The 60,948-nt window shown below is 35.1% G+C and overlaps 1 protein-coding gene across 1 annotated transcript; it reads right to left on the bottom strand.

Moving 5' to 3' along the window:
- Nucleotides 1-2,729: 2,729 nt before the first annotated feature.
- Nucleotides 2,730-52,042, bottom strand: OSTN (osteocrin). The gene is made up of 5 exons (XM_037039746.1): nt 51,990-52,042; nt 39,846-39,944; nt 37,091-37,305; nt 9,145-9,241; nt 2,730-5,423 (listed from the first exon to the last, which is right to left on the bottom strand). The coding sequence occupies exons 2-4, from the start codon at nt 39,942-39,944 to the stop codon at nt 9,157-9,159; spliced, it is 399 nt and encodes a 132-aa protein (XP_036895641.1). The 5' UTR covers nt 51,990-52,042; the 3' UTR covers nt 2,730-5,423; nt 9,145-9,156.
- Between the last annotated feature and the right edge of the window lie 8,906 nt (nt 52,043-60,948).

The following is a 60,948-nucleotide window of genomic DNA, read 5'->3' as shown; positions in this document are numbered from 1 at the left end:
AACTGTCTACCATGAATAACAATGTATGAAGGTTAAATGGATCAGGAGATTGAGTTTAAAGCAATAGTAACTTTTGCTTACTGTGAGATATTGTAAATTTATTTAATTATTTAACATGTAGTTGATAAACACTTGCTAATTTCTTCCATTTGTTAAAAATATAGCTAACGGTGTTATGCTAAAAACAGAAATTATGAGTGAACCAGACAGACACGAAGTGCCGCCTGAATGCTGGCTAGGCTTTTCCTCACGTAAACGATTGAGGAGCTGGCTCCACTGGTGTTACTACTCAGGACAGCTCCCTTCAACCAGATTTCAAATTTTTTCTAAACTGTATTTCATTTCATACTTATCTGAGCTGCCAGACTGACATATTCGAAGATATCTAAAGGGAGAGAAAAGGCAGTGATGATAACTTTCCAAAGCACACTGTAGAAAGAAGATTGGATTAAAGGGGCCAAGCTCCTCAGTTTAATGTCTAAAAATGAAATTCTCTTCTCATAGAATTCAAATGTGGTTTTGTTTAAGGGAAACTGTGGCTCCTAAAGAAATGGAAAGTTGACCGTGGCGGTTGTCATAACACTGCGTGCGTGATGGTTATAAACTCCTCCTCCACGAGAACGGAGTCTACAGAGTGAGCAGAGTTAGGGAGGGAAACCTGGGAAGACAGTTACTTCGTCATTCATTTCAGTGTGTTAACTGCACCATGAATTTTCTTAACACTCTTTCATTGTGCATCCCATTAATCAATAGTGAATCAAACATCCATACCCTTGAGGTCTTAATTTCTCGAGCCATTTAGATTAAAGAAAAATTTTAAAAATTATAATTAGTTAAATGAAGCTACAGTGTCAAGCAATTGATTGGGAACGACCTACAGAAGATTTAAAATGACTTATTCATGCATTTAAAGATTAAAACACTGTTAGAGTTGGTTTGAGTTTTCTGAAACATCCTTTTATGATCAGAATGCAAGACTCAATGTGGCAATCAAATTACTTAAATATCATTTGGTGGTTTGCAAAGGGAGCTTTAAACTCTCTTAACTTCTCCTTTCCCTAATAAACAGAAGCGTATATATCACTACTTACTCACATGACTTTCTTTTGAAACGTCAGTTACCCCCAACTACAAAATGAGGGGTGTACCTAATAGGACAACCTATTGTATTCTCTAAACTGTATTACATGTAATACAATGCATATTACACTATTAGAATAAAACAGTGCTGTCCAGAACTTTATGTGGCACATGACGTGACCATTCTCTAATTTGCACTGCCTATCACACTAGTCACTAGCTACAAGTCACCACTATGCCCTTGAAATGCAGCAAGTGTGATGGAGAAGCTGAATTTCAAAATTTTATTTCATTCTAATTAATTGAAAGATCCACATGAGGCTAAAAAATACCATATCAAACATCTCTTTTATAAAACTTTCTTATACTTGGGCACACATAAAGCTATTTTATTCAAATTTAATGTTTTATCAAATAGCTTCCTAATGAAGAATTTGTTTTGTTTTCTTTTTTAGTTTGTTTTGGAAATGCTATATCTAAAATTTGTTCTCTAGATGCAAAAAAATATAAGAACATTAGAACAAGACATATTTCCTTATTCTACTGCTTGAAGATTATAGCTATTTAAGCATAAAGAAACTGTGACATTTATTTTACATATTATATGCCTGAGGCTTATGTTGTGATTGATGACAAATCAGTTGCAGTTTGAATGGCATGGGACTACCAAATGGCTTTGTAAAGCTGGAGTCAAGAGTGCTGTGTCTCTGGTGCATTTTCCATGAGTTCTTCGGCTGCACGCAGTGTTGTCTGGTGATGACTATACGGTTAAACTATCAATTAAAATATTTTTAAAAGCATCTTGGGAAATTAAAATGAACTATATTGTCTTAACTTATGTAGAAAATACTCTCTTTTTTATGATTGTGCTGGCTATTTGTATTATCTCTTTCCTGTCAATCTGGACAAATATCACTGAGACCACTCCAAATAAATAAATACATTTTTGAGGAACAGATATATATCATTTATTAGACTCTAAAGAAAGTAGTATTAGATGTCTCAGAGATAGATATTTAAACTACTTTCTTACAAAACAGTGCACTTTTTGGTTTAGTACTCATCTCTGCCTCCTCCGCAACACCAGAAACTACTTGAGATTCTTAGCATGTATGTAAGAAACTAGACTCCATGTGTTTAAAACAACACACAAAGCAAAAGCTCATTGGCTTTTCCTTGATTATTTATCCCTCCCCCACAATTTTACATTAAACTTTTCCTGCTTACATCTGTACAAGCTTATCTCATGAATCCAAAACTGGAAATTCAAATTCAATTTTGTCTGCCTCCTGAGCTGGCACAGAAACAGTGTCAAAATAACTATATAATGAAAGAATATTAATGACTAGAATAGATAACCAGATGAGCTTATACACATTCCCTTACTTCATTAATCGTGTGTTGCTTAAAGGTAAACCTATCCCATCATACAAAATGAACAAGTGGCTTAAAGCGGAAAAAAAAAGCATAACATAGACCACTCTGAGTAATTTGTTTGTAGTGCTATGTATACTTGTTAGGAGCCACTGGAATGTACCTAAGGATTAGTTGCTCAGTACTGCCTGAATGCTCCTGTTTATTGACGCCAGTTGTGAGCACAAACATTTTATCAGAAAGAAAGACAAAACTCGTGTTTTCATCATCTCATGTTTATTAACTTTGGAGCAGTTGAACAACATTCATGCATTTCGAACCTCTGAGGTGATGCCATTCAAGAAGTATTTGACACTTCTTCCTTTGAGAAGATTCCATTGTTATCTTTTAATAATTTGCTTTAAGAAATTTAATTTCCCAAAGCTATCTATAGGTTACAGGTAGAACTTGCTAAGCTTGTTGTAGTGTAAATTGTAAGACAATATAGCCAGGAATCAACATCCTATCATTTAAAATTGATTATGCAATTGATGCCAGAACCCAGAAATCTATATTCACAATTTGCTCTATGAGACTTCACACAGGAACAAAGAGAGAGAAAAAAAGGTAATGTATTCCTTTGAAACTAAATGAAAAGTCCCTTCTAATGACTTTTCAATCCACTATAGCCAGATTTAGTAACACACAATACTCTGGACACATAAATGAGATGACTCGTTATATTCTTAACAAAAATTAATGTCTTAATTTTCTGCTACACTAACAGAATGCCCTATTTTAAACTAGTATACTACTGACTTATTTTTCTGCCTTGTGTAAAGTAGGGGTAAAAATTAAAATATGAAATAAAATAGTTACAAGTGAAGAAAACATTTTTCTTTTTTCTTCATGGAAGTCTTATGTATATATTATATTATGAGACAAATGCATTACACACTGGCACAGAGTATAAATCAATATATTGTGACCATCTACGTCAATTAAATTGGATGCCATAAGCATAATTTTGAATTAAAAAAATAAAATAAAGATAGAAAAGCAATTGGTTTAATCCAACTTGAATCTTCACCATGAGAAATTTTTAGGCTAAATTAGGTTTGGAAACATTTTGTCAAAGCATTAAGCGCTTGTACCCAGTTGGATTGGAAGCTTACAAATTCTCAAATGGGAGAAAAAGAAAATAAAGCACTTCTAAGAAATAGGACACATTTCTATAATGCTTTAGAAGGTTAAGGAAAGGAGAGCAAGGAAAATGATCACTTCTTAAATAATTCTTTCAAATAATGATTTCTGTGGGATATTCGCCTATGTAACACTGCTAATTCTCTAAGGCAAGTCTATGAAAACCAGAATTGGTGAGCTTTCTCAAAATTTGTTTTTCTTTGCTATAGCCCCTCTATCACAATGAAAAGAATCATTCATTTATTGTTTTCTTCCTAAATTTAAAGGTTTCAGCAGTTGGAAAATAATCTCTAAAACTAAGAAATTATATATAAAACCATTCTGTTTTCTAAGTAATAGTATGTTCCCTTCTATGTTTCTCTTAGTTCGTTTTATTCTTTGGATCACACATTTATACATTTTTAGTGAAGATTAACAATGACCCATTTCTCTCCTCTTCTTTTAGTATAAATAAGATATCTCATAACACTCTTTATCTTACACTAAAATAAACTCTGCTCTCCTGGCCAAACGTCTTTCCTTCCTCACATCAGGTCTCTTTGGCAGCGATTGTCAGAGTTTAAAGAAGTGTTTTCCAGAGAGTTGATAAACTTCTCCAAACTTACACTAAATCTCTGGTCCATGAATAAGTTATCTTTGTGTTCTGAAAGGATATCTAATGCACAGTGCTTAAATTACAGTAACATATTGCTGAGAATTGAGCTTTCTAGATAGAATGCCAAACTTTATGCTTTGGTAAGTCAATTAAGAAGAACTTGGATCATTTTAAAGAAACCACTCTCAAACCCACTACACACTTTAATGCCTTATTAAACTCAGTGTATAAAATAGATTAAACAACTCACTTGGGTGAGTTGGTAACATCAAAAAGATTGCTTATTGTACTATGTTAAAATTTACTGAGCTAAAACTATGTGCCTTTAACCAGTCCCAGACTGCTCTTATGGGCTACTACTTGACATTCTTTGGCTTCCCCATACTTTGATCTGTTACTTCTGTGTGTAGTTTTTCTGTTCATAATCAGCCACTATGGCTCTTAATTAACAATCAGTTGTAATTGAGAACATGGAAAGTTATTAGAGGATACAGGACATAGAAGCTTGACCAATTAGTAACATCTTTCACTTCCTACTCTAAGTCAATATGTCCTGACTTGTAGGTATTTTCTAAGTTTTGGGGAGGCTAAAATTTATGGACTTAATTACTGCTATTTTTTCTTTGCTCAGAGATCTTTTTGCACTTATTCCTAGAACTGGGGCTGAGTGGGTTTTTTTATTGAAAATAACTGAAATTTGAATGTAAGAAGTCTAATTTCACAATTGTTACCCAAGAGGCCCACAGACAAAGGATAAGAAAGAAGTGAAAGCATTTAAGAGAAACACACAGCATTGTCTTTTTTCTTTGTTCCCCAATAATGAAGAGATTGTGCCTACATTTTACAGAAACAAATTAGTCTTCAGTTATTCTCCAACTGTGTAAATGTAAAAGATAACTGCATATAGAAAGCATTTCACTGCATTGTGTTTTTTGATTGCTTCTTTAAAAAAGTAAGATTTGGGGCCAAATAACCATTTCTGAATAACTGAAGCGTACTTTAAAAATACCCACACATTGAAACGATCTGCAAAATTTTCTTGAAGCTCTAACAATACTGTGATGTGATGGCCCTAAGTTCAAGCTTTGGAAAGAATTCGCAGAAGGCCAGTTCCTTTACAGTTTAATCATTAAGGATGATTAAAGGAAGCATCTTCTATGTTTCTGTGACATTTCACCCAAGGAAGTCACATCTGTAAAAATGAAAGTTGAAATGGTTAAAGCTAAGGAGAACTCTGTAGATAGGGGAAATCCTATCTCAATGGCAGTTGAGAACAGCTAAAACTCTACTTTCTTGATATTTCATTATGGCTTTTACTTATGTGGTATATTTTTTACTTCAAAAACAATATGAAAAATAATAACTTCTGATCAAATGCATTAAAAAAGAGCATTTTAAATATGTAAGTTAGGTGTTTGTGCTCAAGCCACACTGCCTTTAGTTGGGTACCTGCTCTAATCCATTCCTTTTGAGATTTTAATCTTGTTTCAGAGGATGCTGCCCAGACAAACAAAAGAAAGGTAAGAAAATCTAACATAACAGTCTTTATTGTTGTGATAGCATGTTGATATTTGTAGTACATTTTGCTCTGTGTTAAGAATCCAATCAAATAGTGGCATTAAAACATGATATTTGTTATTTGCGGTACGTTAATTTATTTGAATGATGACATATTGATATTGTTCTAAAATGAAAATTGACAGTATAATACAGGAACATGTGCCTCACATTATGAAAAGTCTTAGTGCATGTGGCAGCCGAGGGGAGCATGATTGATGGTCATATTTCTGTGAAATTTCATCAAGTAGCATCCTTATTTCAATGGCAAAGACCTAGAACTTGCTATTTGCATCTACAGAACTTATGAACCCAAGACAAAATACCTCTTTGAATTTGAGTTCCTTAAAACTGAGGCATATTAAATTTTTAAACCTTTAATCTTTTAAATCATAGAGTAATGATTTGAGGAGAATATTGTGTAAATAGTAGGTTATTGTCCTTTCTAAAACACATATCAGGGAAGAGATCAGCATTTTTTTCTGAAAACTAGATAACACATATCAGCTGTTTCTAGACTTGACCTCTAATGAAGCAAAAGTCCACGATTAGTACTAGTTTCACTTTTAGTGTGAACACTTATGGTGAAACCCAGAAGGTGAAAACCCACAAATAAACCTGCTCTCACAGGGTATACATCTTCACCCACAGAAGTGAAGCCAAGATTTTTACAAAGTCTGAGATAGTGTTTCCATTGGTTTCAGAAGTGTATAACCAGTGACATCAGCATAGCAATGCCAATTTAGTGCCCACGAGACCTTAAGGGTTGGAAAGAGAATGCTGGCCTAGAAGGCCAGAGATCTCCTTCTGGATCTCGCTCTAAGTGTCTGTAAAATTTGCAGCAAATCAATTTCCTCTCACAGTCCCTGTATTCTCATTTGTTAAAAAGAAAAAAAATGGTTTAAAATTGGATTTATGTTCTTGAATCTCTAATGACTTCATTTCATGACTAAGTCATTAGAGATTATTATAATGACTCTTAAGTTATCTATTAGAAGATACATACATTTCCTATTTAATCCAAAAGAATATTATGACAAAAGAAAGCAGTATACAGAAAAAATTGAATGGAAACTAGCAATATGTATTTCATGTCTTTTATTATTCATGAGCTATAAAGCATGAAACTTCAGATGAGGAAGTCAAAAACCATCTGAGGAAGCTTGGTGAGAATGGCAGGAAACGGAGCATTGAAATGTAATCGTTGAGCAGCTGGGCCCACAATGATCCACAAAACGAAAAGAAGACATATGGTGTTCAGCTCCTTCTGACCTTACTTTGCATGTTATTACTGTCTCGAGATTTTAATAAAGACAGTGGTTGTCACAACACCCCACAAAGTCTCTTAAGTGAAGGACATAATACAGTAATTTGAATTTTACCCAACAGTGAGTCTGTAAACACCCCTTTTCATAGTTTAGTAGCTATCTGGAATTTTTATGGCCTAAAACTTCACGTGAAAATTTACATAAAAATTAACTCCCTGTATAATTTTTTCTTATCATAACCTGTTTTGGTTGAGCTCAGAAATGCTAAAATGATCAAGTGTGGCTAAGGTGATAGGATACATGTGGAAACCAATTAAACTTAAAACTTAATTATTTTAATTCCAAGTGTCATAACATCCTCCATATATCAAGAAACTGGAAGATTGTGGCTCTGATTTCAAGGAGTTACTTGATTTTTAGTAACAATTAGTTCCTGCTCACATATAATGGGTGAATTTTAACAACTCTTGAAGAGTGACCATACTCCATATATTGCTAAATACAAAGTTTAACATGAGATTTGAAGATGGTCCTGCTCAGAAGTTAGTGTTCTTGGCAGTATTCACCAAATCCTAGTGTATTTATGAAAGCATACAGTAACTTCATAATAATTTCATTGACCACTGACCCCATAAAATATTTTAACTTAGTCATTCTGAAAGCAAGAAAGTTGAGGTAGAATACTGACTTATTGTGGTTTACAGCATTTGAGGAGAAAAACAATAGCATGATTTAAACTAGGTCAGGCTTAATGTGATGCTTCTTGGGTCTCTGCATCATTGGTCTGAGGATTTTCTTGAGAAAAGCCAAAATCAGAGTTTTCTTTTCTGCAACTTGCAGCTGTCGGAGCAGTTCCAGGTTGTCTCAGCTGTTGGGAGGGAAGATGCACTCTCTCTAAGCTCTGGTGGCTTAAAATTTCTAGACTAGATTTTATATTTCACACACATTTAGTGTTTAAAACATACACTATGTATGATTAAATACATTGTTTAAAATAAAGCTCAGGATTTAAGCTTTCTGGATTTGAATTCTACTCGTATCACTTACTGTGTGGCATTGTGAGTTAATGTAGTTAAGCTTTCCACTTATTTGTATAATAATAACTAATGATTATTTATGACTTAATACATGTCAGGCACTATTCTAAGTGGTTAATGTATATCAACTCATTTTGTCCTCAGGACAATGTAATGTATTAGAAATTATTGTAATTCTCATTTTATGGAGGAGGTCTTCAGAATTTAAACAAGGTCTCACAACTAACTGATATCCTGGGATTCGATGGCCTGGAATTTAACCCACAAACCTTGCCCTTTCTACCTGGCACTTTACCCCTTTTATTGTACTACTACTGGAGATATTGGAGATAGTAATAGTACCTAGGGAACAAGACGACTAAATGAAGCAATGCATGTTTAGACTAAGTATAGGGTCCAGCACAAAGTAAGTTTTCAGAACTGTTTTATAAGCTGTTACCATATGCATGTATTATATGCCCAATGCCTTCTAGCATATAATTTAATTTTCACAACCATACTGTGTTATTATCTAAATTTTCAAGCTATAGAGAAGTAAATTGTCTTAGTGGAAACAAGATAATGAATGAATGATAGAACCAGGATTTGGATTAGGTGCTCTGATTCCATGGCTAGTACTCTTTCTGCTATGCCACTCTCTCTCCTATGTTTCATGTTATCATAGTTCTGGTGATGTTGTTTGCAATAAAATGGTGTATGTCACTGGAATGTGTCTTTATAATGGAGGGATTGGTAATGTATATTTGTGAAGGTAAATTATTATGCTAATTAGAATTTTAACCTTTGTTTGTATATTAACATTCCATAATTCTATAGAAGTCTGTGACAATACCTAAATCATTTTTCATGGTGGAGGACATTCTTTTAATTTTGTAACATTATTTAAATTACTTAGCATCAGTATACTTAACTGAGTATGGAACTGTTTGAAAATGTTTATAAGCTAGGAAACCAAAAGAGGGATTTATAAACTAAGATGGATCAAATCAGTCCGTTGTGGAATAGTAATCAAAAGCTTGTGTGTATTGTTACAAATTCAAATTGTACTTACGATTGGAAACAATTAGCCTCTGGAATTTGAAAGCCGATTTCCACCAATCCGATCAATGGGGATCCCGAATCGCCGTTTTGGGTGATCTACTACTTTCCTGAAACAACCAAGGAGAATACTTTTAAACTAAAGTCCAAGTTACCAATTGTAACTTTTGCTTTTTCATTTTATGCAGAGCTGGGTGCTTTTTCTTCAGAGTTAGAATGACCATGATAGTTACTAGTCATTCACACCCACGCCGTGCCAGACACTGCCTCTTACTGTTTTGACATCATGGAAGTACGTGTTACTACCTCCTTTTTACCTCTGAAGAAGCTGAGGCTTGGATAATTAAATCAATTATCCAAAATCAAGCAGCCCAGATGAAAAGTTAGGTCTCATCGGCATACCAGTTTTCTAAGTGTTCAGTTTGGGCGAGACCTTTTCCATCTCTAGGTTTTGGGGTATTTTCTGTTAATTGAGGAAGACTGCACTAGGTCAGTGGTTTTCCCCAGCTTCTTCCTCAAACCAGTTCTTCCGGGAGATTTTACCTAGATAAGCCTTGGATGTGATGGTCTACATTTGTCATATAGTCTCTGTGTCAAATGTCGTTTAGGACAAAATAACTTGATTAGTGAAATGAAGTTTAAAAACTCCCATTGGAGGCCTTATACAGTTTGTGTATTCTATGAATTAGTTCTTAAAAAAAAGAAACAATTTAAGCTGATTTGTTATTATCATCATGTAGGACTACCAAATCAAAATTCTAACAGGAGGTCTCAGAACTTTGAGTGAATGATGTTCATTGACGTGGAGTTAAGAGAAGTTTTATGTTTACTTAATGAAGATAGAGATCGGCATAAAAAGCTAAGAAGCCTGTGTAAACAACTGATCTGTCTCACAGTTAAAGGCAATTGACTTATAGATTTGTTAGAGTTTTCACTGAAATAATAGACACCCTAAAAAGAGCATATGTTATAAGTGAACAATATTGGACATAAGATTACAAGTGCAGTAAGTACCCAGGTCAAGAAACAGAACATTGTCAGCAAACACTTTGGAAATGGAAATCTTAGGAGTCATTCTCCCACCAAATGTCAGAATTCTGCTTCAATGCTTGGACTAACAATGATACAGTTTATCACTTGAAAATCTCAGAGATGAAAGGTCAGTACCTCAACGGGACAACTTGATTTTCAACAGTTTCAAGAGTTAAACAAGATTTGTTCCAGAACTTTTTCAATAGCTTTAGCTCTTTTCTAGTCACTTACATTATATTATCAATATATTCCACACAATTTAGACACTAAACATGAATGGAAACCACAATACCTAAGATTTTTTTCCTATTATCATTTACTATGCACCTATGTAAAGGGTACTTTTGGGGGGTTCATTGAGTCAGAAATAAGTCTTTACTCAAAAACCTATAAGTAAGTGCCGTTGGATTGGTAACGATTTAATGTAAATAGTAGAGAAAAAATCTCTCATTTTTCTTGATACAAAGTGTTTACCTTAACTACCAGGTCTTATCAATGTTCCACATATCACTATTTGGTAAAGAATTTATTTTAAATCTCTTAAAATTATAAAGAACAATAAAAACATGACTGACTTTTATGACTGCATCTTACACAGAAAATTCTATAAACATTGCTTAACTCTGATCAAAACAATTAATTTGAAGGTAAGTAATATTTATTTAATACTTTCTGTATGCCAGTCAATGTGCTTAGTGCTGTGTACAACAGGGATAAAAGTTGGCACTGAACTGGATATGGACACTACTCTCAAATGATATTGCAGGAACAGGGCCATATGATATGTGTGTTTTTTTTGTTTTTTGCTTTTCTTAATTTAACCTTGTCTTCTGCTGATTCACATGTATCTTCCTTTTGAGGCTGGCCTTCAGCTTTGTGAGTCAATGCAGGTGGCAACATTGTGTGGATGATTTTATGTGACTGTCTCCTAAAGAAGTTTGGTGTGAGGGGTATCTGGAAAAAAATTAGTGCTTATCCTTAACCTATTCATACCTCTGCTTTCACTCTTTAGATATCTGAAAGACACACCTTCTGTGCCTATTTATTGGCACTTCTGGATTTCTTGATTTAAATGACTATGTATTTTTTTAACTTGATAATCTAATAGAAAACATGTTATCTGGAAATGAGCATAAAAGTAATGGCCAAGAGTTACAAGAAGCTAAGCATATCAGCTGTGCTTTAGGTCTTTTGATGTAATTATAAATGGTGGCTGTTGAGAAAGAAAAATGTCTTTCTATATTTTCTCATTTTCCTTCACATAAGTAAATTTATAGACTCTTTAGCATTTGTTTTCCTTGTGGTGGTCACAATCACAATTCCTCAAGGGATGCCTAGGTCATGATTCACAGAATCTTTAATATATCCCTTTGCCTAAGTAAGGGGACATTGTAGATGGAGTTACTAAAGACCATGAGGTGAAAAATCATCTGGATTATCTGGGTGGGTCCAGTCCAGTCACAGGAGGCCTTAAAAGTGGCAAATGACTGAAGAAGAGTGGGCCGGAGAGTACAATCTGAGGACTTAACTCACCACTGTTACACTGGATGATAGAGAAAAAGAGTCAGGGAGGAAGGAATGCAGTGGCCTCTGAGTTCTTAAAAGAAAACAGGGACTCTAGTTCTATAACTGAAAGAAATTGAATTCTGCCAATGACCTGAATGAGCAGGAAATAAGTTCCAAGAAGGAGCACGACCTCTCAACTTCTCTGTATCCTGCAGGCAAACAAGGCCAAAGAGCACAGAGCTGCATTGGGGGGGGGGCAGTTTTAGGGGCCCCCCAGTGGCTGGCAATCGATTGTGCGGCTGTACCTAATTGAAAAGAAGACAGAAAAAAGTTTTCTAGAGTGATGTACAGGGACTGGTGAGGATATACTGGACTTCTGGCCTACACAATAATACATCTGTGCTGTTGTAAGTCCGGAGGTTTGTGGTAATTTAATACCATAGAAATAAAAAAAGAATATATATGTCTATATGGTTTAAGGTTGATGTCTAAGTGTAATACGGTTAATATGTAAAAAAAAAACAGAACAAAACCTGATGTGATTTCTATTCCCTCAACCCTCAAACTCCTTTGCTGACTACCACCATCCTAACTCCAGGGAAGGGTAGGACGGGAGTCACCTCAGGATGGGGCAGGTTACTCAGGGGAATCCCAGAGCAACGGAGAGGAAGTGAGAAACCAGCCCCTTCCAGATGGTGGAGAAGAGGAAGGCAATGGCACCTGGAGAAAAGGGCAGCACTTCAAACACGTGCTCCCCGCCCAAAGCTCCTGTAAAATGAGTGGTGCCATGAAAAAGAATCTTTTTACTGTATGAAAGAGAAGTATGATGGCCCTGCGCACCATTATTAATTAGAATATAACACTTATTAGTCCATACTGCCAATCTATTTTTATTCAAAAATGAAGGCAAAATAAATGAAAATGACATTTTTTTCTTTACCACGGTTAATCCTTTTTTGCTCAAGTATATGAGAGGCAGTTGTAGGATAGAGAAAAACAAAATAAATTCTCTTTTTCTTTCCTTCTTTCCCTGTCCCCTGTTCTTTCCCTCTTTCCTTCTCCCCAATTTGATCCCCAAAGTATTAGGAACCGGGATGTGGTCATCTTGGATTATGTGTGTCAGTCTGTTATCATCCTGAGCTTCTCTTTCCTTTTTGATAACAACCAAGTAATACCTGCTCTGCCTATCTTCCGGAGTTGTTCATTCATTTAACACATGTGTTCATTATTTTAATTGTTTTATGCATAACCACATGTAATTTGTTCTCTACAGTGGGTACAGTGGTGAAGAAGATGTGTATTAGCTAGTAGAGCTCCCATTTTACTTGAAACAAGCTGATAAAGTAACACACTGGAAAATATTTTATACACCTTAACTGATTTTACTATCCTGTCGCCTAGTCGAATGACTTTCAAACTATTTGAAGCTTACTATGTCTACAAATAAAAGCTTTATAAAAGAGAGCAACATCTAAGAAGTTAAGCAAAGAATTGTCTCAGTAAAGTACCCCACCTTCCCCAAATACTGTGACTCTGAAAGAGTTTCCAGGAACACTTAGGATCCTAGAGCAGGGTTTGAAAACCACTGGTCAAGCGGACAGAAACCTAGGTCGTGAATGCTTTTAGATCTTTTGTTTTACCAATAGATCCATAATCAGTCTGAGTCATCAAATTTTGGATTGGTTTCAAATGCCTACATATATCTTGAAATCAAGTAAGAAAAATAAATAAAACAAATAGATATGAAAAAAATCCATTTAATATTGAAAGTGTTAAGCACTAATAGAAAAAGGAAAACAATTATTGCCATAAAGCAGATAAATCAAAATAAGATCATAGCTCAGTAAGGTAAATAGTTTCTGAACAGTCTTCTATCCATTAAGAATTAGAACGGCAAACTATTTTAAGAGAATATTTATCTTAAAATTTTTGTTGATGTGAAATATATATAGCAGTATTACACTCTATAACATAATAAACTGACAAGAATACACGGTGTAAAACATAAATGTTAAGACAGAGAAATATTCTTAAGGCCAAAAGAGAAAACTGTACTTTCTGACTATGTAGTCCCTCTTGTGACAAATAATGGTATGACATGTTATATATATGTATGTATATACATACATATATACACACAAATTCATATATATATATATATATATGAATACATATAGTTTATCCCTTTAACCCAATCCATGTTTTCCATTCTAAAAATATTCTGAAAGTAATTTAAGGATAAAGAATATCTACCAAACTAATGGAAGAGAATAGACTATTTATATTAAATATAACTTTAAACTTCACACTGCAATAGACTTCCTTTTCCAAATATGATTTTTTAAACATTTACATTCTTTGATAATTTAATTACTAAAAATGTTTTATATCCAAAAACAAGTTATAAAAATTGTATTCAAACTTCCAGAAGTAACCTGTAGACTGAATTTTGGCCCAATAATTTCTTTGATTTTCCTCATAATCAATAGGTATTTTTCAAAACTCTATAGTTGAGATTGTTCCAATATTTAATTTTAAGGTATGTATTTGGAAGTATTCTTGACTTCTTTCAGTAAATATTATGTTTTGAGATTAGTCTATGTTGACATGCATAGCTGCTGATGCTTTAATTGTATAATATTTTACTGCATGAATATGTAATAGTTTATTTATGTGTTCCATGGTGGATAAAAGTCTGAGGTATTTTTGTCATTATTGTTATGTAATGTTCAGCTGAAAATGTTTCTATACATACCTGCAGTGCCCACTTAAGGATTTCTTTAGAGTATATATTTTTAGTAGATTTACTAGCTATGCCTACACAGAATTTTATTACATAGCACCAGACTTTTCCAAAGTTGTACTGATGTACGTGTCCAAGCATAGTATAACAGCATTCTTAATGTTTCAAGTTTATGCCAACCCTTTTACTGTGGATTTTAAATTTTTCCAGTTTCGTGGTTCTATAATCATATCTCATTGTGGTTTTACTTTGTCTTTGCTCAATACAAATGAAATTGCTTCTCTTTTTATTTGTCTAATGACCACTTGAATGTCTTCTTTTGGAAGTGCCTGTTCAAGTCTGTTGCTGTTGCTTTATTGTTCTGTTTTCTTTTAAATATTAATTTTAGGACGGTTTTGTAAACTGCGAAAGTTAGACTGCCAGTTATATGCAAATATCCTTTCCCATTTGAGGTTAGTCTTCCTAACTGTGTTTTTCACAAAAATCTGTAATGCTGTTTCCATTTTATTTTTTAATATTATATTTAAGTTGTTTTAAATTTACCAGGGTGCCATTGCTTAATAATATTATATAGGTTTCGGGTGTATGATTCTACCATACCTCATTTGTATATTGTATTATATGTTCACCAACAGAAGTCGGGTCTCCTTCCATCACCACTTGTTCTCCCCTTTGCCCTTTGTCTCCCCTCATGCTCCCTTTCTCTCTGGTAACCATCCTATTCTTGTCAGTCTCTCTGAGTGATTGTTTTTTGTTTTGGCTTAGTCCCTTCCCTTTGGTCACCCAGCACCCCAACTTTGTCACTATTGTGTTTATTAAGTCATTTCTACTCTAACATTGTGAAAATATTCTCCTATGTTATCCTAAAATATTTTTGTAGTTTTGCCTTTTACTTCTGTATTTTTAATCCTTTTGAAGTTATTTTATTTATTTTTTATTAACGGGATGAGATAGGTGACATATGTTCCTTTCTCCCCTATATTCATACGTAATTACTTATAAATTTTAGATTACTTTGGCAAAATTTATGGAGCATCCTTTTTGTAGTTTTACCTGGAATTGTATTGAATCTAAAGTATAAGTCATTTTAGGGAGAAATGAAACCTTTATGGTATTGAATCATACCACCCAAGATAATTTATTTAGGTTATATTTTACTTTCTTATACATTTTCATAATTTTCCCCATAAGTACCTTCCATAATTTCTTGGATTATTTTGTTGTAAGTGATATCATTTAATAGTATGCTGTAAGTTTTTCTAGTAAGTGTCTCTTACTAGGTTAAAAAGTTTTTACTATTAGTTTACTGGTGATTTTGATCATTAGTCAATGTTTAATATTATTGAATGCTTTTCCTGAATCTATTAAGATAATATAGAAACTTCTGGCCAAGATGGAGGCATAGGAAGACACACTGTGCCGCCTTGAGCAACCAAAATTGAGGACAACAAAAATTTAGAAACATAAAAGCATCCAGAACTGACAGAAAATTGAACTGTACGGAAGTCCAACAACTATTCATCCAGGCTGGTAAAAGGGGAGGAGTCAGTGGCCAGCGGAGAGGGGTCATGGCAGATAAAGGTTGCTGCTGGCAGACTGGGGTGCACAGGTAGTGGATGGCAGACTCCAGGCACAGTGGGGCAACAAGCAGACCTAGTGAGGCACACAAGGTGACTGGCTGACTGCAGTCACACATGTGCGTGCAGATAAACCAGGTAAAAAATGGGCAGTGAGACAGACCAGGCAACCCAGGGCTCCAGCACCAGGAAATAAAGCCTAAAAACACTGGTTGAAAACACTTGTGAGGGGTTCAGGTGCCAGGAGAGACTCCCAGTGTCACAGGAGAGTTCGTGGGAGAGACCCACAGGGTCCTAGAATGTACACAAGCCTACCCACCTGAGAACCAGCAACAGAAGGGCCCAATTTGCTTGTGGGAAGAGGCAGAAGGGACTGAAATTTGAGAGAGAGAACAAGCACTATTGTTCCCTCTCTGATCCCGCCCCCACATACAGTGTTACAACCTAGCAACTGGGTTGCCCCACCCTGGTGAACACCTGAGGCTCTGCCCTCTACTACGTAACAGGCATGACCAGACCCCACCCCCCCCCAAAATAGCTCAAACAGAAGAACAGATCAAAGCTCCACAGCAAATACAACTAAGCAACCAAGAGATAGCAAACCTATCAGATGCACAGTTCAAAGCACTGGTGATCAGGATGCTCACAAAATTGGTTGACTTTTGTCACAAATTAGATGAAAAAATGAAGGCTACACTAAGTAAAATGAAGCAAAATGCACAGGGAACCAATAGTGATGGGACTCAAATCAGTGGAATGGACCAGAAGGAAGAAAGGAATGACCAAGCAGAAAAGAATGGAGAAACAAGAATTCAAGAAAAATGAGGAGAGGCGTAGGAACCTCCAGGACATCTTTAAATGTTCCAACATCTGAATTATAGGAGTACCAGAAGAGGAAGAGCAACAAGTGGAAAACTTATTTGAACAAATAATAAAGGAGAACTTCCCCAATCTGGCAAAGGAAATAGACTTCCAGGAAGTCCAGGAAGCTCAGAGAATCCCAAAGAAGTTGGACCCGAGGAGGAACACACCAAGGCACATCATAATTACATTAGCCAAGATTATAATGAAGGAGAAAATCTTAGAAGCAGCAAGAGATAAGGGGACAGTCACCTACAAAGGAGCTCCCATTAGACTGTCAGCTGATTTCTCAAAAGAGACCTTACAGGCAAGAAGGGGCTGGAAAGAAGTATTCCAAACCATGAAAGGCAAGGACCTATGTCCAAGATTGCTCTATCCAGCAAAGCTTTCATTTAGAGTGGAAGGGCAGATAAAGTGCTTCTCAGATAAGGTCAAGTTAAAGGAGTTCATCATCACCAAACCCTCATTATATGCAATGTTAAAAAGACTTATCTAAGGAAAAATATGAACTTACAGCAAAGTCACAGTTATTAATAACCACACCTAAAACAAAAGCAAACTAAGCAAACAACTAGAACAGGAACAGAACCATAGAAATGGAGATCACATGGAGGGTTAGCAACAGGGGAGTGGGAGGAGGAGAAAGGGAGAAAAGGCAAAGAGAATAAGTAGTATAGACAGTAGGTACAAAGTAGACAGGGGGAGGGCAAGAAGAGTATGGGAAATGTAGAAGCTAAAGAATTTATGACACAGGGACATGAACTAGAGGTGAGGAATGTGGTGGCAGAGGGTGTGCAGGGTGGAGGGGAAGGAAGGGGGGTAATGGGACAACTGTAATAGCATAATCAATAAAATATGTTTAAAAAGATAATATAGCTTTATTTCTTTAATTTTTTATTCACTTTCTGAAAAGCAAGTCATCCTATAATCTATTTTTGTGTTAAACCCAATATTATAATGGTATATGATCTTTTTGGTACATTACTGAAATTGTTCTACTAATTCTTTTGGTAGGAATTTGTATGTATGGTTATTAATAAAGTTGTACTATAATTTTCTTGTTCTCTCTGTATATGGTTTTTGTGTCCAGATAATGCTATTCTAAGGAAATTAGTTAAGGATCATACCTTCTCTTCTGGTTATGCTTTCTTTTATTTAATTGCACCATGATGTGAGAATACATAAATTTATATGATAACCAAGCATTTAAACATTTTAAGGCTCCAGCACAGATTTATGATAAAAACTCTCAGCAAAGTGGTAATAGAGGAAACATACCTTGATAAACCCACTGCCAGCATCATACTCAATGGACAAAAACTGTAAGCATTCTTCCTAAGGTTGGGAGCAATATAGGGATATGTGCTTTCACCTCTTATTAAGTACAGTACTGGAAGTCCTAGCAATCAGACAAGAAGAAACGAAAGGCATCCAACTTGGAAAGGAAGAAGTAAAACCATCTTTGTTTGCAGATGACATGATACTGTGCATAGAGAATACCAGAGATTCTACCATGAATCACTGGAACTGATAAATAATTCAGTAAAGTAGTGAATACAAAATTAATATCCAGAAATCAGTTTCATTTTTATATGCCAATAATGAACTATCAGAAAGGGAAATTAAGAAAACAATGTCATTCACAGGTGCTTCAGAAAGAATAAAATACCAAGAATAAATGTGACAAAGGATGTAAAAGACCTATACTCAGAAAATTATAGGACATTGAAGGAGGAAACTGAAGAAGATACAAATAAATGGAAGCACATACCATGTTCAGGGATAGAAAAAATTAACATTATTCAAATGTCCATACCACCCAACGCAATCTATAGATACAAAGCAATTCTTGTCAAATTACCAATGACATATTTCACAGAACTAGACCAAATATTTCAAAAATTTATATAGAATTACAAAAGACCCCCCAAAGCAGCAGCAATCTTAAGAAAGAACGAATTTGGAGGAATCACGCGAGTTAATATCAAACTATACCATGGCTGCTGTAATCAAAACAGCATGGCACTGGCTTAAAAACAGACACATCAACCAACGGAACAGAATAGAGAGCCCAGAAATAAACTCATGTGTTAGTAGTCAATTAATATTCAAAAGAGGAAGCCAGCACATGCAATGGGCTTTGGATAGTTTGTTCAATGAATGGCATTGTGAAAATTGAACAGATAATGTTAAAAAAATGAAAGTAGGCCCTTCTTATGCTACACAGAAGATTAAATTCAAAATGGGTTAAGAACTTAAATGTTAGACCTGAAACCATAAAAATAGTAGAAGAAAACACAGGCAGCAAAATCTCAGGCTTTGCTTGTAGTGATATTTTTTTCTGATATATCCTCTCAGGCAAAGGAGATAAACGAAAAAATAAATGGGACTACAAACTAAAAAGCTTTCGCACAGCAAAGGAAATCATTAACAAAATGAAAAGACAACCCACAGGATGGGAGAACATATTTGCCAATGATACAAATGATAAGGGGTTAACAACCAAAATTTATAAAAAACTTACAAAACTCAACAACAAAAAACCCACCAATCCAATTAAAAAACAGGCAAAGGATTTGAATAATTACTTCTTCAAAGAGGACATACAGATGGCCAGTAGACATATTAAAAGAATATTCAACATCACTAATCATCCAAGAAATGCAAATTACAAGCACACTGAGATATCATCTCACAATGTCAGAATGGCTATCATCAATAAATCAACAGATAAGTGCTGGCAAGGGTGTGGAGAAAGAGGAACCCTCCTCTGGCTGGTGTGGCTCAGTGGATTGAGTGCTGGCCTGTAAACCAAAGGATTCCCAGTCAGAGAACATGCCTGGGTTGAATGCCAGGGGCATTCAAGAGGCAACCACACATTGATGTTTTTCTCCCTCTCTTTCTCCCTCCCTTCCCCCCTCTCTAAAGACAAACAAATTAAACCTTTAAAAATAAAAAAGGGGAACACTTTTGCACTGTTGTTGGAAGTGCAAGTTGGTGCAGTCACTGTGGAAAACAGTACGGAGATAACCTCAAAAAATAAAAAATGGAACTGCCTCAGGACCCAGAGATTTCACTTCTGAAAATTTATCCAAAGAAACCTGAAACTCTAATCTGGAAAAATATAAGTACTTCTACGTTCATTGCAGTGTTATTGACCTCAAAAAAAATTGGGAACAGTTCAGGTGTCTATCAGAAGGTGAGTGGATAAAACAAGTATGCTCATTTACACAGTGGAATACAATAGGGCCACAAAAAAGGAGACAATTTTACCCTTCATGACAGCATGGGTGAACCTGGAGAACACTATACAAAGTTAAATGAAGACAAATACCATATGGTTTCACATAAATGTGGAATCTAAGGAACAAACTGAACCAATAAGCAAAATAAAGACAGACTCAGAGATGGAGAGCAGGCTGACAGCTGTTGTGGGGTGGGGGAGACTGGGTGAGGGAATAAAAGGGTAGAGCAAAAAAATTAAGGATTATTTGTGGTTAGGAACTTTATTAATTTTAATGTGTTTCATGTGAACTTAAACACTTCCTTCCCAATGGTTGGATACACCCTGACTTTTATTTATCTTGCTGATAATTTTGAGTTTCAAGGAAAGAAATTAGGGTCTGGAGAGTGTACCCTGAAACAACTAGTCTGCTTTGCCGCTCCATCTTAACAAGGCAGTATAATGCCTGCACCTTTTTAAGAAAGGCATGCAGCTTCATGAATAATGAGTTTTATGCAAAAGGAGAGAATATGGTAATAGCAATGAAAGATGTTCTTTTAAATAGTTTAGTAATTTAGATTAGTGAAGTATGAAATTAAATTACTATTCTATAAATCTTATAAGTATAGTGGCCAAGCTCCAATACTTTTGCCTTAATGCAGTCTCCTTTCACATTTAGTCAGGGATGATCTCTGTAACCAATAGCAAATTGTGGAAATGAGGATGTACGACTTCCAAGCCTAAGTAATAAAAGTTATTGCAACTTCTGCCTTGCTTTGTTGGATCAGCCACTCTAGGGGAAGTCAGCTGTCATTTCCTAACAACACTCTCACAGTCCTATGGAGTGGTTTACATGGCAGTGAACTATGGCCTCCTGCCAACAGCTAGTGTGGAACTGGGACTTCCTGCTGCGAGCCCTGAGTGGGCCATTTTGGAAATGGATACCTTGAGCTCAGGTATAGCCTGCAGACGACCACAACCTTGGCCTACATTTTCAATGTCGTGTTGGAGAGACCCTAAGCCAGAAACACCCAGCAAGTTTTTTAATGGATTTCTGGTGCACAGAAACCATGTGAGGGCATTAAGTGCATGTTGTTGTCTTAGGCTCCTAATTTCTAGTCAGCTTGTTCACACAGTAGTAGATATTTAGCACAGTGACATTCAAAGTGCTCTGGGATTGCACAGGAGAAGAGATCGCAACCAATTTGGGGGTTCCAGGAAAATCTTATGGAGCATGTAGAAACAATAAAACAAACGGTGACACCTGAATCCTGCAATTTTGATCGTCCTAATTTAAAATTAAATTATAGGATTAAGAAATGACTATCAGAAGACAGAATATATGCTCTTGGAAGGACTGATGTGTGAGGACAGACTGAAAAGGACTCAGCATGGCCCTGTAAAGAATGAAAAAGGAGCCCTAGCTGGTGTGGCTCAGTGGATTGAGTGCAGGCTGTGAATCAAGGGTTGCTGGTTCGATTCCTGGTCAGGGCACTTGCCTGGGTTGTGGGCTGGGTCCCCAGTGGGGGCCACGTGAGAGACAACCACATATTGATGTTTTGCTCTCTCTCTTTTTCCCTCCCTTCCACTCTCTAAAAAAATAAATAAGTATAAGTTGTTTTTTTTTAAACAGCCCTGTTCTTTAAAGAAGAAAAGAAAAGAATGAAAAAGGAAATTATCAAAGTCCACAGAGTCATGTTTAAATTCAAGTCCCAGAATGTTGGGATAAAGGACAGATTTCATTAAGTCTGAGTGACGATGTAGTTTTTAGGGGCCAGTATATATTATCCTTTGACCTGAAGTTCACATTGAAAAATAACAGAGAAATAAAACATGAATGATCAATGCATAGAAATCAAAACGACATTTTGATCAAGCTGAGTATAGAATATGACTTTAATCTGCATTTAAAGGGACTTCTTCACATTTCCTTCCCTGGATTAGATAGATTTACAAAAGTATTCATAGTTATCCAAAGAAACAGGAAGAAAGGGGATGAGCTGAACACGTTCAACTACTCCTCCCTGACTGGCCTATCAGATAAATGAGTACTTCTCCTCTGGGCAGCAGGGCATAAAGAGGTGAGGCAGAGTTCAGTCTTTCCCTAACTGAAGCTCCTTTACATGGAAATATGATGCTGGGAAATATAAGACTTAATAAATGGGATACATTTAGAATCGGGAAAGCACGTGCTCCTTGAGAAGGAGAAAGTTGACTTATGATGTTGGACTTCTACCTCAAAAGTAGTAATTCAATTTTAAAGAGATTCTATTAAGTGTATGATAATGGTGCTGACTAGGCATGACATCAGCTTCTAGAATTTTATTCCAAGGAATGGGCCTTACATACGGGTATTCTGAAGCAAACCATGAGCACAGGAGTCAAACAATGAGACTGAAAGGGTTTAGTGTAAAATAACCTTGTCTGGTTAACCTGAAAACTGCTGTAGAGCTATATCCTATAGGATATAGGGCAGAGGAAATCTTCATTTGCTTGGCTCATAAACTTCTTTGAGGGTCTAACGAAGTTTCTGAAACTTCTGTCCAGCAAATGCATTTAAACAAAAATGTCTTCTGGAATTTTTTTTTTGGGGGGGGGGTGAGGGGAAGTTGATAACTCACATTTCAGAGCCTGTATATGGAATCAAGTATTATCCTTTTAGGGGAAAGTTTAAAACCTTTATATATGAGTCAGGGTAGGGAGCAAAAGCAAAGGGACTTTCTTATTCTGTGGTGGCATGCTGGGGTGCGGAGGGGCCTGCAAGGGCTGTACTGTGAAAAATGGCCCAAGATGGTTTTCCCCAAGTGAATTTCCTTTGGTGCAGCCGGGGTTTTCAGCAAGGAGGAGGAGGGAAGCATAGAAACAGAGCACCACGCTGTGAATCCCTTTTCCGTATTTCATGCTCTGAAATGGGGCCCATTTTGAACTACTTCCTTTAGGTATTACCAAATAAGAACTGGAAAGAAATAGCAAACATCATGAGATATCTAGGCTGGCCTTGGTCTGTGGCATTGCTTCACAATGAACTAGAAAGGAAAATGATGTTAGGACTTTTGCCTTTACTCTTCGGGGCTGTCATCAAGAAGGGCAATCATAGCTGACAAAGTAAAGCTAGACCTGTTATTCTCAACTTCTGTCTGAACTTCATGTCTGGTTTAGAATTGAAACTCATACATCATTAGTGCAGTTTTTCCAAAACTATTTATTCGATGCATATGTTGTCAGGAACCTCACTGTTCCTGGACTCGGACAGGTGCCTTATTCTCATAGAACTTTAATTTCTTTATCAGAGAAACTCACTTAAGTGTAAGCCATTGGAATTAGAGTTAAGAAACCTGACGTTCTAGCTAAGGAAATAATTTTATCTCTCAAAACATACCAATAAGATGAGGTAATAGTTTCCTAGGTTATTGTAGAGATTAAATAGAAGCTGTACCAAAATGTTCAAGTCTCATTCTTTCTACCTCTGTTTGGTTATCTCAGTGTTGAGTGTGGCTCAAAAAAGCCAAAGGAAAAAAAAAGTATTATTTCCTCTTGCATTCCAAAGTAAAGTGCTAGCCTTACACGGTATTTGCAAAGGAGGTTGCTACAAACTGTTTTTTTCCCTAACTTTGATCCCATAAAAGGATTGGTGTAGAATAGGTAAAGAAAAAAAATTTCTCTGGAGTAAGTAGTTAGAAAACACCAGCATTTTCCTTCCTCTTTTATGTAGAGGAAGGGCTTTAAGAAAACTATTGAGAGAGCTTTGCATACATACCTGTTGGAGCAAAGCAGACCCGGCCGAACGAAGTCTATGAGGTCTAAAAGGCCAGAATCTGTGAGAATGGGCTGTCTGCCAGAGTGCAGAGATGGATACATAAAAAGAACAGCTCACTTTCAGTGACCTTCCTACATCATGGATGTGGGTTTTCTGTGGAGCTGATGTCAAGCAAGCCTGTGCGAAGAGTTGACCTAAGTTAATGATACAAAGAACCTTCTCCAAAGGCTTTCTGCCAGGGGTTATGCATAAGGCAACTTCAGCCGGATGCTGGTGGTGGTGACAAATAATTTTAGAGGGTAGGATGATGATGAGAAGCAAAATTCCCCTGCTGAAAGAGAAGATTGCCTGGGGGCAAGGGTATTTACCAATTTGTATCAGCGTTTCCAATGGGGTTATGCAATGATTTTAGGGAAACATTCCATGATAATGAATCAGCTTTGAGCATTTCCTGAGGCCAGAAAGCACTAAAGGTCATGGTAGTACCAGTCAAGCAAGACTTTTCTTTACCTCTCTGCATCCCACCCCCAATATGGAAGGGTGCAGAGGCAGCTGGCTCACTGTGATAGAGGAAGAGAGGAGGGTAAACTGACTGCAGCCCCTTCCAACCGCAGCTCTCCAGTTTGAAAAGGAGAAACCTTCATAGTATTTGTGATTTGGGGTACAACATTAGAATGATTATTTTAATTACTGAAATATAGCTGCTTTTCTAACAGAAGGGACCAAAGAGATATGTATTCTTTCAAAGTGACCAATAGAGTTACATGGTACCTGCTTTTGTTTGCATGCAAGAAACAGGCAGGAAACAATGACTTACTGAGTGGGTTTGAATGCCTGTGGGTGGGGCTTAAAACTGTGTTCTGATTTTGCCTGAGCGAGTCCCCCTCTCTCAATTTAGTGGTGATAAAAGCAATGTTATGAAGCAAAATGTTTATTGACCTGAATCTACAGAACGTGTGTATTTGTGCCAGGCGTCTTCTATCAACTCTCCAGATCCACTTTCGGCTTTTTCTCACCCTGACTTCAGTCTGGGAAGGTAACCTCTCTGCATCACAGAAAAGTTCCTGCATTTTCTGGCCTTGGTTTGGGGCAAGTACCAGACCTTTTAGGAGAGAGGAAGTGAGGGTGAGATCAGAATAAATTCCACCTGGCTCCCTCTTTGCAAGATCACTCTCCTCTGACTGAAGGTCACTGATCTGCTCAAGGCATCATCTACCTGACTCTTCAGATGGGAGCCCCACAACGTTGTGTCATTCATTAGCATTTGTCTATACCCATTTTTTCCTTTTTTGGCAAATAGTCTTGCTGTGAATAAAGCCTCTCAAATTTTTCTATTTCAAATGGACTGCCTGTTTCCTCTAGGAATGCTAATTGACAAAATGACACTATCTACTTTGCTGATTTCAAAATATTAATGAGAGGATTAAAGCAGTAACAGTTGTAAAATGTTTACAGTAGTGGAATTCAAATATAGAGTATTATTGTTATTGCTTTTGTAAAGGTATTTTTACTATTGTGTGACGGACTGAGGGAAACCATCCTACAGAAAAATTTCAGGTAAATCATTAATATCTTTTAATATTAAATAGTCATCCAGATAATATTGCCAGAAATGTCATCATAGCTGCTTTTTTATTTGCTTAAATGAGCTAACCATTCATTTATTCTTAGGTTTTAATCAAGTGAAGTGAATGAAGACAATGTTTTGGACTTCAAAGCATAACTGAGTTGATTTGCTCTGAGAATTAACTTGCACATCCATCTGAAATCAAAGCTAGTGTCAATACATGTAATATAAAACAAAACAAAAAAAAACCAATCAACTGTGACCCCTTCCAAGAAATTGCTTTTTGCTTCATTTTAATATGATGTGACATAGACTATGTATGCCTTATTTAACCTTTTATATTTGTTTTCACTTTTATTTTTCCCCAGCTTTACATTCTTTCTTCCATATCACCTCTTATGGAGTTTATCAAAAGCAGAGTTCAAATTTTTTTCTTTTCTGATTATTTTATAGTAATTTAAAATAAAATAATGTGTTTCATATGCTTGAAACTCAGAGTTTTAAAATCTGGAGTCACATACCATTATAATTCAGGTATCCATAAGTGTGGATGAGAAAATATTATATCTTTAGTTTAATTACTCTCTAATTGAAATATAGCATTTGCTTCAATTATGAATGTACAGAACAAATGACAATAGTATTAGTAATACCCAGATCTTTGTAACTAATAAAAATCACGTGTACATTTAGATCACATTTTAGTCATTGTAGTTTGAAGTTGTTTTCTAGTTCAATGCTACTTGAAATTATAGTTTTTTTCAGACCCATCTTTTAGATATTGTTATTTCATATGTTAATAAAGAAGCATATATTGTTATATTATAATGAATTTTGAAATACATTAATAATTCTGTTTTTATATATTGGTAATTCTTGGACTCTTATCAGTTTTATCCAGTTATAAACGATATTCTATAAGGCATTCCTAGGTTTCGCCAAGTGCCAAAGTGGTCCATGACACACATCAGAAAAGCTTATGAATCTCTGGATTTAGCATTGGATGAGGTCTTCAGAGTTACAATATGGCAACTGGATCTGAGACCATAACCTTCTTGTGGTGAGTATGGGAAGACAGGAAATGCATACCTGAGAAGGAGAAAGATTGGTGGCATGCATATGAAAGTCACAGATGTTTATAAGCAACAGAGAAAATGTTTTGTACATTCATTCACATTAAGGTAACAAGAAAATTCCTGGCTTTGTTAGAAATTAAAAAACAAATAAAGAAGAAGTAAAGTTTTGTAGACTAAATAATCAGAACTCCTATCTCATGTGATATGATAATAAAGCAGCAAGTAATCTTGGGTCCAGCTTTCCCAAGCAAAATTACCATCATTTTTATTAAACTCCTTTTTACAAAAGAATTGCAAAGCTCTAAACTGTACATTCTTCCTACGAAATATGTGAAATATTTTATTTTAGTCCTGTGATTTTATTATATATTTAAATAATACTGAAATATCTTTTAATAGATAATAGAAAATTTAATCTTAAACTTTGAGTTACCATTATACTTTGAAAGAAATCTAAAATTATTTTTCTATTAAAATGCAAAGATGTGTATAGAAATATTTTATGCAGTAGTTATTTCTTATCTTTCACTGTTTTATAATATACAAAAATGTAACATTTGTTTTAAGACCAAGAACAGGAATACCTGTACAAAATATAAATCCTTAAATAACTTTTGCAGGAAATGCCCTTAGGATTTAATCTGAATGAGTAAAACATCAACTGTCATTTTTATTCCATGTTGTATATCCCAGTTCTTATTAGCTCCAGAAATGACAAAGTTACAATATCAGAAGCCCTGGCTGGTGTAGCTCACTGGATTGGACATGGGTCGGTGAAACAAAGGATCACTGGTTTGATTCCCAGTCAGGGCACATGCCTGGGTTGCAGGCCAGGTCCCCAGTGGGGACCATGTGAGAGGCGACCACACACTGATGTTTCTCTCCCTTTCTTTCTTCCTCCCTTCCCCTTTCTAAAAATAAATAAATAAAATCTTTAAAAAAGTGCTTCTTTCATTTTCTTACAAAACACCATCAGGCATCTTATACAGCAAGACCCATAGTACCACCAATGATATAATTTCTCAAAAATAATTTTAAGGTTTGTTTCACCCATTTTTTCCTCATATATTTCACTAGGGATATACAAAGTATTTTATTTCACTACTTGCAATAAATCTTCATTGTGCAGTAATACTGTTAACTAGAATACATTATGTTGTTTCAGTTATTTTTATTACTTAGGTATAAAATGCTAATATTTGTTGTTATATCATATGTAAAATATTTAAACGGTTCCAAAGACAATACAAAGTGTATTCAAATAAGTCTAACTTTTACTTTTGATCCCTTTATACTGTTTCTATCCCTTGTTATAAATAACTACTAAAATATTTTATATTTATTTTTTTACTTTTTTAATCCAAGTATTTTTGTACTTGTATTGCCCTTTTTAACAGTGACATACCACAGTCACATGCATGCATTTTGCCATTACTATTACCAATGTCACAAATCTCACTCTATGGTAGTATATCGAGATAGCCCTCATTCTTTCTTATAGCTGATAGTAATACTTCATTTTTGTGTCATAGTTGATTTAACCAATCCCCTATTGATTCATGTATTGTGTTGTTACAGATAATTCTAAAATGAACAGCTTACACACAATATTTTTTTACTGTTTTTGCCTGTGAGATTTTTAGAAGTGGGGATGCTGGGCTAAATGATAAGCACATATCTAATATTGCTGGATATCGCCATACTCACCTCCACCTGGGTTCTATTTTGTATTCGACTCAGCAACATATGGGAATGTCTTTTCCTCATAGCCTCACTAATTATTTTCCCTTTTTTATGGAGTTTTCCATTTTAATCTACAAAAAATCAGTGTATTGGTAAAGTTTAATACGCTTTTTTTTCTCATTCTGAGAGTGGTTGGCATCTTACTCAGTGCTCAAGAGTCATTTGCATTCCTTTTTTCCATCAGATATTTTAACTTCATTTTTAATAGCTTTGTACTTTTTCTCCTCTATTTTAAAAGTTCTTCATATATTACAGATATAATTAACATTTAATCTTTTATATGCATCTCAAAGATTTTTCCAGTTTATTCTTTACTTTATTTTATGTTAGCATTTGCCATGGAAGCTTCTAACAAATGAAATTGTTTTTTTTTTTTCTGAAAAGTGTTTGAAATTTGTATCACAATGTTTACCTATTTCTCTGTACAGAACTTCACCAATATTTTCCTCTAGAGCCTATTTTTAATGATACATAAATAATTGAGTTTATTTATTGTTTTATTTTGGTTTATTCATGGGCTGAATATATATATTATAAACAAGGGAAAATAAAATATTTAAAAATATTTGGTAGGGCTATTCTGTCTTTTTTAAGGGTTTTCTTGGCTACATTAGTTTTCATGTATTTCAGATGACCTTTACAATAAGTTCTTTAGCTCAACAAATGATGTATTTAATTGGAATCATGTTGTTTGTAATTTAGCTTAGGAAGAACTGATGTCTATTTTTTTCATCGTTGTTCAACTACAGTTGCCCCATTTCTCCTGCAACTAACCTCCCCTGCCACATCCACCCTCACCTCCCACCTCTCACCCTCAATCCTACCTCCCCTTTGGCTTTGTCCATGGGTCCTTTTTACATGTTCCTTGATGACCCTTCGCCTTCTTTCCCCAGTTATCCCCTTTGCCCCTCCCCTCTGGTTACTGTCAGTTTGGTCTTTATTTCAATGTCTCTGGTTATGTTTTGCTTGCTTGTTTGTTTTGTCGATTAGGTCCCACTATGGGTGAGATCATATGGTACTTGTCTGTCACTGCCTGGCTTATTTCACTCAGCATAATGCTCTCCAGATCTATCCATGATGTCACAAAGGGTGGGAGCTCCTTCTTTCTTTTTGCTGCACAGTACTCCATTATGTAAATGATGTATTTCTGTTTTTGAGTCTGATCCAAGATCATAATATGTGTATCCATTTGTTCAAGTATACTTTTCTATTTTAACATTATTTTTATAGCTTTTCTTATATGTTGTTTGGACATCTTTGTTAGCTTTATGTATAGATATTTTCCCGTCTTTATGCTATTGTAAATGAGGTCCATTCTAGCTTCCACCTGATTTCTGTTTGTACATAGAAGGGCTAATAGCTTTATATGTTTCTGGACTTCTTTATATCCAAAGAGTTTTGTCATTTTAGTTTTTCCATTATCTTAGTTTTCCTACTTGTCTTTTGTAAATGAACATAACTACTTCTTATGTTTATACTTTTTATATTTTTGTGGTTTAAATGCATTTGTAAAATGTAATATAAGTAATGGGCATTTCTTTTTGTTCCTTATTTTAGTAAAACTTCCAGTAAATTTCAGCATTGAGTAAAATACTGGCCTTTGGGCTGAGGTACACACACACACACACACACACACACACACACACACACACACCATGGTAAGAAAGTATTTGTCATTTCTTACTTTGTTTACCTTTTAAAAAACATGTGTAAATGTTAGACTTCATCAAATATTTTTCTAACATCTATGGATATGATCAAAGGCTTTTTCTCTGTTGTTCTCTTAATATGATGATTACATGAAAGGTATTCCTAGTATTGAATCATACTTACTTTCTTGGGAGAAAACCCACTGGTTGAGACATGTTATATCTCTAAAGTGTTGTGGTATTTCACTTGCTAACATCTTTTATATGAATTAGTGCATTGATGTTAATATATGAGGTAAGTCTAAAGTTTTCTATTTAAAATGTAAGAGTTTTAATTGGGGGTCAGTATTATATTTCAGGGAATAAGCTTGGAAAGTTTACTTTTTTATTATGTTCTAAAATTTAAAATAACATTGAAATTACCTGATAAATTTTAGTAAAATGCTCCCGTGGAAATACCTAGACCCAGCACTTTCCCCCAACCAAAAATAATTCTTCAAGGTGATTGGATGTTTTTTTGTCTTTTGGGGGAGTCAATGCTTGTAAATTATATTGTTCTAAAAGTTACCTATTATTTTCTAGGTCTTCAGTTGAGCAAAGTAGTTTCCTAATCTTTTTAAAAAGTTCTGTTTTGATGGCTTATCATGATTATTTCTGTCTTATCATTTCTAATTTTCTGAATTTGTTGTCTAATTTTCTGAATTTGTTGTCTAATTTTTTAAATTAAACTAGCTAGTGACTTGTCTTTTTGTTATTTAAAAAACAGCTTAGCATTTATTTATTATATTCTGTTTGGCTTTACTAACTTTTAGATTTTAGCTATTATCATTGTTCAGCATTTTCCCCCTGCTTTTCCTGGCTTTACTGTTTCTTCTCAATTTTTGCTCTATAGTGTTAACTTTATTTTTATTACTAAAATGGTCATTTTTATCTAATTTTTTATCTGCCCCATCATATTGCACTGCCATTATTACTATTTTCAATAAAGTATGTAAATTACTCTGTATTCCTCCTTGACTTAACAGCTTATTTAATGACATGGTTTGTACTTCTAGGTAAAAGTACGTTTTTGTTTCCTGGTTTTATTATGAAATTTTATTTTTGTTGCATTTCTGTTAGTGAATACTTTTGTGATACATCTGTTTTTTTGAAATTTTTGAGGGTATTTACCACCTCAGATAAATCTTTGTAAACATTTCATATGCACTTGAGAATAATTATATTTTGTTATTGAATATCAGAGTTCAAAACAGATTATTAGATTCTGTTTTATGAATTATATTGTGTGTCTTCCATAAATTTTCAATAGGTAATCTGTCTTGAATTTTTAAAAATGAAACAAAGTAACTTATCATTAATATCTTTCTATTTCCTAACATTCCCTGTGGCTTCTCTTTGAAATATATTTTGTACACTTTTTAATTTTTATTCTTTTCCCCTGTAAAATTTGTCCACCCTTTTATTGTCAACCTTTTAAAATCTTCTTATTTTCAGTTGTGTCTCACACACAGATAAGTGTTACATTTTTCTTCATGAGTCAGTTTGAAATAACGTGTAGTATAACAGGTAAATTACATCTATCTACACTTGTTTATATGATCAATACTTTTGGAATTATGTTTTAAAAGTAATATACATATCTATCTATATCTATATATATCTATATATAAGTCTTTATATAAAGTTTTCACTATGTTCTATTTTACTGTGCTTTCTTTTTTAACAGATAAATTATTATTTTTATTCTTATGGTTATTTTTATAGTAATTTTAATATAAAACCTTGGTTATTTCTTTACTTTTTGTTCTTTGTTCTTTTGTAAAAGAGTCATTAAATTTAGTGAGTAATGTCCTCGGCAATCTTTTCTTTTTCTTCTGTATGTCCCCAAGAAACTGTTGCAAAATTCTTTGACTCCTAGTTAATAGCCATGAAGCCATAAAAAACTAATTTTAAATTTTATATGCTCTCATTATTGTCTCTGAATCATTTGAAACTTTGTTGTATTGAATTGAATAACATGAATAATTCTAAAGTTACGCTGACACCAATTCTTATAATGATATTTCTCCAGTCATTTGGGTTGCCCAAAAGAACTCATTTCGCAACTTCCTCAGGAAGTACTCGTGAGGACAATATTTTTATTTTTTATGATAGTTTATTTTTAGCCTTTATATATAAGACTCTCCTTAAATGGTAATTAAATTCTTGTTAATTTCCTTTTATCTCTTGCAAGCTGAGCAATGTTAGGTAGCTAGAGTTTATCTCCTAGTAAAGTCTCTGTTTATGACACTTCTTAAAGAAATTATGATGAAAACTCAATGTAATATATTTATAATATATCATAAATATACTATTTATGCAATATATAGTATATATGCTATTATAAATTCATATATTAATATTTTCATACAACATTTATGTATTAATCTTCAAATTATTTAGTAGTTGCACGACCCAGCATTCAAAGAAATAATGTTTACTAGAAGGTACAATATTCTCTCCACTTACCCTTTGAACTTCCACAACCTTCTTTATAAATTGCTCTTTACACATGTATTTTCTTGCCTTGTATTACAATTTGTTATAAGTACTGCTACATTTCTTATTAGTATATGGCTTCTTTGAGGGAAGGAGACTAGATTTTCCTCCTCTTTTCCACCATATACCAACACAGTGTCTAGCACATAAATGGAGCTCATTTGTATTTATTTCTTTAAAATAGAGTCCAAATTTCAAAGTGCAGATGTGGGATTATTTCTGAAGCATAGGTGGGGTAAATGAGAGTCCCAAAGAGATGATTTTATTTCCTAGTGTAGCTTTGAGAATCTTTCAGAAGAGGAGTCTAGTGAATTTCATCCTGTATGTGGGCCTCACTGAGCACACAAAGTCACGGAGCCACGAACAGGCGCGACACGTCCTAGAGCTCCAGGTAACCAGGCAAGACTGGAGCAAAGGATATGGAGGTGAGTGTACAAAGAAATGAAGTGCCAGCCTGTGAAATCCTTTATAGGATTTTATTAAGAAGTTTGTGTTTATCTTGCAAGCAATAGGGACATTTCACAAAAAGGGTTTTTTTTGTGTGTGTGAGATGATCCCCCTACAGAAGAATAAAAAGTACATGGGAGGTAAATGGGTGGTAATGGTGGTGGACGTGAAGATGAGAGATAAAAAATCTGGAAAGGATAACTTAGGCCAGAATTAATAAAGTCTTAGTAGGTAAGAAAGTTCTGGAGATATTTAACACATAAAACAAATATTATTTAGAGAATTTACTGATAAATGGAGTGTTTAGAGTAAGCAAAATGAATCCTGCTCAGAAAAAGGAATTATTGAAAAGTCCCCAAATACCAGACTTTGAAAAGGAAAAGGAAAAAAAGGAGAAAAAGAAAAAGAAATATCAGACTTTGATAATTGAGTGGTCTCTTGTGCCATTGTTAAATGAAATTTATAGCATGAGTAACAGATATTTGGGGGTAGAAATGAAGTGTTTGGGGTGACTGTTTTAAAGTCCTGACAGTTATCAATGATTAAAGGGAGATTTAATTACTCTATTTCTGTTACAATAATTACTAGATTAAAAAGTACACATTGGTAGTCAAGATGGAGGCATAGGTTAATGTACCTCAGCTTCCTCCACAAGAGCAAAAATTACAACTAAACTACAAAATAAGTATCACCCAGAATTGTCAGAAAATGGAGATGTATGGGAGTCTGACAACCAAGGAATTAAAGAATTTTAATCATCCAGACAGGTAGGAGGAGGTATGGAGACATGGAGATGTGGAACATGCATCCCCACTCCCACATGTGGCAGATAAAATCAAGAGAGATACCTCAGGAGAGAGGGATCCCAACCGGAGACCAAACCACCCAGACCAGGGTTTCAGTGCCAGGAAGATAAGTTCCCATGACTTCTATCTGTGATAATCAGTGGCAGTTGGGGCTGTGGAAGAAATTGTGAAATTCTCAGGCATTGCCTCTTCAAGAGCCTGCAGTAGACTTAGGTCTTACTCAGACTCACGCCCTTGGGGCTCCAGAATGGGAGCAGGAGCTCCAAGGGCACCAGTGGCATACAGGATGAAACAGAAGAGTCTGGCATCAGGGTGAGAGCTGGAGGACAGCTTCTTCCTGGACTGAAGTCCAGAGGCCAGGCAGAGGCCACATGCCTCTTACTGAGCCCTCCCCTACGCAGAGCCCTGAAACGGCAGCACCATATCTGAGACTCCGTCAACCTGGTTCACATGGGTTGTCCCACCCTGGTGATTACCTAAGGTTCTGCCCCATCCAACTTACAGGTGTGCTTTTCTACAAGAGGCCATGCTACAAGACAGGGAGTCAAAACATCTCTATCCAATACATAGAAACAAACACAAGAAGGCTGCCAAAATGAGAAGAAAAAGAAATATGGCCCAAATGAAAGAACAGAATGAAACTCCAAAAAAGAAGAACTAAATAAAATGGAAATGAGCAACCTATCAGCTACAGAGTTCAGAACACTGGTTATTAGGGTGCCCAAAGAACTCATTGAGCACTTCAGTAGCATAAAAAAAAAAGACCCAGGCAGACGTGAAAGATGCACTGAGTGAAATAAAGAAAAATTTACAAGGAATCAACAGTGGAATAGGTGAAGCCGAGAATCAAATAAATTATTTGGAACATAAGAAAAATACATCAGAACAGCCAAAAGAAAAATGCATACAAAAAATGAGGATAAGATATAATCCTCAATCAGAACAGATTCATGAAAAGCAAGGACTCACATCCAAAATTATTCTATACAGCAAGGCTATCATTTAGAATAGAAAGGCAGATAAAGTTCTCCCCAGATAAGGGAAAGTTAAAGAAGTTCATCATCACCAAGTTCTTATTATATGAAATGTTAAAGGGACTTACCAAGAAAAAGATCAAGATCCTGAACAGTAAAATGACAACAAACTCACAACTATGAACAACTAAACTTAGAAAACAAAAACACACTAAGTAAACAACGAGAACAGGAACAGAATCACATAAATGGAGATCACATGGAGGACTATCAGTGGGGAGGGGGAAGGAGAAGAATGGGGGAAAAAGTACAGGGAATAAGAAGCATAAATGGTGGGTGCACAATAGACAGGGGGAGGTTAAGAATAGTATGGGAAATGGAGAAGCCAAAGAACTTATATGTATGGCCCATGGACATGAATTAAGGGGGGATGCTGGAGGGAATGGGGGTACTGGGCAGAAAGGGAGAAAAGGGAGAAAAATGGGACATCTATAATAGCATAACCAAGAAAGTATTCTTTAAAAATAGAACAGCAAGAAGAAAAAGAATACACAAAAATGGGGATAAGTTAAGGAGCCTATGGACAGCATTGAGCATACCAACATTTGAACCATAGGGGTGCTCGAAGGAGAAGCGAAAAAACAAAAAATTAAAAGCTTATTTGAAAAAATAATGAACAAAAACTTCCCTAATTTGGTGAAAGAAATAGACATAAAAGTCCAGAAAACACAGAGAGTCCTAAACAAAATGGACCCAAAGAGGACCACACCAAGACACATCATAATTAAAATGTCAAAGATTAAAGAGAAAATCTTAAAAGTGTAGGAGACTGTTCTGCATGCGTGGGCCCAGCTCGCACTGGGAGATGCACAGGACCTACATCCAGGGATAGGTTCTCCCATGGGGGATCAGGCCTGCAATGTGCCTAGGCCGCTTTGAGTCTTGCTTTTTGCTGAAAACTCTCTCACCCAGATTTGTGGCAAACATTTACTGCAAAGTAACTTCCTAAAATCCAAGCTAAACCTTCCAAGGACAAGTGTAACCGGTTCAACCACTTTTGCCTTTTCATTTGCAAATATTCCTCTTCTGTGATGTGATTAGCAGTATTGGCTCCTTTGTTTTCTGTAAAAGGTAACCCCCTAAAGCAACCTGTGCATAAGTAAAGTGACAAGAAACCCAACAAAGGCCAGTCATAGCAAGGACCATGGCTTTTGCTCCCTTGGAGAGAAAAAAACCATGCTTGCCCTTTCCTCCACAGGACTTGGTAGTCCTGTGAATGTCTCATTTCACCCATAATGACCCAGACACAGCAGGCTTGATGAAAATTACAACCCAGATTACTCTATCAGGAAAGCTATCATTTAGAATGGAAGGGCAGACAAAGTGCTTCCCAGACAAGTTAAAGCTGAAGCAGTTCATCATCACCAAGCCATTATTATATGAAATGTTAAAGGGGCTCATTTAAGAAAAAGATCAAAATTATGAACATTAAAAAAGCAATACATTCACAACTATCAATAATTAAATCTAAAAAACAAACTAAGCACCAAGCAGAACAGACATCATTGTTGTCTGTGGAGATCATTCGTAGGGTTTTCAGTTGGGAGGGAGAATGGGGAGAATGGGGGAAAAGGTTCAGGAATTAAGAAGGACAAATTGGTTGGTACAGAATGCCAAGGGGATATTAAGAATAGTACAGGAAACGGAGTGGCCAACAAAGGTGTGACCCATAGACATGAACTAAGGGGGGAATCGCCAGAGGGAATGGGGGTACTGGGCAGAGGGGGGCAAAGAGGAAAAATTGGGACAACTGCAATAGCATAATAAATAAAATATATACAAATATTTTAAAAGGCAAGCAAAAATATGCTCATTTGATTTTTTACAAAGGTAGGTAATTCTCCCCATTTTATAGATAAACAAACTGAGGATCACAGAGGATAAGACTCTTATACAAGTTACATTGCTGGAAATGATTTGAAATTTGACTTAAATACACACGTTCTGACTCCAAGTCCTAAGAAATCACTACCTTTGTGTATAGAAGAGTTGAATTATTCACATAACTTAGGAAGATTTGTATCATTGCTTTAAAAAATAGTATTCTGGTTACCTCTAATAAAAGAAAACTCAATAAACAATAATATTTATCTCATACCTCGCTTTCTAAGTGCTGTGATGTTTTACTGTAGGTATTTTATATCTGCAAACAATGGAATCTTCCTCAGGAAACTTTATGACAAAAGTGTGAGAGCACACATACTGTAGCAATCATTTTGCTCCTTCAACAATTATATCCAAAACCATACTATTAAACTCACAAGTTAGATAACATGCTGTCAAGTCTGTTTATGGGCAAGGCTTTCATTGTATTTTCCCCCCCTGTGGAATTCTGTTTTTCTGAACCCAGAACAGACGAATTAGAAAATGAAAATGTTCCTTCTCCAGGTGTTCACTCACCTCTGTCTACCTTTGTGATCCATAGAGCCAGCTGAGAGCCGGTCCAGGGGAGATCCAAATCCGGAGAAGCTCCTTTTCTTCTTTGTTTCAATCACATCATTCTCCAGAGAGACCAGTTCATCAAGAAGCATGAGTTTTGCTGCCAGGTCAGCTGCTGATTTCTCTTCCCTAACTGTGGGTGGTGACTGCACATCTCTGATTCCGGCATCCCAAGCCTGTTGGTCAAGAAAGGTGGTCGCATTCACCTCAAATATGTGCAATCCTATGAATTTGGCTTTTGCTAAATTTAGCTGACATGCTTGTCATGAAACTTGATTTCTTGAGGAGTTATGATACAGAGAGACTTTGGGGGACAAAACATGTAGCAGTGATGTACGCTGAGCAGAAATTAAAGACAAAATGCACACACACACACAACCAAAACAGAACTCCATGCCTGCCCTCCAAATATAGTTTATTAACTGATCATTCTTTCAGATTCATTCCCAGAAACAAGTGTATCCTTCATTGTCATTCCCATGGCATTGTAGCTATACTTCTTTGATCCTTACACTCGTTGCATTTTTCTTTGTATTAGATTGATTACGATATATTTGTATTGCACATTAGATCATACCTTGAGGGCAAAAATGATGCCTAATTAGTCTTTTATTTGCTCTATTAAATGTCTATTCCAGTATTTTGCTCATAGTTAGTACTCAACTCATTTCTGATAAATATTTACTGAATTAACTTTGAAAAATGCTAAACTTTATGCTATTGTTTTCACCATTCATTCATTCTTTATTGATTTAAGCCACCAGGCACTCATTATGTACCAGGTTCTGCATTAGACTTAAGGGATAAAATGATGAACAAAATCTAGTAGTCTTCGCCCTCAGGGGGCTTATCATCTTTATCCATGTGACTTATTAACAAATATTAATGCATGTCTGCAATGACTCAGATCTTTCTCAATGACTTTGTTGCCCCATGTAAAATTTCTTATTTATTTGTCTGTTGCACATATTGCCTATTTGTAGTCCATCCAAGTCATAAAAGTAGGAGTGCCTGATTTGTGAATTCTGTCCTTTCCTTTCCAAGGCCCAATCGCAGCATTTTTAAAATGCTCGTGTTAACAATCTCAAGTCATTGTGTAGTCTAGCACATACTACTTCTTTTCTAAGAGCCTGAGAATATTTCCCTACGGGAATAAACTTAGCTCCAAGGATCTCTGCCTTTTAATCACATTCTTTCATGTGTCAGATTCTTGATCTAGGCAAGACTTTTTTTCTTTACTTCTAGTTGTCCTTGTTGAATTATTTTTTCCATTCTCTTTATTTTCTTCAATAAAACAACAGAGTAACATTTTCCAAGCCTTTTTATCCTTGACTTTCAGCAAGTGTCTTTGAAATTCTTATAGTCAGACACCCAGACTCAAAGCTCTTTGGTCTATCTTAACTGTTATGTTAGGTTTCTTAAGTCTGGTTCTTCCTGGAAAACCTCTCTTCTCTCTGGTCTTTATGATTTCCACCTCAGGTCCTCTTCACTGCTTATCACCTTACAACTTTTTTCTTTTATCTCCCTCTTTTTTCTATTCTATCCTGAATTCAGCCATGAACTTAATTATCTCCAACACTATTCCATTGTAAAAAGAATTAAAAATTGTTCAGAGCTCTTTATTATTTACAGTGCAGTCTGCAACATGGTTCCAATCTCCTCTTAAAATCTCAACTTCTATCATTTCCCTATATAAGTATGACAACATAGAAACTGGAGAGAAAAAAATTCTATAATCATGAGAAAAAAATTCTAAAGAGCAAGAGACAAATATTCAAAGGGGAAAATACTAGGAGATATTTCATTATCTCTGAACATCTTCCAAAAATATGCTTTTATTCTTCCAACTGACATAGGCACAAAATAGTTTTGTTTATTTTTAAAGATTTAAAAAAAATAAAGATTTTTTAAAAGATATTTTATTTATTTAATTTTAGAGAGGAGAAGAGAGGGAGAGAAGCATCAATGTGTGTTTGCCTCTCGAGCACCCCCTACTGGGGACCAGGCCTGCAACCCAGGCATGTGCCCTGACTGGGAATTGAACTGGCAACCCTTTGGTTTGCAGGCCTGTACTCAAATCACTGAGCCACACCAGCCAGGGCAAAGATATTCTTAATCTTTAGAAAAATCATAGAACTCATCCAAAACTTGCTCTTTGATAAATGTCTTACAGACTCTTCATTTTATTTAAGTACAAAGAATATTTGTTTCTAATAAATTCAAATAAGTCAAATTAACTTGTCTTTCTGTGAATATGTGTTCAGATTTTTTTCCTTTGTACTTTAGCAAGAAGAAAACATTTGTATAGTAATAACAAGTTTGGCCAAAACTACTCAAATTTCACCATATAAAAAACAAATTTTACGTAAAAGCACTTCAATTTTACCTTGTAATGTAATTATACATAAGGCTGAAATGATAAATTTTCTGTCATGATTTCTATTCAAGGAATACAAATATTGCTTATTCCAGTTTTTTTCTCTTTAACATTTAAATACCTGGCTTTCCCTGAATGGACAGCAAGGACAAGACATAGAAAAAAATGCTAATAACCTTGATTTTGTGTTTTCAAGGCGTTCCCCTATTTGTCAGCATCCCCTACTTCTGATATTGGTGGAATTGGCTTACATTTATTTTATATATACACACACACACACACACACACACGCACACATACACACATATATATATATTCTCTTAAGCTAGTTCCCATTACCTCTGTTGCTACATCCACTGAGAGCACCTCTCCTGAGCCCCACAGCATCAATGTCACGGCCAGGATAACATGTGCACTTGCCAACCTCCAGTCCAGCATCTAAGGGCCACACACAGCAGGGTTAACATTGTTAGTTTGGCATATAAAGATAGAAAACAAAACTCCTATAAAGCTTATTATATACAGGTGATACATCAAATTATTCAGCTTTGATATGTTAGAATGCACCTTTGCAAAACTTAAAATAATAGTTAATAGGAACTGTTAATCTCCTAGAATGAATTCTATCAAGGCTTCATTTCCAAGGAAATGTAGATTGGAGTTCCACAACTATAATAATTTAATTCGAAATAAGCCAAGTCTGAGAACTCTCATTTGTGTAGCTTTATTCTTTGCCTAATTTGGGACTGCAGCCTCATGGACCTGAGGGGGAATGTGTGAAACTGGTCAAATATGAGGGAATAAAACCTGATGAGGTCTATTGGCAAACCAGAGAAAATGTGCTGTGTCTAAAAGCATTTAAATCCAAAATGTCAGAAACACCACAGACCCAGTAGGAGAATATCTTTATGTTCTTGTGATATATAAGGGTTTCTTCAGCAAGATTCAAAAAGTGCATCCCTTATAGAAAATTCTGTAATATTTCATTATATTAAAATTTAAAAATTCTGTATGATCAGGCAAAATAAACACAAACAAATTAAAAAGTGAAATATGTATCCAATACATGTAAAACAAAAAGATAAGCGCTTGAAAAATTTAAATAACTGACAAAAGTTTTAAAACTAGATGCATAAGTGGAAATGGGCCTGAGTTTATACAGAGACATGTATATGAAAGTTCATAGCCTCATTGTTTATAATAGGAAAAAATCAGAATCAACCCAACTAACCTACTCAAGAAGAAATGGATATACCATCTGAGGTATATTCATACCATAGACAAAGCAAATGACTTAAATATGTGTATATACTGTTAAAACGAATGTCCTAAATGTTATATGTATTTATAAACATGGATTAAAAAACCAGTTTGGGGCAAATTAGATTTTCTAGAGCTCTACAGATGGCGTGCTACCATTTACCTAAATTGGAAATACACAAAGCAATTCCATATATTTAGAAATCTAAGAAATCTATAAATATAATTAACATATACAGTACTCGATCATATAAACCAGTGGTACTTGATCATGACTCTGATTGCCTCTCTGGAGAGTGGAAGCAAGTAAAATCATGGAGGAAATATAAGGGTCTCTCTCTCGTTCTCTCTCTTTATATGTATACATACACATACACACATACACACCAAATATGTCAAAATCACATTTGTTAATTCAGTGTGGTAAGCAGAAAGATAAGTCATTCATGCATTTGCTTTTTTACCCTAGAAACTATTACACATCTAATTAAAGGTCATCTGTGATCTATACCAGGCCCGCCGGCTGCCAGCCTGGCCGCTGGTACAGGGGAGGGAGACCACAAGCTGTGAGTTACAACAGTCATGCGTTCATCACCTAGTATGGCTTTGGGAAGTCCACCAGTCCACTTTTTATGAATACAAGGTCTCAGTAAATTTCTATTTGCCTTAAAAAATCATTGGGAAGCCTGCTGGGAGCAAAAAGGAAGGGGTTCTAGGATGGTGTGAGGAACTGGATTTGTGTCTCATTTTTGCTTCAGTGTTACTGTGACCTTGGTGTGTACGATTCAACCTGAATTTAGCTTTATTTTCCATATTTGTGAAGTGAGGCATAATTCTCACCTTGAAGGAGCTTTGAGAGGGTTGAGTTCATCTATGTATGTCTTCTTTATCTCATATAGTATTTCTAATTTGTTAGTGAAAGAACACATATGAGACATTACCAAATATTTCTATGCTAATTATGTTTTCTTTGGTGTGACCCAAGATTTTCTTTATAACACTTCCTTAAAATACTGTTATTATGAAACCTCAATGTAGATTTTAGTAATAAATCTATTGTCTAGAAAAATAGACATGTAAATGTTTTATATAGGCGAAGTATTTATAAATAAAATGAAGATACAATGTCTTAACATTGCCTTTAATATTTATTTGTCATATATAATCTTAATTCTCTTGCAATGTAGTCTAAACTAGTTCTCCATTATATCTCTTATTGATCTTTTGGAGGATCTTGCTACATAATGTTAGTCACAGCTGCTTCTCTGTATTCTGCCCTTTCTGGAAGGGGTCAGTATACTCTGTGTTTTCTTCCTGACAAATGGATTTTTGAACTTAGTTTTTTGGTATCAAAAAACAATACATTATAATTATGCCTCTATATTGACACAGTAGAAAAATAAGAAAGAATGCAAGATTATGTGTTAAAAAAATACCAACTCCAAACTCCATTACCTATCCCTTGAGAAAATCAGCCACTGAATCATATTTTTCTATCTTATTTTGTTGGTGTGTCTTTCACTTTCCTCGATAAAAAGGAAGACATATTAAAAACATTACTACTTAAGAAGTGTTTTATATTTCTGGCATCTGTCTTTTAAAAATAGTTCTCTCATTCAATCAAAGATAAACCACAATTGTGATGTTTTCCTTCCTCATTTTTTATCATGTTAAAAACAGGTTATGAAGTATAAAATTCCTTATTTTATAAGTCTTTCCATGTGGATTTCCTTTAACTATTTTTATGCACATTTTCTTAAACCAGGTTTCTCCATCTCCGAGATCTTATAAATGGCACAGGGTGATGGGTGTTTACAATATTGATGATTATGTCTGAGGCCTATATTTTTGTACTTGGGTGTATATAGGAAAAAAGTCATAATGTATCATCTTACAGATAACCACATCCTGATTATTTGGAGAGGGAGATGTAAAAATAAATGCAGAGTTTAAATACACACATTTAATGGTTTAAAGGCCTGCTCGTAGCCAGTTAACCAAAAGGCCAAGTTCCTAAATATGGCATTTGGTACACTAATGAAAACAAACACCCTGGCACCTGCCACACAAAAGACATTTGATTAACTAGTTGAAACTTGATTGCTACCAAATTAGAAACAGAGGAAATTATAGGGAGGGAAGGAAAAGACCGGGTTCGGCTCCATTTCCCTATTTTGTTGATAGTGGATAAATATAGCCCACGATTTAAAAATCTGCTCAGTCCCGTGTACCCTCTAGATCGCAGAATAAACACTCAAAGGATGTTCATTGTACGAATGTACCGAAGTGGAGGTGCTTGAGATTTTTTCAGTACGCCATACATTTTTATTGAGTAATATTTGAATATTATTTCTTTGGACAGTGAGGATCTTCAAAACAGACAGTGGAGTCAGTGGGCATGAGATCTTCCATATAAAATATGGTGTGCACTTGATCAATTTTTTAAGCAATTGGTCTATGATCTACATGCATTTTCATTTTTAAAATAATACTGCGGAATAAACAAGCATCTTATACTGTATAACAACTTAACCTCTGTGTCAAAGATTTTTCACACTTAAGAACTCATTGTACCCTGAAAGGACTCTCCAAACTGTGACTGGCATCGTGGCTTTGGAGGGAGCATGTGGGAAGTGTGATGTTTGCTCATTTAAGTTTGAGAAACAGCATCCATTGGATGTTCCTCCAGAACCCTGATAGTGCATTGACACAGACTGGCTCTGAAAATTCAGTAGCAAGGGAATTGATTCAATTTTATTTAAAGCAGTGTTCATTGAGAGGTCTGTAAAAATGGAGAGAGACGTTCGCATTATTGAGAGTCAGTGCTGCAAAGAGTCATTGTTACAGTGAAAACAAATCTGTTAAGTAGGTTGGGGTGAAAAGAAAAGGTCGAGAGTCACTGATCTAAAAAGAAAAGAACAAACTGAGATGAGGGGAGTAAGAGTAAGAGAGGATTAAGCTAAAAAATAGAAGCATTGTTAACCAGTATATGATCTAATGCATTTTTAACTAAAAATTATTAAACTATCTTCCTTTGAAGGCTGGTTTTGAAGAAAAACAAACTACTCAGGTGATTAAGGACATTTCAACAGTATCTGACTTAAAGATAGATCTAACTATTAGACACCCCCCAAAAGAAGGCTGACTTTGGGGGTAAATCTCAATAACTTCTGGAATTATTTTCCCTAATTTCTTCATCACAAATATTCAAAATGGAATCTACTCACCCCTATGTTCACCAAAAATTAAAAATGAAGGGCTTAACAATAAAAGACTTAAAATGTAGTTTAAAATGTTTTTTTTTTTATCTCTTCTGCCCACTTTGGAGGAGCAGAGACCTGTAAGTGAGATGTGTTATGAACAGTTCCAAGTTCAGACCCTAGGGAATGACTGTGAGTGCCTGCCCACAACACCGCCCACAGCCTTCTTTCTCCAAAAATGAGGGTGGCTTTCTACATAAGAGTTAAGTCAGCTTGGCCCTAAGTAAATCTGTAAAACAAAGTATGCTCTTTGGTATACCCTTTACCCTGTCCCATAAGTTACAGCCACCCGGGCCTTTTTGATAATAGAGAAAAGCTCCTATAGGAATAGTAGATAACAGGGTGGTTGTAATTTTTTTATTTTGAAAGAGAGCTTTACAAGGGACCATGCTAAACACAAAATTGGTATGGGGTGCTGTGATAGAAATAGAACCAATCTAGGATTTGTGAGATTCAGGCTCTACCTGGGCTTAGGGACTATGTCACTGTGTGCCTTTAGGCGAATTTTCTTCTGTGGACTGAGTAAAATGGGGCAGGTCTAACTGGCCTATAAAGTTTCTAGCTTTTTTATGGCCTGTTGGTATATATGGCTCTTTTCTGTTTGAAGTTCAGACACCGCAGGTAATGATAACTGTAGGTGAATGTTGAGCTAGGAAAACCTTTCTGCTGTCTCTCGTCAGCTGCACCTACGTATAACATTGCATCTAGATTTTGACACAAATAGGTTTCTCTTGAATATTCCACCTGACAAGAAAGAATTTCTAAATCTTTAGTGTAAGATATCATTTTTGGTAAGAAAACCCATTTTACAAATACATTTAAGAAAAGAAGAAAGTGTTGCTAGTTAAATTATAACATGCTATCAAGTGTAAGTCTCTATTGGATTCATTCTAATTTCAGAAATATTAAATATAAGAACAAATAAAATATGGTGTATCTATTTGCAAACATTTATTCACTTCTTTTTACGTGTTTTTGCCATAATGCTTGTCATTGTGCAATATAACCTTGGACAATATAACCTTCCCACATTGTCAAAGCAAAAGTTGTTACAGCTGAGAAGCCAGATGTCATAGCGTGCAGTTGCACCCCTCAGAGAGAAAAAAAGAATGGTACAATAACTAATGTATTGTCACATAAAATTTTTTAAAAGAACATAGTAACATTAAAATTTATAAATATTTGATTGAGTTGCTATTGCCCTGTACTTAGAGTTGACAGTCTGTCTATCAAGATAAAATAACCATTTAAATATTTGTACAGTAATCACAAACAATAGTATTAGTTGATATAGTTGATATAAAATAGGAATTTTTGATAAAAGGAATTTTCAGCTATCTGAAACATCCATCAATATTGCATGTGTACCCACATAGGTACATACATTTTACTCATATTATTACTCCAAAAACTTCTTTAGATGAAGTAATAAGTACTAAAAAAATAAAGTCCTTTCAGTCAATGAATAGGTATTCAACATAAGAAAATTATTTCTGTGATGGTGAAAGAAACTCAGAATTGAGTGGAAGGATAGGGATAAGTGTCTTTGCTGTGCTATTTATTGGTCTGGTGACCTTGAACAAGAGGTGAAATCTGTTAAAATATCTAATAAAACTCACTTTACAAATTCACAAAATTTTAATTAATTAATTATAGTTCATTAAAATTATGTAATTAATTTACAATTAGCACAAGTTATTATGGCTTTGGCTTAGGTTTTACTAATAAGAGCAATACAAATATTTTAAATTTAATATTATTTACTAAAATATGTAAAGATATACATCATCGGTATAAACATACTGCATTACATTTTTTTCTTATTTTATCATAGGTAAAACTTTTCAGTGTGAACTCCAAATTGTGCATGAAAACATTTTATAAACTCTAAGGCAATGTGGAAAGATAAATGGCATGTTATAAAAGTAATTATTACTGAGCTGAAGACTGGTCTTTGAAGCCAAGTCCTTCAAGGGAACATAAAGCTTATACTCAACAACCATCTAGGGAATTTGGCGCCATTTATAGAGACAATCTGCAAAACCTATATTAAACAGCCAAGAGGATACATTACAATTTGACATTATACAGACAGTCTTGGTATTTCAATGAATGATGTTTAAACGTGGTGTGAAAGATAGTTGTTTCTAGTTTCCTTTGAAGAGTGGAGCACCAGGTGCCTGAGACACTTGCCTGCTGGAAAGCAGAGGTGAGGGTTTCTCCTTCTCTCCTTTATTGGCGCTGCTGTTCCACAGCTTTAGTGAACAATTCCGCCAACAAGAGAACTCAGTGTGGCTACGGCACTTAGAACTTTAGAAGTGGGGAGTTAGTTTCAGATCCTTATGAACTCAAATAAGAAATTTAAAGTCCCTGAAGATTTCATCAAAGAGCAATTGAATTACAACTTGTAACTTCTGTCACTAACATGTGCATCACCTCTATCATCCTCATGAAAATATATCTGAGAAATAATCGTGGGGCTTAATAATTTGTGTAAAAATCCCTGTAAAGTATGTTATTTTCTGTAAATTGTGTGATACTCATCTTGCTTTATGTTTTGAGTATGATACCAAATGGAAAGTTCAAATGGACACTGATAAATTTAACATTTCCCATTTAAAAAAAATTAAAAGATCAGGGATTTCTTTCCCATTTCTCATTACTCTTCAATTGGCAGTAGTCAATTTTCCAAAGTCACAAAGCCAGTTGGACGAAGAGCCAGAACAACAACTTACGTTTGCAGACACTTGGTTTCATGCCCCTTCAAGTATAACCTATCTGTGGAAGTATAAAACATTTTTCCGTCTCAAAAACAAATTGCTTATAAAGTAAAATATTTATGGATGAGGTGTTCCTAATGTGGAAGACACTTGCATTTTAAAATGACTTTCCCTGAATGCTACAAATCAGGAAAAATGATAATTTACTGTTATATATGAGTTAACGGATTTTATTCTATTTGGCACCGTTTTCATTCTATTTTGGACAATATAACCTTCCAGAATTGTAAAATTTTGTGTGTTTTTTTCCTATTTGGAATTTTCAGTCATACTACTAGTATCTTTCTTGCAAAAAAATTAAGAAGGCAGAAAGCTACATGACACTGTAAAGGATGATCCCATTATTAAAAAGCTTAGGTATGTGTGTTTAACCAAGTATTTAGCTGTCCCTGCAAACTCCTTGAGGGGGAAGGACTATGCCATGTTTATCAGCGTACCTCAGCACCCAACAGAATGCATTTAGGGTCAACATTATGTGTTTAAATGAACACATGAAGCAGGCTATGTAGCAATAAATAGAAAAATGCACAGCAGATATTACCATTCCAGTTCTATTGAGTTGGAAACTAAAGCTTAGAGAAGGGGAGAGATTTGCCCAAATTTTACTTCGACAACAATATGTGCCAAAGATCATACAAACTTCCAGTATGTCCATTAATGTTTCACATCGCAGATTCTCACTGTAAAGCAAGGGACTTGCATCAATATTCTCCAATAATTACTGCAGTATAGTTTAAGATTAATCCTCATCAAACACTAATTTATGTTGATCCCTGAATTATTACTGTCACCTAGATGTAGAAAAGAACTTTGTGTTATGATTGCATAAACTCTGGTAAGGGAATTTGTAATTTAATTCTAATATTTAATAATGGGTTCGAATCTTTAAAACTATGGACAGGAAAAAGCTGGCAGAGCTGAACCTGACAGGTTGTTTGGCCATTTAATACACAGGCAATTTTTCGGTAGTATTAAAAGGATTTCAGAAGGTTAAGTTGGAAAAACGCAGTTAAATATGGCATTATATGCTTCAGGATAATGTGGAATATCACCACTTCCTTCACCCTTTATCCCACTTTGTACTTATATACAATATTTAATTAAATATTGACTTAAATTTTAATTATCCTAAACTAGCCAATATCATCAATGAAAAATACTCTCTAAAATATAAACAAAGGGCCAAACATACAAATTTAATAGTAACAACAGGATGCATTCATCAGGCAGACACTGTACATCGGGTACCAGTGATATAAAGGTAAGTAAGACCCTCCTCCTGTCCGCAGTGCTCACGGCCTGGTGGGGAGAGGCCCCTCAGCCGTTGCCGGGCCAGGAGCTCTCTCCACCAGTAGCACGCTCTTTGTGGAATGCTTTCATCTCCTTCAAGTACAATTTTTGTATATAGCCTTTTATTTTAACATTTGCAAGTACTTTATTATTACAAAGTCCATTCCATCTGTCTCCTTTGACCCTAATGACAGCTGTGCTAGAGCTCCATGGAAAATGTTCTAATTCTGTTGTTTGAACAAATTAACTGACACAACCTGGGGTACTTTAAAACTCTGGTCTCCTAACTCCAGGTAGTGTGTGAGCACTTTCTAAGAAAACAAATTGAATTAGCGGGAGGAATTTGGTTGGCCCTTTAAGTTACAGAGACCTGGGTGTGATTCCTGACTAAGCATGTCACTTAGGCTCTCTGGTTTAATATTTCTATTGGGAAAATGGGGCAAAGACTTAGTTTGTAGGTTTGTTATAAGGATTATAAATAATATAGGTAAAGTGACTGGTGCAAAATACTTACTCAGTAAATAATTGCTATTATCCTGCATTGCCTTCTAAATATGGCATTTTTTTCAAAATGTTATTTTTATTTTTTATTTTTATGAAAAAAAACATATTATCCTTGTTCATTGTAAGGAACCAAATTAGTTTTTAGAATCTAGAATTATAGCAGAGTGATAGAAATTTAAAATTTTTTAAAGATTTTATTTATTTATCTTTAGAGGGGAAGGGAAGGAGAGAGGGAGAGAAACATCAATGTATGGCTGCATTTCGTGTGTCCCCTGCTGGGAGTTGGCCTGCAGGGAAGTGGCCTGCAACCCAGGCATGTGCCCTGACTGGGAATAGAACCATGATTGTCTGATTCGCAGGTGCACAATAGAAATTTAAATTTAATAAAGTAATATTGAGTGATAGAAGGAAATTTTACTAAAAAACTTATAAGTGACAATCACTCTAATATCTGATATTACCATGTGCTACATATTATTGTTAATTTCAGCCATAATATTTCCCTGAAAATATAGCATACAACTCTAAAGAATATCATAATGGGAAGAAAACAAAGGGAAGAAATCTCAAGTATACTCAAAACATAATTACTCTTCAAGCTCTAATTGACAAAATGAATATTTAGTTGAATTTTAATATAATATAATATGAAAATATTTTTGTTTTATAGTTCATTATATATCTTTATTGACCTCGTTTTTAAGTCACTACTTTTGTTGTTAAGATCATGATTTCTTCACATAATTTTTGTAATACTGACAGTATGGCATAGTCAGGTGTGGTTCACTGAAGCAGAGCCACCGCGGATGTCATGAAAATAAAGGACCTTGTGACAGGAGCTACACGTGACAGAAGCAAGGAGGCAGCTGGGAAGGGATGGGTGATGAAGAAAGGGAAGAGATGGCATCCCTTTCCAATTTTCTTAGAAGACTGGACCGAGAAGCCAGAGCTTGCAGGGGAACGCAGCCACCAGCATGGGGCCCGTGGAAGCCCGTGGAGAGGTCCACAGGAAGCCCCAGCTATGACTTGACTGGTCAGCGTCCAGGGTGCCAGTGGCGGGCTGGATGACATTTTTAAAATGTACTTTTATCACATTTATAGAGACTTATGTGTTATAAGAATATAGAATTTTAGAAAGGAAGCGGGAGCCCATTAGAAATTGTCTAATTAAACCCTTCAGTAAATAAAGAGAGTGAGGCTCGGGGGCAATTAACTTGCCCAAGCGAGAGGAGGAGATGAAGGGGAGATATAAAAAATGGATGAAGGGCAGGAGGGAGAAGGGGAGCCAGTCCTTGGTGCTGAAGCTTGAGTTGGTGAGGCTGCCCTAGGGGAGAAGCCATAAGACTGGGCCACAGCCAGTTCCAGCCAATCAAGGAACCGGCAATTAGTGGCAGGTGATGCGAACCCCTGCTTCCGAGAGGGACTCTGACGGTTATTTGGGTAAAGGAGAAGAGGTCTCAGCTTAAAAATGCCTCTCATCAGAGATATCTTTAGGCACATGGGAGCTGGCCTGGGTAGGGATGTGCCCAAGGCTAGGGGAGAACTTGTGTCTCGCCTCTAGTACCCTCCTCTACTGAGGGAGAAAGGAATCCCTCCTGGGCTGAGTGGACTCCGCCCAAGTCATACCTGAGGTTAGAAGTCTGGTGTCCTGACTCCAAAGCCTGTGCTCTCTGATGGCACCATTGAATCTAAGCAAAAGTTGTCTGGTGGGTAAGGGTCACTGAAGATGAAATGTTGGCAAGGAGGTTAAATTAGAGGATGTCTGAAGATTAACCAGAAGATAATCTTACACTGGGTGCTCATTGTGTAATACAGGGAAAATGGCTGAAATGGAGTTTCCCCAGATCAGTCACTCACTCAGACTCCCTGGCACTTCTGGTTCTGTTCTTCTCTTTCAATGATAACAGGGTATCATTGAACCCCATTCTATGCTTAATGCTTGCCTGAAGTTGCACAGCAACATAGCGACACAGTTGGGGTAATATTTTGGGACTGCCTACTTTGAGTCTATTCCTTTAAGACAAGCTCAATTAATCTAACTTTATTATATACGAATGTTCAAATCATTGAACGTATTTGACCAAGAATTTAAAATTATAGCTCTGATGTCCCAAATGGACTCGACTAAACGTATCTGCTTCTCTACTGCCTCTCTTCTTTCTAATGACTCATTACAGAAGAATCAATTCAAAATCCTGAGAAATACAGGGAAGAAAGCAAATGTCATCCTTAAATATCTTAAATAACTTATTGAATGAAAGCATAGTGCAATTCACTTATAAAGAGGAGACTTGAATGCATAGCTACAGGATAAAATTAACTCGCCCAAGGGAGAGGAGATGAAAGAGAGATATAAAATGGTTGAAGAGGAGGAGGGAGCAGGGGGAGCCGGTGCCGGTGCTGAGATCTGAGCTGATGAGGCTGCCGTAAGGGAGAAGGCATAGGGCAATCATAGAAAAGTTCTGATTGCTGAAGGGCAAGCACCAAACTAAAGAAGAGACGCAAAATATGCCTGGTTTGGGGGGAGAAAATGAATACAGCCTAAATGGGCATTAAAATAATTATAAATCAATGTTAAAGTGATTTTATTTCTAGGAAAATAACACAGAAAAAATAATCACAGTTCTAAATCTACAGAATTTATTATTTTAATTCAGAGGAACGGTATTTGCCTTGCTAAACTGGATTTATTGAGTGCACACTATTTCCACAGAAAAAACCTGAAACAAAGTATTATATTTGTTCTTAAACAGAACTCAAATGTATGTTTCAGATTAACTTTCAATTCAATCATTTAGCAGCAAAAGCACTTCCTTAAATACCAAACAATACATATGATCCATCTACTCTAAACTGTTATTAATATTATACTCTCATATTTGAGTTTCATAAGAAGAAAAACAGGATAATTTAGACTTAAAGAATGTAGCATTTGATTGATTTAGGATGTTCTTTGGCTCCAATTTTGATGGAAATAAAGACAGAAGAATCAAGAGAAAAACTTTCCTTCCTACCTAGGTTGTTATAAGTAGATCTCTTTTGTACATTAAAATTTTTTTCACATTGATCATCTTTCATGGAAGTAAACTAATGCTATTAACACACATATAGAATGTTCACTTTTGTTTTGGAATGAAAAATAAAAGCTAAAAAATAATGTAATAAATATGAAATGTCTGAGTAAACAATGATCTGCACCCATAGTTTGCATTACAAAATTATCTTCTTAGGTTTTCTATTCATTTTAGAGATGAAAATATCACCCCCCAAAAGAATTGCTAATTTTAACAAAATCAAAATACAATCAAAACATTAAAAGTATGTAAAATTTATAAAAATAGTTAAAAGGAAAAATGCTAAATTGTTATCAGCTTTTATATTTAACTTACCTTGTGAAAAGCCAGGAGATTCTGACTTTAGAGTCCTGTCTGTGCAGTTTCTCCCCAACTCAGCCCTGATGGTGAGTTTTCTCTCTGAGCTTTTATAGTCTCAGTTATACACCCCTTACTCCAATCCCTGCCTCTGCTCTCTCTTACATCATTTCTACAGATTTTCCACTGAACATTTCTCCAAGCCTCTCTTCAATATTCCTCTCTCTCTCTTTCCCTTTCCCATTCTTTCTCTTCATATTTATTATATCATTGCTTTGATCATGGCATTTTAGTAAAAACAGGAGCTTTTGGCTCTGGGAAATTTAAGTAAACATTTAATATTGTGTTCAGCCTTAGACCCATCACCTCTTTCTCAAGTTTTAGTCCATCTCAGATCATTACAAATCATGTTAAAGAAATAAAAGGTACTGAGATTTGTTTTAAAAAATCACTAGGGAATTTCAAAATAAGATTTTGTGATATTATAATGAGAAACCCAAACTGATTTTCTGTTGTATATTTTGGACCCTTAAATTAAATGATCATTGACGGAAATGGTGAGTAGTCCCAGCCTCGGTCAGGTGGACAGCTCTGTGTCAGTAGCACCGACAGCCCCTTCGTAATTAACAGTGCTATACTGGGAAGGCTGTCACTGACAACCCTATAAATACTGAAGACTGACATGTGGGCTATAAATGCAGACGTTGTAATCGTTCTTATCTTGCTCTTGTTCTCCAGTATTTTAATGTCCTTTTAACCAAAATATTCCTGCCTCTATCTGAAAGTTTTTTCATTCTCATTTTCTACTAATCATAATGACAACTTTGCACACACACATGGTAAAATGGTGTCCTGAAGGTAGTATGCTAATTTGTTAGATCATTATCAGCTCATTTGCTTCACCAAACTCCCCATTTGCCAGATTAAAGAAACTGAGGCTAGATAAAATAAGTGACTTTACGAGATCAAGCAGCCAGAAGTAGTAGCAGAGCCAGATTTCAAATAAAGATCTTAATTCCACATCCAGTTCTTTTCCCACGACTTCATTCTGTCTCAGTGTTTAAAAAGCTAGAAAAGAGAATCCAAACCATATTGTGTTTTTGCACAAATAGAAATAAATTTGTTCTCTTTGGTTTTGCTTTAAAAGCCATTTAAAATAGTACTCAGTAGTATAGGAACGATTACATGGTTAATTTGGATCTAGATGGGGAACTGACCAGAGCACACTTGAATTGGTGGGACAGTAAATGCTTCATTTTTATGAAGGGTTTCCAGGGATAACATATGTCTCAACAAGCTTGAAATCTGAGTAGTTGGCAGCGATAGTTCACAAGTCAAGATAAAAATACAGCCTAATTGTGGACTCTTGTTTAGACATTACTGCCATAAAATGATTATGTTAGCTTGAATCCACATGATGGAAAACTCTCAATATAGATTTAACGGATGCATCATAATGCTACCAGAAGCCAATATTCTTGACGTACCTTCTAACCTTATTTGAAATGCCTCCCTCAGCATGCTGACAAGTGATATCTGTGGCTGATTTATTCCAGATCTGTCCCTGCCTAGACAGTCCAAAGATTCCACCCTATTTGTGGATTTTGTTGACCTAATTCAAAAGTTTGACTTAACTGTTCTGTAGCAGTAGAAATAGCAACAGTTTATTCCAGGAACATAACCATGGTACATTTAAGCCATTTATACAGGCTTCTGCACATTATATACTTCTATGTAAATTACTTAGGCATTTGTATATAATAGAGAAACTCTGCTATCTAAAAAAAGAGTAGAAACGGAACCATGTGAAGAAATAGAAAGAGAAACAACAGTAACGGATGGGAGAGACTGAGATGAGAAAGGGAGAAAATATTAAGGAAAAGTTTTTTACTCAGTATAGCATTATTTCACTCCCATGACAATCTTACCAAGAGGTATTATTATTCACATACAACAGATAAGAAAACTAAGCCTCAAATATGTGAAACAGATAGTCTAGGTGCTCACAGCTTAAAAATGATGGGACCAGGTGTTGGATGTTATTCTATCAGTCGGGATTCTGGGAGGAAAGAAATGGCACATTCAAACTGAGTAATCTGGGGAGAATTTAATGTGGGGAGCATGTAGGGGAACCGGAAAGGATAGTGCAGTCCTCTGAACCAATAATAGCCCATTATCCCTAATCCTGAAGGGTGAAAGCTAGTTACAGGACACAGAGACAGAGGTGTGTGTGCAGAGAAAGTTGGCTGGCAGAAGCGTGACCTTTCACTGAGGAACACAGCCAATCGAGAGCCATCTAAAGGGGAGGGACCCCAAACACTGAGGTTTCACCCTGCCTCCTTGCTGCAGTTGCCTTTCGGGTTTACCTTTGGTCAAATCCAACTAACAAAGGGATTCAAAGGGAGGAGATAAAAGACCCAGTGCATTTTGTTTACTCAAAATTGTGATAAGACCAATGTCTGCATGTACCATTACCTGCATTATTATCTCATACTTCCTAACATTTTTCTCAGGTTTATTGAGGTATATTTACATACACAAAATTCACCCTATTAAGGTTTATAGTTTCATAAGTTTTGACAAATGTAGAAAACATGTAGCCTCCACTACAATCAAGATATATAACATGTTTATAACAGCCCTCTCCCCAAATTTCCTTCATGTCCCTTTGCAATCAACCCCCTACCCTATCCTCTAGGTCCTTGTAACCACAGATCCGATTTCTGACCCTGTAATTTTGTCCTATCCAGAAGGCTACTGTAGGAAATTCTACAGCATGTGGTCTTTGGTGTCTGGATTCTTTTACTTAGATTGCTGCTTTTGAGATTTATTTCTGTTGCTAGAAGTATCAGCACCTTGTTTCTTTTTTAATGAGAATGTTCTATTGGAAGGATGTACAACAATTTGCTTACTCATTCACCAGTTGATGGAAATGTGTGGTTTTTCCAGTGTTTGGTCATTATGAATAAAGCTGCCATAAACACTAATGTAGAGGTCTTTGAATGGATATATGTTTTCATTTCACTGGGACAAAGTTCATAGATTTGGGATTCCTAGATCATGTGGTGAAGTATGTTAACTTAATAGGAAATAGCAAAACTGGTTTCTAGAATGGCTCCACCATTTTGCATTTCCACCTGAAATGAACGGAAGTTCAGCATCCTTGCTACATTTGACGTTCATTACTATTTTTAAAAATGTTGCCATTCTAAGAAATGTATATTGGTACTTTGCTGTGTTTTGATTTGATTTTTCCTAATGATTAACAATGCTGAGGATTTACTTATGTACTTGTTTCCCATTCCTATATCTTCTTTGGTGAAGTGTCTGTTTAGGTCTTTCTCTGATATCCAATTGTGAGAGTTCTTTATTTATATATTCTGGATAAAAGACTTTTGTAAGACTTGTGTTTTGCAACTTTTTCCACTCTGGAGTGTCTTTTCAATCTCATAACAGTTTCTTTCCAGAATAGAAATTTTTAATTTTGATGAAGTCTCATTAGCCATTTTCTAAAAAATGGACCATGATTTTTGTGCCCTCAGAAAAAGAATGCAAAAATTATTCCCTCACCGAAGTTTGCAGAAATGTTCTCCTATGTTCCCTTCTATGAGCTTTTCAAAATTCTTTTGGCTATACATAAAATTTAGAATCAGCTTGTCACTGTACACAAAAGAGTTTACTGAGATTTTGTTGAAATTTCAGTAAATCTAAAGATCAATTTTGAGAAAATTGACATCAGGAGTACTGAGTCTTCTGGTGTACAAACATGGTGTATTTATTTCTTTTTATTTAGATCTTTGATTTCTACTTACAATGTTTTTATTTTCAAAAGCATATGAATCTTGCATATATTTTGTTAAATTTATTCTTAATTATTTTTTGATGCTGTGATAAATTGTAGTTTTTAAAACTTAAGTTCCTGAGTGAACATCTGAGTATATAAAAATAAATTGATTCTGTATATTGAGCTTGTACTCTGTGATCTTGGTAAGCTCATTTATTACTTCTAGTCAGTTTTTATAGATCACACAGGATTTTTTAAGTGCATAAAATCCTCTTATTTGGTAATAAAACTGTTTTTTATCTTCCGTTTCAATTTGTATGTCTTTTATTTCTTTGTAATTGTCTATTTCCTCTACTTGCTCCTCCAGTGGAATGCTGAATATAAGTAGAAAGTCAACCTCCTTAGCTTGTTCTTGACCTTGGGGTGGGGAGGCCATTCATTTTTTTTCACTGTTAAGTATGGTAATGCAGGGTTTTTATATGTCTTTTATTAGGCAGAGGAAGTTCCTTCCTATTGTTAGTTTTGTTAAAGCTTTTTTAAAGAAATCATAAACACTGAATTTGTAAATTAAATTTTTTTCTGCATTTGATGAGATAATTTGATTTTTAGTCTATTGATATGGTAAATTATAATCTTATCTTCTGAGATAAACTCCACTTGATTATGATTATTATCCTTTCATATATTCTACTAAGGTGCTGGTAGTTTTTAAGAATCCTTATTTAAGAGGGCTATCGGCCTTTTATTTGTTTAAAATATATTTGAGGTTTTGGTATCAGAGTTATGCTGGTCTCATGGAGAATTATATCCTTGTCTTAATCAATTCAGGCTGCTATAACAAAAATGACCATGTACTAAGTGACTCAAACAACAAGCATTTATTTCTCATGTTCTAGAGGCTGGGAAATCCAAGATCAATGTGCCTGAAGATCTGTGACTGATGGGGCCCTACTCCCTGTTTCAGAGACAGGAAAAGTGAGACAACTTTCTGGGACTATTTTTTAAAGTATATTTTATTGACTATGCTGTTATATTTGTCCCAATTTTCCCCCTTTGCCCCCTTCTGTCCAGTACCCTCCTTCCTTCCTTTAATCCCCCCCTTAGTACCTGTCCATGGGTTGTGCCTATAAATTCTTTGGCTTCTCCTTTTCGTACACTATCCTTAACATCCCCTTGTCTATTTTGTTCCTACCAATTATGCTACTTAATCCCTGCACCGTTTCCCCCATTTTCCCCTCCCCCTCACAGCTGATAACCCTCCAAATGATCTCCATACCTATGATTCTGTTCCTGTTCTGGTGGTTTGCTTAGTTTGTTTTTTTGTTTTTGTTTTTGTTTGATGCAGTTGATAGTTGTGAGTTTGTTGTCACAAATCCAATTTCCAGAGCTCTGTCTTCGTGATCTGGTCAACTTTCAAAGACCCTACCTCCTAACACCATCACATTCAGGAGTAGAATTTCAACACATTAATTTGGTGGGCACAAACATTCAATCTATAATAACCCCAATCTATTTTGTCAAGAATTTGTGTGGAATTTGTATTATTTTCTCCTGAAATGTTTGGTAGAATTTACCAGTGAAGTCACCTGTTCCATTAATTGCCTTAGTGGGAAGGTTTTTAACTAAAACTTCAAATTCTTTTATAGAAATAGGGTTAATCATTTTAGTTATTTTTTTCCAAGTGAATTCTAATAGCTTGCATCTCTCAAATAATATGTCTATTTCACTAAATTATTAAATTAAAGTTATACTATTCTCTCTTTTCCTTTTTAATATTTGTACAATCTGTGGTGACAATTCCCTATTTGTTACTAATTCTGGTATTCTTTTTCTTCAATCTTTTTTCTTGATCATGCTAGAATTTTATCAACTTTATCTATCTGTTCAAATAATTAACAGTTGGTTTCCTTGATTTTCTCTACTATTTTTGTCATTTTATTTTACTGATTTTGGTTTTGTATTGTTTCCTTTCTTTTTAGGATTTGGCTTTCATTTGCTCACCTTTTTCAATTAAAAAAAAGATGTTTAGATTTTTTTAATAGATGTTTAGATTATTGATTAGAGATATTTCTTTTCTTCTCATATAAGCATGTAGTGCTATGTATTTTCCCTCAAGCACTGCTCTAGCTACTTCCTGTGCATTTTAACATGTTCTGTTTTTGTGTTTTATATAATTTGGAACATTTTCTGAGTTTCTTTAAAATATTCAACTATGGATTATTTGGAAGTATGTTATTTAATTTTCAAGTTTTTGGTAATTTTCTGTATATTTTTCTATTGTTGATTTCTAAGTTAATTATTTTATAGTTAAGAAACATACTTTGGATTATTTCAGTTATTCTAAATCTGTCAAGATTTGTTTTAGAGCAGACAATATAGTTGTCTACTTTGGTGAAATTTCATGTAGACTTTAAAAATAATGTGCATTCTATTGTTATTAAGTAGAGTGTCCTATAAACCTCAAAGAAGTTAAATTGGCTGATAATGTTCAAATCTATATTTTAATGACTTTTGTCTACTTGTTCTCTCAATTACTGAGGAAGAATTGCTGATGTCTTCAAGAACAATTGTTAATTTCTTTATTTCTGCTTTTAGTTCTGTTAGTGTTCACTTTATTTAGTTTAAGCTCTTTAGATAGCCCTCTTTCACTATGCAATTTATCTTTTTATTCCTAAAAAATTATTTGTTTTGAAGTTTACTCTTTCTCACATTAACACGTTCATTACAGTTTTCTTTTAATTTTTGTTGGCATGGTGTATCCTTTCCCCACATCCTTTTACTTTTAATCAGCTTGTGCCATTATATTAAAAATGGGTTCCTACAGAGAGCATAGAACTGGTTCTGCTTTTATTCTCCAATCTGTTAACCTTAAATTTCAATTAGTATATATTGGCCATTTGCATTTATTGCAATTATTCATTTATTTAAGACTACCACCTTAATTTTCTTTCATTCTCATCTGTTCTGTTTCATTTCCTCTCACTGTACTTTATTTTTCATTATTATTTATTTTTAAGATTATACTACAGGTTTATAGTAAGCATTGTTATATTGCCAACCTGCCTTTAAATAATATTTTCTCACTTCACATGAAATGTAATAGTGTTTCAGCAATATGCTTTTGTTTAACCCTTCTCATCCTTTATGGTATTATTATCACATATTTAAATTTTACCTGGTATAAATCCCACAATTTTTTCTACTTTTGATTTACAGTTATTTTTAACAACACAAAAGCTCTTTAAAACTTATATTTTCCTGCATTTACCATTGTTGATGCTGCTCTTTGTTTGTTTAGATTTACTTTTCCGTGTGATACCACTTTCCTTTTGCCTAAAAACTTCCTTTAACATTTCTTTTAGTGTTTTGTCTAAAGTGTTTAATTCACCTTTGTTTTGAGTGTTTAGAATTATGAGATAACAGCTTTTCTTCTTTGACTCTTTGATGTCAATGTTCTATTTTCTTTCGGATTTCATAGTGTCTGGTGGAAGTCAGCCATCTCTGTTTTCTATGACGTGGTTCATTGTTGTTTTCTTTATATTTATACTCAGGGCCTCTGAGGTTCGTGGTTGTTTTAGTCAATTTTAGGTGAAAAAAGTCTGTATCTTCAATTTTTGTCTCTTTCTGTTACCCCCCGCTACATGTATGTTAGATTATTTGACGCCACCCCCTACCTCTTGGAAGGTGTGGTTTTCTTTACACTTTTATCCTCTCTGTATGTCAGTTAGAATAGTTTCTACTGAGCTAGCTTTAATTTAGCTTATTGTTTTCTGTTCTGAATCTAGTCACTGTTATTTTGTGTATTTTTTTTAAATTTTTATTTTTAGCACATTATAGTCCTGGCTAATGAATGTGGATTTCATTTATGCTTGGGGCTTCCAGGAATTCTAACTTCTGGTACAGCTTACACTTTTACTTTAGAAATTTGTTAAAAATTTAACCTTTTATTTCCTTAATTAATTTTATGGTGGACTCCTTCTTAAATGTCCTACCAAAGGTGAAACAATCTGTGTGCCCTCTTTCCCCTGAGATGAGCTGTAACCATTTGGATTTTACTGTCCTGGGCTGTTTAATGACTTCAACTCCCCGATGGGTTAAAAAAAAAAAGGCTTTGCATGCCTTGTGAAAGTGACATTGTCTTGCAACTTACACACCAGGTGGAAACACAAATCTCCTTTGTTACATTTTATGCCTTTTTATAGTATAAAATATTTTAATAATCACTTTCCATTTATTTTTTCTGAAAATATTGTTTTTTATTATGATTCCTATTTTGTAGATGTGGCAATACACCTGAAAGCACTTACTATTGTAGAAATAAGGTGTAAAGTATGCCTCTTATCTAAGTTCTGCCTTTTCATTGTATTTTTCCTTTAATAACGAAATTTAGAGGTATGAGGATGGCATAAATTATTCCTTTAATAATATAATTTAGAGGTACAAGAACTGCATTCATGAACCTTCTCATATTTGCTCCTGTATTTATACTGAAGTGAACTCTGAAAGGCCACATTTTCATTTCATCTTGATCTCCCAGGTCAGAAAACTGATTTCCACCTCTGGACTTCTACAGAACTCTGGCTTTGTATGCATTTGTGATGTGTTCAATGTTTAGGGCACATTGAACCTAGGTAGTTAGTTGCTGGGGACAGAATTTCATAGCACACTGGAGGTTTACAGGTCACCTTTGAACCAAAGCATGTTAGCTTTCGTTTTTACTTTATAGGGCCAGCGCCTCAATTACTTTTGTTGGCCTTATTTCAAGAACCGTTTTCACAGCCACACCTTTTTCTAACCCTGATAGAATGTCTTTGCCATTAGATACCTCCAACCTTTAAACCTTCCCTCATTAAGATCCCCCTTATTATTTACATTGGTACAGGATTCTAGCTGCTACATTCTAACAGTTTAAATCACTGACTTTATCAGTTTAAAAACATGGAAATCCTGGGACAACAGAAGCCACACTAGAAGATCAACAGCCATATATATATCCACACATATATATGCATATATACACACATATATATCCATATCCTCAATTTTCTCTGTCCCTCTCTTCCTCTTTCAAAAACACATACACACACAAACACACATGACCCTCTAGGAAAATATCACTTGCCCAAAATGAGATAATAATCTAATGATAACCTATGAATGTATAGCACTTTCAAATTTACAAATGCCTTTATA

The sequence above is a fragment of the Sturnira hondurensis genome, unplaced genomic scaffold (assembly GCF_014824575.4).
Source record: "Sturnira hondurensis isolate 20B ecotype Veracruz unplaced genomic scaffold, ASM1482457v3 Scaffold0000396, whole genome shotgun sequence".
Classification (NCBI taxonomy): domain Eukaryota; kingdom Metazoa; phylum Chordata; class Mammalia; order Chiroptera; family Phyllostomidae; genus Sturnira; species Sturnira hondurensis.
This window is presented reverse-complemented; position numbering and strand designations above follow the sequence as displayed.

Excerpts from the sequence above, each read along its gene's own strand:
- OSTN (XM_037039746.1), bottom strand. The coding sequence starts at position 39,944 with ATGCTGGACTGGAGGTTGGCAAGTGCACATGTTATCCTGGCCGTGACA. Across the intron at positions 37,306-39,845 it reads CAGTGGATGTAGCAACAGAG|GCTTGGGATGCCGGAATCAG; the intron begins GTAATGGGAACT and ends CTTGACCAACAG. Across the intron at positions 9,242-37,090 it reads GATCACAAAGGTAGACAGAG|GAAAGTAGTAGATCACCCAA; the intron begins GTGAGTGAACAC and ends TGGTTGTTTCAG.